The following is a 72,089-nucleotide window of genomic DNA, read 5'->3' as shown; positions in this document are numbered from 1 at the left end:
TGGAGTTTTTTTTTTTTTTGGATTACCTCTATCTTTGAAGACTATTCGTTCTTTTTCCTTTTTCTCCGGCATAATAGACGTTTGACAATACGAGTTGAATTTAAAGTTTTTAATAAAAACACTTATCATATGTTAAGATTTTTAATTAAAGCAGATCGTAATTTGAATATCTAAATAAAATTTGCTGATAAATTTAGAAGTTCTATTCAACCTACTTACAATTTCTACTTTTTGCGTTCTCTGTGGAGGTTATTCTTCTCTTTTCCTTTATTCTTCGGAGGTTGTCCTTCTTCTTCTTCTTCTTTTTTTTTTCCCCTTTAAAACCCTTTCCTAGGGAGCACATTTATATTGGAAAATCTCAAAGACATATATTGCCCTCTGCATAGGGCAATGTCTTCCCCCATCCCCCCCCCTCCCCCCCCAAAAAAAAAAACGCCTAAGCTGGAGGTTGGGGTACTGGAGGGCTAATATTAGAAAATAAATAAAAAAGGTAATAAGAGAAGATTTCTTTTTTTCACCCACAATTAATGTGGTCATCCATTACAAATATTAAAGAAAACAAACAAAAAAAAAAACATTAAAGGTTAAAAACTTGGTTATAAAGTTAAATATTTTTGCAGTCTGATAGGACATGACAACTAAAATTTTTGACAGAAAAGTATCAGTAACCACAAAGTTTTCAAAGAAGATAACAAAGGACCAACGCTTTTTTCTACCACTGAGGGATATGGTCCGAGTTAGGGCTGGACATAAATATCAAAAATTGAAAAATCACGCTGAACCGAATTGAATTTCGAAAAATCGAATCGAATTAGTTTGGTTCGGTGTTTAGTGTCCACCTTTAAAAAGTCGAAACCGAAATAAGTGAACCGAAGTTTGATAAAACCGAACTGAAGAACCGAACGCTCATCGAAATTTAATACATTACCAAAAAAAATTAAAATAAGTCATGCCCATTAAGTTTAAGCCCAAAAAACTCAATTGTAACAAGTCCTCTTTTGCTTTTGTATTCCTAATTTTCCACTTCAGTTGAGAAAATCAAATATCCTCAACAAAGGAAGGTAAATAGGATGTGTCTTTAGGATTAATGTATGTCCTTTATGTGTTTTCTTAATTATTCTTACGGTATATATATATAACACCTAGTAATCCTATGTCATGGTTATGGTTTTCTGTTTTTGTGTATCTTGTTTGTTTGATTTTGATTTCAATTTATCAATTTTATATTTTATTGCTTTTGAGAATATGAATTAGTGTAAATGGAATCTCTTCTAATATCATATCAAAAAAATCGAATTGAAAAAACTGAAATCGAAATCGAACTTCAAAAAACTGAAACCAAAAGAACCGAACCGAACCAAATTACTTTGGTTCGGTGTTTGATGTTTACCTTCAAAAAATCAAAACTGAAATAGCACCGAAGTTTGATAAAATCGGACCGAAGAACCGAACGCCCACCCCTAGTCCAAATGATATAATTTCTCCACCCTTAGTGGCAGAATAAAAATTTATCTCCAAGGGGAGTCAAAAATATAATTAGACACAACAAAAAAACTAACGGGATTAAATTGTATAATATATACACATTAAAAAAAAGTTGTTTATCTATATAGTGTAATTTTCCAACAAAGAGGTTTCAATTAACACCACTTGAATCCCGCCACTGCTCCTCCCTAAACTAGAGATATTTGATCTCTGCCCGACCTTCCCTTAAATGGGCCCTCCGCAACACTAATCCAGATTAATCGAAATAATGGGTTCTGAATACCCGATAGTAAAATAAAAAAGCCGTTTTCCCTTTCTTCTTTGGCAGGAAATAACTAGATTTTACATAATAAAGAGATAACAAATATATAAACAACAACTACAGATATTAACCTTACTTCTAGATGTAAAGGAGAAGAGAGAAGAGCGAAAACCATAAATGTGCTGTCTTACATAGTCTTTTATGGCAAAACACACCATTTTTTGTTAGAAACAATCTTGTTATATTTTTCCATATTATATTTCATTGGGAAACCAAAAAAAGAAAGTTATAGCTAGGATGGGAAGAGGGAAAGTAGAATTGAAGAGAATTGAGAACAAAATAAATAGACAAGTGACCTTTGCAAAGAGAAGAAATGGATTCCTCAAGAAAGCTTATGAACTTTCTGTTCTTTGTGATGCTGAAATTGCTGTTATTATCTTCTCTGGTCGTGGCAAGCTCTATGAATTCTGCAGCAGCTCAAGGTATGTTCATTTCACATATTTATTTTTCAGTGTCTGCTAAGACGCTGCGGTCTTTAAATTGATGCAAAAGATCTCAATTTTCTTGAAGATTAGAGATGTTATCGGTACTACAATTATATTTTTAGTCTGTGGATTAAGGGGTGCTTCTTATCGTATATGTTCTAGTGTCTACTAAGACGCTCCAGTGTCTGATTGATGCTATTTTATGAAAAAGATCTCGATTTTTTTCAAAGATTAAAGATGTCGCTGGTATTATATTTCGATCTTTAGCCTGTCCAAGGCTGTTTCTTATCGTATGATTATGGGAGAAAAATATTTGTGGGCTAAGTTCTTCATACATTTTTGCGATGAATAGAGATGTCAGAACTCAGAAGTAGTATATTTCTATTTTTAGCATGTTGATAGATAGATAGGTGCTTCTTATCATATTTATGATGGGACAAAAATATTTTGGGTCTAAGTTTTTCATACATCTTTCCTAGTGTCAGGACTTTTTTTTTTTTTTTAAACTATATTTCATGATCAAAAGGTCTTGATTTTCTCAAAGATTAGAAATGTCAGTCGTATCGTTTATCTTTTCTTAGCCTGGCTATTGAAGGGTGCTTCTTATCGTATTTGTGAGTGGAGAAAAAAAATCGTGGACTAAGTTTTCCGTACATTTTGCCCTTAGTTTGAAGAGAAAAGGATATCAATTCTTGGTGTCCTTTGTAGTAATTTTCTTGGTCATTGGTATATGTTGAAACTTTGACCATATATATATATATATTGTTTGTTGATGTGGGATCTGAGTTAGAATTAGATATAGTTCATGTTAATGTGTATAAACCTCTAAGGTACACAGGTTAAATTAGTACATTCATGTACTGGGAATTGTGACTGCATCTATGTGTATTTGAAGGAAAACAAGGTTAAATTATCTGCATCTATGTAATGACATAAGATCTAAGTTTTTCTTGTAGAGTACAAATTAATACCACTACAAAATCGAGAATCTTGATGAATTAATAGATAAAGCACTAACCTTTATAAGGAATACTTGAGGTGACTCTTCAATTTGATGATTCAACTTTGGTTATGATTTGATGTGCACCTTCATATTTCTTCATTTTATGAAACTTTATTTTTCTTAAAGTAGAGACTCATATAAGGACAAACGTGACAATTTTCATATAAAGCTGCACAAATTCTTCATATATTATAAGCAAATGGAATATCTCAGATTTGATAATCATCACTACTCTGAAATTAAATCACAGTGCTAAACTCTTGCCGACTAATTGATTAGATTAATTATTATTTTTCCTTCTAATATATGTGCTGACTAATTGATTATACTTTTCATGCAATACTTGTTAATAAATGGTATTGTAATCATATTAGGTGAATGAAAGACTAATTTAAACCTCTCTAAGAGGATAAGTAAGAAGAAGAAAAAGAACTATATATCACGCTTTCCAAACTTCACAAAAGTAAGACGGATCAAATGAACTGTATACTTATCATGCATAAGAAATAAGTTGGTCAAAGTGATCATAGATTAATCATGTAGAAGTCTATGGTTAAGTAGTCTTCAAATTTTATGTCTCGTCATTATTTTCGTCTTCAAAGTTCAAAATAAGCTGTAAGATAATTTTTGTAGTCTCCTTAAAAAAAATTGAGCAGAAATGAATGTCAACAAAATACTGAATCATTTGGCATAACTTCTTCTTCTTCTTCTTTTTTTTTTTAAAAAAATAAAAAATAAAAAATTCATGGATCAATTTTAACTTTGTCTTCATGGATCATTAATGTGCAAAAAAATTACAATTTGAGCGTGGCATCTTAAACATTATACATGATCATTATGTTGAGGCAATCACTTGGCTTAATTTGTTGATTAATAACAAGGCTAGATTTAGACATTTGATTACTGTAACTTGTAGTCTCCTACACTGTTATGATCATAAGAAGTAATACGAATTATATTAATAATTGAGGATATTTTTTATTTGATTTTCTATCCGATGTTCGGTATTCGCTTTGGGATATCGACTAATCCGAATTACCCCTTTGTAAGGACCATTAAAGTTGAAGCGCTCCTTACTAAAATTTTTCTATTTCAACAGCTTGAACCCAAGACCTCTAATTAAATGTGGTCCAATATTATCCGTCCCACTGTAAACCTTGGTGGTAATTGTGGACATTATAAAGATCCTTGGGTTGACATAGTTGTGAATTTTAAGTAGTGAATGACATTCTAGTTGGCGAAGTGCTTGTTAACATGAAGCATACTGCCCCAGTCACTAGTCTATTTATAATATAATTGCGACTTTATCATAGTTAACATGTGAAGTACAATATAAAAAGAGGATCGGATAGTAGAGTTTAGTCCAACACTCTGTGGATCTTAGTTATTAAGTCACTTTGTTTTTTTAGATCTGAATCTTAATTATTCGGATTTTAATCATCAAATGCATTTTTTATATATATATATTTTTCAACAATTAAATAGATCTAAAATGATTAAAATCTGTAACAAAGTCTTTATATCATTAAGATGATATATTGAAAGATTTTTACAAATTGATAGTTTTTCAATTCCATTCATTTATCATTGTCGCGCCATCGTCCATCATTATCAACTACCGATGTTGTCGTCCACTATTATCAACTACGTGCCACCACCCACCATCAAATCCACCATTCCCAACCATCATTACTGCCAATCACTATAATTAGCTGTAACTACCACTAGCCATCAGTTACAATCATCATCACTAACCATCATTACCAAAACACCATCAATCACCACGATATATATCACCGACTACCATCATTATTCACCACCACCATTAGCTATCATTATCATTCACTACGACTATGAACCGCCTGTCACGACCTGAGCCGATGAGTTGTGACGAGTGCCCGACCATTACTTACCTAAACTCGTACTTGCATCTTGCTGAGCAACCTGGTGGCCCATAAATAACTTATAACTGTGCTATACTAACTCCTATATGCATCAAGAACTCACAACCAATAATTACTATATAATATAAGAGGGAATGTGAGGACTTTTGTAGTCCTCACAAGAGTTTCCCAAATTTTAAAAAACTTTTTAATTAATTACTTTTATGTTCTAATTTTATTTATTTAAGTAAATTTTTTGATTTTTTATTTTTAAGGTCTACTTTTCAAAAGCTATCGAACCTGGAGACTTTTGTAGTCCTCACAATAATTTCTAATTCTTTTTAAAAAAAATTAATTAATTACTTTTAGGTCCTAATCTTATTTATTTAAGTCAATTTTTTATTTTTTATTTTTAAGGTCTACTTTTCAAAAGCTATCGAACCTTCTACCTCATTTTTCATGTTCTTTGATTTTCTGGTTCGTGCTCGATATCCGCATTTAAGCCCAATTAATCTAGATAATTAGCACTGTATCGCGCCTATTCGGAGGAAACGCTTCCTCCAAAGATTTTTTCCATATCCATGTTCGAACCCCTAATCCCTAATTAAGAGAGGAGCAGCTCCATCCGCTGCACAAGTTAAATTATGTATTTGTCTTAAAAGTTCATTAACTATGTATAGATTATTTATTTAGAACTAAATAACTTCAGAAAATTAGGATACATAAGTTATAAATGTCAAATTCTGGCTCCGCATTTGATTTGAAGTAAATAATTTTATCAAAATGGAAGTTAAAATATTAAAGCAGTGGAATGAAAATTTTGCTTTTATATAATTACCCACTTGTGGGACTACAATGGGCATATGGTTGTTGTTGTTGTACACTTGTACTAACACAGATTATATTTTTTTAGTTAAAATATCTACTTTTATATCTTGAGTTTGGGCCCGGGCTTAGCACGGGCCTCACATAACTAGTATATATATATATGTGCTGAGCATAACAGTGCAAGCCGACTAGACCGCTACATATGATGTACAACAAAAATAAGAGCCGACAAGGCTACATAACATCCCAGCTACATACAACTGTCTACAGACCTCTATGGAGTACAAGCTGTAGAAAAGACAGGACAAGGCCCCGTCATACCTATTTATACATGTCAAAATAGCATACCAAAAGGGACCGCAGCTTCGACCCAAGTGGAGCGCACTGTCTGTAGCTGAGTGGAAGGCCTACTAGGATGGATCGCCTGTCTGGCTACCTGAACCTATGGGTATGAACGCAGTGCCTCCAAGCAAAAGGGACGTCAGTACGAAATAATGTACTGAGTATGTAAGGCAAAAGATAACTGAAACTGAACTGAAAACAATACAATCTGGAGGCCAAAGAATGCCCTAAATATCTCACCTGACCCGTCTCATATGAAATGCAATATAATGCTATTATATATCTCACTGACCAAGTGGCCAGGCAACTGAAAAATGTCACTGATCAAGTGGCCAGGCAACTGAAAAATCTCACTGACCCGTCGGCCATGCATATCTGTCTCACCTGGCCTAATTGACCCGTAGACCAGGCTAAAGAATATGTATGTATATAATATAGTATATCATGCATATGCGTAAAAAATACTGATATTGTACATGTCTTTTCTGTCTCTCTATGGACTCAAGGACACAGGGAGGGGATATGGCCCCTCAGAGAGAATAACATAACACTCGGAAACTAAGCAACAATGTCACAGGCTCTATTTTGTCAAATCTCTAGTTATAAGGTTCATCACGCTCTCACCATATATGAAATCATGTCAAGAAAAGAAGGAACAGCCTTAACATACCTTTTGGGTCTCCTTAACTATTTAACACTTATCCTCCCAAGCTCGTAAATCTACATTCAAGAGAATTCATACTATTGTTAGGCTTGTCGTCGTATGCTTATCTTAAGCCTTCAAATTAAACCCTTTTTAAAATTTGCCGAAATTCGGGCAGCATCTCCCCTATATCTTCTACTCGCTCCAATCTTCAAAAGAACTCCCAAAGCACAATAACACATCAACAATTCCATAATCAAAAGATTACATTCAAACTATACTCAATTTAATCCCAAAACTTCTTTTCATAATCAATCCATAACAACAACTTCATACAACCCCTTATACACTCGTATACGACAATTCCTTAACATCATTATTATCCCTCATAACAAGATTATGCTCAAAACATACTAATAATTATAACTCAAATTAATTCACAACTCAAAATATCATCAAATGTATAATGTGAACTTTTCCTCCAATTTTCTTCTCCTCAAATCTTAACATAATTACCAAAAAAACTTATAAACATGAAACTAAGATGAAATCTTACCTCAAAATTCAAGAACACTTCAATTCTATGGTTACTCCTTCTTAAAAATACTCACCCAAACATCTTCAAGAAAAGGAGACAAGTGTAGACCTCACTTGGAAACCTTAACCACTTTAATCTTCATTTGGATCTTTGGTTTAGGCTTGGAAATATGTTGGAATATGTTTGGAGAGGTTTCTAGGATTTGGGGTTATGTTAAAAATGAAATAAAAATGGCCAAAATTGTCATATAGACTTGTAGAAATATATGTGGATGTTGTGGAAGGGTCTAGAGTTGGGAAATGACCCAAAATAGTGACCAAAAGGTCCTTTTATACTTGCCACCGACCTAAAATTTCCCGCACTGTAGCAGCGCATCGTGCACTATAGCAACGCGCGCTCGCGCACTGTAGCTGTGCGCTTCTGCTCTGCCGGCCCAACTTGTAACGTCCATAACTCTTTACTCCGATGTCATATCGACGATCGGTTTATTGCGTTGAAAACTAGACTTCATGAACTTCATTTTAGGCTTTTACTTTACTTCAAAACTCTTCATATGCTAAAAGATATACGTCTCTAAAGTTGACCCAAAATTTTCGTCCAAATTATTTTTTGACAAACTTATTTTCTTCGATTTGCTTGATCACATAACCTTTAGACACTTGCTTAGCATTTGTAAAGAGTATTCCTTAACCTGATAAGAGTTCCATGACGTCTCCGAGCTTACGTTAGTTTACTCACGACGCAAACGACGCGAGAATTTTCGAGGTGTAACACCGCGGCCATCTACTTCTACTATTATCGATATTCATCATCACCACTAGCTACTACCCACACCTTACCATGTGCCAACATTATCCCAATAGGCATCCACAACTATAACCACCACCACCAACCACCATATAATTTTTTAAGTATAGTTCATAGATATATAATATTAGATTAATTTAGTGAATTTTTATCTATTAATTTTTTAATAAAGTCAAATTATATACGTGTTAAAATAACAATGTAATACCTAAATGTAATATCCGGTGCAAAAGAGGATTATTAACAAAAAACATCTAAGGGAGACCACTGTTTGGGGAATCGATCCTGGGTATGGGCTGTGGGAAGCGATGGCTTCAACCAGTGCACCAAATAGTCCTATGTGCATAGGGTATATATATATATATATGCTAATTGTTAAATGTATATCATACACACACATATATATATATATATATATATATACAAAAAAGTTCCGGAAGTTACCCAGTACACGTGCCGTCCCTCCTTACCACGTGGGTTCGCCTTTGAACGTCTTAATCTTAATGAATACGAATGAGCCCTCACTGTACTTACCTTCTAAAATGCACCAAATTCAATGTCTAATTGTTCAGTAACTTGCATTTCTAGCATGTCCATGACATTGGAGAGATACCACAGATACAATTATGGTGCACTTGAAGGAAGCCAACCTTCAGCAGATTCACAGGTTTGTTCTTTTTCCTTAAGCATGATGATTACTCAAAGTTTGCTGAGGAAACTGGAAATATAGTTTATTTTTCACCTAATATAGTTAGTAAGATTAAAGTTCATGTTGATGGCTAATTTTGAAGTTGCTTGTTGTATTATTGTAAGAACAGAACAACTACCAGGATTATTTGAAGCTTAAAACAAGAGTGGAAGTGTTACAACAGTCTCAAAGGTGAGACAAATACTTAGTAGACCAATATTAAATGTAATTTCTAACTCCTAATTGTTGCATTCTCTATTTAAAAGAAACGACCCAATGCACTATGCTATCACTATGCGCGAGCTCGGAAGAATGATCAGACCATATTGGATATATTGTGCACAGCTTTAATGTTTCAACGACTTGAACGTGTGACCTCTTGATCACACGACAACAACTAGGCTAAGCATTCTCTATATTTAATTATTTTTCTTTTTTCGGGTAATATATGACCAAATAACTTCTTCATATTCTTCAGGCATTTGCTTGGAGAGGATTTGGGACAATTGAACACAAAAGACCTGGAACAACTTGAGCGTCAATTGGATTCATCGTTGAGGCAAATAAGGTCAAAAAGGGTATGTATTACCTAAGATGTATTTATAAATAATGTTTGTCTAAAGAAAATTCAGCATTCAAATTCTATGATTTAACTTTTACGGTTGTTAACGTTGAACTCTTGTATTTTAAAAAACATTGGTTCAGATTTATTAATAATTTAGTTAATTTACACATATATAAATATATGCTCCACTTTAAAAATACTGAATTAAGATAAATCGGATGTCACAATGTTGTATCCGCTTATATGTGTTTATGTCTATTATTCTTGTTGCAAAAACAAGGTATTTTCAGTCACTTTCACATTTTACGAGGAAATTCAAGTTAGATGATTTCTTGTTCTAAAATATGAGTTCATCCAATACCAACATCTAAGATGATCTCTTGTTCTTAAATATGAGTTCATTCAATACCAACATCTAATTACTTCAATTGGAATTGGAGAATATATAGTTGTTTAATCATCCAATAATCCCTTAATTAATCAACTCCTTTTTAACTTGTTTTATAGACACAACACACGCTTGATCAACTTGTCGAACTTCAACAAAAGGTACGCATAGTACGTGCAGAAACATAAGAAATCAAGATGACATTTATTGCTATTTACTCAAATGTATAGGAAACATGATATATTATATGTGTTATTTGCTTCTCGTACAGGAACAATCTCTTACTGAAATGAACAAATCATTGAGGATGAAGGTAACAATAATTTGACAGCAGTTTCTATTTTTTTTCATTTTTGTACAAAATAAATTATATTTTGTATAATCAAGAAGGTATTAATTATATTTTTCTAAATTTATCCTTATTTACGCATCCCGAAGAAGTCTTTTCAATTACAATTTCCTATTAGATATACTCTTGGTTTTTCTTCAAAAGCATTTGATATGCACATAATATTATGACATATTGCTTTCACACCATCTATACATCTCAAATCAATTGGAAGATGCAAAATTAATTAAGGGTAGTTTGAAAATTCTTTTTAGTTTTTAGGAGTAAGTAATTTTTTAAGGGGTACGTCAAAGATGAAAACACAAGATAATATATGGACCAAAGAGAGTAGCACATAAGATTAGTGCATATGTGGAGATAGTGGTGCTATTTGATGTGCTACGACTTCTAAGATTCACAATACTCACTATGATCATTCTAACTTTTATCTACTGTAACATTAAATCATAATAATATTTTTCGTCACATTAAAATAACTTTAGAACTTTACATTTGACAGTAATGTTACAAATTATCTTTTGTTACACCACAGTAATTGAACTATGCATGAATTATTATAGTTGGTAAAGTTCAATAATCATATACGTGAAGTTAACTCAGTAACATCATAGCTGTTAAACTTGTTATTATTTTAACAATGGTTTGTCTATCGAATTGCTAATTGCAGTTGGAAGAACTTGGTGTTGCTTTTCAAACATCATGGCATTCTGGGGAGCAAAGTGTACAGTATAGACAGCAGCAGCCTGCTCAGCCTGAGGAATTTTTTCAACCTATGGATTGCAATAATACATTGCCTATAAGGTGATCTTGAAAATTCCTAGCTTCTAAGAAATCCTTTATTATAACTTTATCCAAAGACTTATGTAGGATTTAAGGCACACACTACTAACACAAATCAAACAATTAACTAAAATATGTCGATTGTTAACTAATTGATGGGCTGGAGGAATAAATGAAGCCATCTATACCCAATGTCCCAATCGAAAAAAGATAGTACTGCTATTGTTTTAAACAGATTCCAAGTAATTGTAGTGAAACATTGACGTGTTGACCTCTTGGCTAGGAGGGTCATACTAAACTCACTACATACCATAATATTCACAACTCGACGTTGTCACTTACAAAATAATGCCAAAAACTTGATTTTACTATGGCTGAAAAGGGATAAAAATTAAAGACCCGTCCTATGTATATTATTAGTTAAACGTGCAAAATGTATATACACGTTAGTTTAATCTTATTATAGACATACATATAGTTCGAGATTCAGGAGCACTGATTACATACTGAATTCACTTATGACTTTATTAGCCAACTTGTTTGAGATTGAGACAGTGAGGTGTAATTATGTTCTTGATTTAGTTACAGGTACGATACCGTGCCACCAGAACATGCAGCACCATCAGCACATGATGCTACTGGAGTTGTACCTGGATGGATGCTTTGAGCTGATCAGAGCCAAAGGACTGAGAAATAACTCCTATTTCTTTAATTTGTAACAGTTATTTATTACATAAGTTAGAAAGAAAAAGAATACAATATAATGATGCTGTCATACAAATAGAGCTCCACTGTTGAAAAAAAACTACTGTTTTCATGTTTAACTAGCTAGCAAACACTTTGGATTATGCAGGGCTGTATTTATGACCTATAAATGGTTATATATTGTGAATGTATTTATTGTCAAGAAAGGTCTGGCAACAACACTATGTAATAAGTCGGAGGAGCATTTCTGAATTACTCTTTTACTTCTTTTCCCTTTCTGTTCATGTGGGCTCCTCTTGCCTCGTCTTGAAATTTAAGTAGGTCTTTATAATTTATGGTGAATTGAATCATCCAAATGTTGGGCTCTTGTTATAGATCCCGTTTGGGTTAGATGTATAAAAGTGGTTGATAATCGTCAAGTGTTTAAAAATATTTTTACATGTTGAAAACTGATTTTATACATATGTAACTATGTGTTTGGATAGAAGTTATGTTGTGTCCGATAATAAGCAATTAATGTGTTTAATAAAAAAGTGTCCGATAATAAGCAATTATGTTATATTTACCAAATGATGGGACGGCTTAACATAATTGAAGGCCTAAAGCGAAATTTTAGTTAGAGGCCTAAAACCTAAACAAATTTCATAGATATTTTATTTGAAATCTATTTTTCTAAATTTTTTAGATGCAAAATATTTTTTCCAATTGTTAATATTTGGTAAGATTTCACCAATTTCAATGTTGAAAACACCCTTTAGTTGAGACAATTATTACAAGAATTGTTAACATAATTGTATAAGCAATAAATTGACAAAATTTTAAATAAAAATAACAGATTCAGAACCATAAATCTAATTTAAAAAGTTGATAACTTGGTATACCCACTTTAATATGTTTGTTGCATTGCTTGAAAACCTAAGAAGAAACAAAAAAAGAATTTGCAAATCACTTTGTTTAACACTTTTCGACAATTAGCTAAGAGATTTGAAGAAACAAAGTACAAAAGGAGTTAAAGAGAATAAAATAATACGACTGTTAGCAGACAAAATAAAAGGTTAAATATGATAAATATAAATTTATAAAAAATGTTGTACTTTTATCATAAGTAATTATTTTTCTTTAAGAAAATTCTAACGGAAAAGGCTCAAATATGTCATCGAACTATCGGAAATGACTCATTTATGTCATTCGTTAATAGTTTGACTCATTTATGCCATCGAACTATCGGAAATGGCTCATTTATGTCACTCATCAATAGTTTGGCTCATTTATGCCATCGCCGTTACCAAAATGACTCATCCATGCCATTTTGCATTAACGCCGATTTCACAATACCAGATATGACACGTGGCCTCCAACTAGATTATGGTTTTGCGTGGGTAGGGTGTACAGGTCGGATTTTTTATTAATTTGGAATTTAAAATTGGGTTGGTTTAATTACACGACGTAGACCTCTAATTGGAGGCCACGTGTCATATCTGGTATTATAAAACCGGCGTTAATAAAAAATGGTATGGATGAGTCATTTTGGTAACGGGCGATGACATAAATGAGTCAAACTATTAATGAGTGGCATAAATGAGCCATTTCCGATAGTTCGACGGCATAAATGAGCCAAACTATTGACGAGTGGCATAAATGAGTCATTTTCGATAGTTCGATGACATATTTGAACCTTTTCCGAAATTTTAATTGGCCCCCCAAATTTGGGGGTCTAAGGCATAGGTCTTACTTTCCTAGGCATGGAGCCAGCCCTGACCAAATGCGTAAATAAATTAAAAAATGTTTATAAACTAGTTTGACTTGCTTATAAGCTTAGACTAACACTCTTTACGACCTTTAAAGGATATTTGCTCTGTATGACCATTTTCTGAGGCCAACCTTTAACTGCTATCTGCCTATCCCCGTTATTAAGTGGGACGAGAGTGTTTTAGCTTTAAAAGTAGTTTGATTAATTTAGTATACAAAGTTAAACACCGGAACAGAATTTCAAAAGTAATCTCAAGAAAGGTCATTTGTTAAAATGCTCCCATTTATATTATACTCGAATCCGTGGCACACTTTTTCTGTAAAGGATCTTAACCATAATCCAATTTCATTAAGGCTACTGCCTACTAGGCTAGACACTTTAATTTTCCAACCAAGGTCATGATCATGACGCAGCAAAAGTAACGTGATCATCACTTGTCTGTTACTCAAGTGAGATGAAAATATTCATCCGGGATTTAATATTATGGGTTTTTTTTATCCTAGGCCAAGCCAGCTTATTGAGTTTGAGATAGGTTATTTATACATATTAAATAAAAATTTTAATATAAATACAAAGTTAGGAAAAAATTACTAAATTTTTGCCGAACTTGTAATCAATGATGTAGTCCCACTCTTTACGCAATTTAGCATTCATATATCCAAGTAGAGTAGGTTTATCGAAATCAGTTTCATCTTCTCATGATCAATATCGTGACCATGATCGAGTTGAAACTTGTGAATGGTTCTTTCAATGAATAATTGTTGGATAGAAATTAAAGATTTGTCCCTTGAGTGCCGACAATGAAAAAGAATGCTTTTAGGAAAATGTCTTTTGAAAGTAGGTCATCTTTTGATATTTGGTTACCAAAGTCATTTTCCTACACAATTAGTTTAAAGTTTCTACATATCAACACTTAAGTTATTTGAGGGAATGATTATAGAGCCATCTATAATTAGATTGTAACAATATACCTTGATTATTTGAAAGTTTATGCATTAAACTTTAACCCAGAAGGTAAAAAAAGGATAATGAGAAAAGAAAGGCGTACAGTAGAGACTCGTAGCTAGTGAAAGAGCATCATAAAAAGATGAGATAAAAATTAAAAAAATAACTTTGCAGATGAAAGTAGGAAAAAAACTTTACACAAGTTGTTTCTTCTTATCCTCTGTTCCTCTCTTTCCCTTTCCCACCACCACCACCCTAATTCCCCAAAAGCTAGTCAATTTGTCACGTCATATACGTACATGAGTTTTGAAGTTATATACTACATTGATAGTGTAAGAAAAAAAAAAAAAAGAGACATACGATTAAGGTCTCATTTGTTTTCATTAAGACTAAAACGTCTGAATCTGAATATTAAGATGTGCATTAAGATCTAGATGTCTAGATTTGAATACAAATCTGAATATTAAAATGTGGTCTCTAGATCTGAACACAGAATCATTAAGACTGTTTGTTTTCAATAGCTGAATGTGCATGTGAAATTACACTATATCAATAAAATATTACAGTGAGTTTATATTTTTTGATAGAAAATAATATTTTGAATATTTACATTTGATAAAAAAAAATTAGACTATCTGAAATGCAAACTAAAATTTATATACCATATAAAAACTACTATAACAAGATAACATGATTTATTTTTTTTTGGTTGAATTCAACATAACTTAATCTTTTAAATTAAAAAAAATCATGCAGCTAAACAAAATCTTGTTCACTTACAATTTTAAAAAGTAGTAGATAATTTTTCATAGTTACCAAGAACTACGCTGACAAACTTTCAAGAATTCTTACCCAGATGAGAAAAACACATAACCCGTCTCTACTTAAGATGAAAAAACGAATTTCAACAGTTAATTCAACTCTGTAAAACTTCAAAATTGAGCCCAAAACTCATAAAATTCCCGGCAAATTTTCAAAACTTTGCAGTTCGAAGATATTTCTTTTCTTAAAAAGATCAAAACTTTCTGCAAACTTGCTATAAAACATTCCTGCTCTGCTTTAATAGTACAGACCCAATTAAAAAGAGTACCACAAAATGCCAAAATCACATAGAAAAGGACCTGCTTGCGGTGATTGGTGCGTTAATCTTTTCCTATGGGTTTGAGTTTCTCAACCAGAACTATAGAATGGTATAATACTATATTATCAAAAAACCTAAATACTAGGCGGTAGGTTGATAGACATCAACACACCCAAACATATTGTGAATGGAAAAAATACTAAGTATACAATGTACTTGTAGTGATTATGAAAGTTCATCAGTTCAAGAGGAAATTTGTGCTGAGAAAAGAAGAAATTCGTGAAAGATTTTTTTGCTGAGAAGACAGAGGCGTGAAAGGTGAATAACCGTATTAATTTAATGAGTCTGAATGGAATAAGACTCTCTTACAGATTTGATTTGTTCAAATCCATTAAGAGGTTTTATAAGGAAACAAAACAAATGCACTTAATGGGTTGAATCTGGATACTTAAAAGGTATTTTTACTCGGCATAGCTTACTATGTTACATATTTATGGAACATAACTATACTTTTTAATAATTAAGTTTAGTAGCTATAATATTATATTTTTACAACTATAGCTACCCACTTTTCTATCAATTAACTTACCACTCCCCACACCCCTATTTTTTAGCTGCACACTTTCTCTCTCCCCTCTTTTCCTAAATATACACGTTTCTAACTCCCCATCTCCCCTAATTTCGTGCTTTTCAAATCAGTTTCTGATTTCTTTCACTTCCTTTTTTTACTCTGTATTAACTGCTCATTAATTTCAACCTTTTACCCCCCAAATTCAACTCTATTTCCTAAAATATGTAAGATTCTCTGTTATTTTTGCGTTTTAAACGACGAATATATATTTGAATTCATCTGTTGAAATATCGAATTCAAGTTGAGTTCATAATTGGGGTAACAACGTTTTCACTGCAACTTTTTTTTTATTTTATTTTTCTGAAATTTTGAAAAATATAGTTAAAATATATGAACAATATATCTGAAATATAGTCAACAGAACCCAGAATAAGTAATATTGAACATATTAATCAAAATATAGTCATAATTGAGTTCATAATTGAGGTAGCAACGTTTTCACTGCAATTTTTTTTGTTTTTGAGATTTTTCTAAATATAGTCAAAATATATGAAAAATATATCTTAAATATAGTCAACAGAAACCAGAATAAGTAATATTGAACATAATAATCAAAATACAATTAAAAATATAGCCAAAATATATATGAAAAACAACTAAAAATTTCAGAAAAAAAAAAGTTGCAATTACACGGTGAAACGTGTAATTTCGTTGATGAACAAATCAAGCTTTGCATGATTTATGGAACATTAAAAAGAGATTTTTTTTAGTTATATTTTGGGAAAAATATGAATAGAGTTTTTGAATTCAAATTTTATGTGAATGATTAGATGTTGAATGAGATATGTGATTAGATATGGAAGATAATGAGATTTGCGTGATTTATGGAACATTAAAAACAGATTTTTGTTTAGTTTTGAAAAAGATTTTTCCCCTTAAATAGAGGCATTATTTGCTCAACAGTTCCGTGTATTTAGTCTATATTTTGGCTATATTTATGCGACGCGTCCAGGACCTAAATATAGGAAAAATCAGCTACGAATTGTAAATAATGAACTTGTAGTTATAGCTTGTTAGAAGCTAAAAGGTAGTTATTTGTGAAAATTTTACTAATTAAAATTCAGACCCTAAAAACAAATGCACTTAATGGGCTGAATCTGAATGAATAAGATTCAGACCTTCATTAAGTGTAAACAAATGAAGCCAAAGTCACTCAAGAAATATACTAGAGTGAAAGCTTTTTAAAATATGATATTACCTGCTATAACAAGTGAAAATAACTAGATAACGTAAAATTCACTGTACTAATAGTGAATACGTATAACAAAAATGAAAAGATGCATTTCTTTTTGTATGTTATGAATGACTTGTACTAAAACAAAAATGTTAAAATGAAAAAAAAAATGATTTGCTTAGTCCTTAGGAGTTTTTTTTCCTGGACTTATCAAACACCAAACACATATTTTTCCCATAAAAATATACACACTTTCTTTTCCCATAAAAATACCTAACACATTCTTTTCCCATAAAAATACCAAACACATTTGTTAAAATAAAATAAAAGCGCCGTCAACAGTATTTTGAAAAAGACAGAATAGTACGGAACATACACTTAAAGATCTGTGATAGATCTTCATATACCCACCATACATTAATGAATACCGTACTATTTTGTACCTTCATCCAACCATAGCTCGACAACACAATCTTAAAAACCACAGGTTCTTTTAAATACCACTTTAAGTTCAGTACTTCGTACTTCTGTTCTCCTTAATCTATGCACACCTTTTTACACACCTATATCTCTATTCAATCATACATTTAGGAAAGGCCATTCAATCCTGTCCCAACTCCCAACTTATGTTTCAATTTTATGCAGCATATTTTTATTTTAGTCAGTTTCAAATTACTTCATCTTTTATAAAAATAATTTAAATTTAATAATTATCAATTTTATTTTTAATTAGATGATTTATGTCACAAAAAACATTTAAATTTGATTTTAGATCACAAGTTTCAAAATCTATCTTTCTTGAACTCTATTTCCAATTTATCAAATTTTAAAAAGATACAATGAAGTGAGTACCTTTGTTTTTTCAAAAATAATTTAATTTGAAATTGAGCCACACAAATGTTCAAGTTCTATTAATTTGAAAATTCTTTTTTTCCTTATGCATGACTAGTCAAATAGCGTCACATAAATTAAGATCGAAGAATCACAAGAAAACAAAAAAAAATGAAAAGAAAGAACAAGTGGGGGTTACCTTTTTGCTTTTTATAATAAGTTGGGGTCTTCTTTTTTAATTTCTTTATGCATTGTTGTGGAATAGTAACCATAACTAGGGTTTTCCTGAGGGAAATATATAATTTCAGGGTTTCCATTTCTGGCTGTGGAAAGAAGTGCAGTCTATAATTTTTTATTTTACCTGAAGATGGGGAGAGGGAAAGTAGAATTAAGGTGTATAGAAAATAAAATAAACAGGCAAGTGACATTCTCAAAGAGGAGAGGTGGATTAGTGAAGAAAGCTCATGAAATATCAGTACTCTGTGATGCTGAAGTTGCTTTAATTGTTTTCTCCCAAAAGGGCAAGATCTTTGAGTACTCTTCTGATTGTTGGTAAGCTTTTAATTTAAGTTAATATGGAACAAAATTAATCTCTTTTCTTGAAAATTATCTTGAGTTTAATTTCTTGTTGCATGATTGTTGTTTTAATTTATTTTAATTTCTTTCATATAATTATTTAATTTAGCTTGCTTGACTTACTTAACTTTGAAGATACCATCTTCATTAATATTTGTAATAATTTCCTGCTAGTATAAGTTTTCCTTTTTTTAGGAATAATATTTTGTAATTTTTATGACATGAAGAATACCATCCTACAAAGATCTCGTCTGGTCCTATGAAAAGAATGATATAATTAACTAAAATATTATCTCTAATAGTCACAAAACTAACTAAAACAAGAAAATTGATCTTCTTTTCTTTGAAGGCGGCTGTGAGTTTCTTGTTGCATGATGGTTTTCACTTTTTTCTTTTAAAAAAAAAATCCTTGTTATAGTTCTTAATTTTGTTATGGAAGTGTTTTTCATACTATAATTTTTCCTTTTGTAAGAACAACATCTAGAAAATTTAATTTATCAGATGAACGAGGCAAAAGAACAGTGTTTCATAGACAATGCTCGTCTTTTTTCATCAATTTGCTTAAGGATTCATTCTTTGTAAGCTTTTATCCTGATTTAATTATGGAGGAAAATTGATGTTCTTTTCTTTGAAAGGTGTCTTGTGTTTCTTGATGCCTGATTGTTTTGTCTGTTTTGATATAGTTATTTATGCTAGCTCCATAGTCATTGTTTGTAATTGTATTTCCAATTAATTTTTCCTTTTGTAGGAAAAACGTTTTAGTTTTTTATCAGATGAACAAGGAAAAATAAGAGTCTTTTATGGAGTATATATTATCTTGTTTTCTTCAATTTATTAACGATTCATGATTTCATTCTTGAAGAAATCATTGCATATTGTTAAATTTCTCTTGAGACTTTATGGTTCAGTAATCATATCATAGTTCATTTCCAAATAACATGTAGATCCTTTATCATAGTTAGTTGGAGTTTGTTTTTTTCTTTTCCTATTTCTTGGTGTGTACATAGGCAATGACAGACTGCTAGTTCTGCACCTATGACTACTTCTCTTAGCAGCCTGAGTTCCCGAGACACTGGATATATTTCCAACTAAAGCAGAACAACATAAATCATAATAATCCAATTAAGAATACTACTTTCTAAAAAAGTTTTACTATGCGCCTCACACAACTGAATTGGACTCACATTTTACACTTTTGGATCATCAAATTTTGAGTTCACTTTTTTGCCTCACAAAAAAAGCCTCACACAACTAATGTCAGTCGTGTGAGGCACATTTTAAAATTTTCTCTACTTTCTATGTAAAAGTTTATGTGACATAATTTAACTTAAATGTTTTATTTTAGCTTTAAATAAGCCATAATTACAACTTCGTGTATCAAATCAATGAATAATTCGAGATATTTAAATTGTGGTTTCCGTTTCTTGATTCATGTCAAGACAATCAGAACGGAAAATCAAATCGTTGGCTCTATGATCATATGGATTTTTTTATTTGGTTGGGTCAAGTTTAAAAAATGAAATCAAGTTTTTTTGGGGAATTTGGGAACTTCCGTTAAGACAGTGGTGTATTTGAAAACTTTAATGATGGGAGGGGTATTTATGACGCAATTTCGTAAGGGAAGATATTTTTTGCCCTTTTCCCAAATTATAGGAATAATTTTGACCCTTTTCCCTTAATCATTAAAAATTTAAAATTTTATAATCACACAATTATTATGACATTCAAATTTAAACTGCTTCTTTTGTAAATTTGTGTCCAGTTTAAATATACTGACATAAGTTGAAACCTTAGAAGTATATTGGAATACCTAAATGTATTAATTAGTACGGAGAAGGATTAAAGTTATCTCTAACATAGTGGAAATGGCTTAAATCCTTCGTTCCCTCCAGTAAACACAATTGCCCTTAACATTAATTTTTGAGTTAAAAATGTCCCCTCTTTAGAATGGAACTATGAGATGGAACATGTGGAACTTTAATTAAAATAGGCTACGTTGATTTATTGGTCTACATAACATTTAGGCTTCGTTCCCTAAATGCTTTATGTTTTGCAACTTAATAAATTCAAAAGACAACGATGTCTTCTTTATTTGAAGCTGATATATTTGGTTCAAACCCAGTGCAAAACAAACTCTAATCGATCCAGATCTAGGTTCAACTCAATTTCTTCATCCAAAATGCAATAGATTCTGGATCTAGGTTCCACTCAATTTTTTCATCCTTTAACAGTGATGGACTCTTAGAAATCTAGCTCCAACAATTCTTAACAAATATATTTAAATGTTTTGGCAATTTGTTGTTTGATCTAATATTCACGTAGATCAATAAATCAATACAACCTATTTAATTGAAGCTTTACATATATCATCTCATAATCACGTTCAAAGAAGAGGCATTCTTAATTGTGAAGAGCAACTGGTGTTAAGTAGATGAAAGAAGAGCATTTTTAATCTGAAAATTAATATTAAGAGCCACCAATAAGCGGAAGGAGGTCAAATTTAAATAATTTTTATCTTGTAAGGATATTTTTGACGTTTCTCCGTAAAAATGACACTCGGAGATTATCTGATCTAATGATTAGATACTCTGAAAAACACTTTCCAAGAAACCTACTCCATTCTTGGAAATGTGGAACTTTGACTTCTACAGAATCCTTAACATAAAACTTTCTTTTTCTTTATGGCTTCCAGAACGAATCTAAAAAAAACAATTAGATCTATTGTTGTCGTAATTATCTTGTGAAGACACATTATGAAGAAAAAACGTCCATTTTTATTGAAAACTAGTAAATATATTCGCGCTTCGTGCGGTTGATAAAGGAAATCATAATATATTGTTTAATAATTTAATATATATTAACAATTTTTTATTAAAATAAAATGGTCTAATAACAGTGGTTGCAGTGACACTTTTTTTTCTTCTCATGACATAAATTGATGAATAATCGAATGAAAAACTTAACTTGATAACAAAACACTACGTGAATTCAGTAATTTGAGATAGTACATACAACAAAATTTATCCATATAGAAATTGTCTTGTGAACGTGGCGAGTCAACATCAAGGAAACTACAGCTGCTATTTTAGGCCACAAAAACATGAGGCCTCATTAATTACTCATATTACATGTATAATATATAATATAATTAATTGCTACTTATTATTAATGAAAAGGAACAATATTTTCAAGCATTTGCTGTCAAAGGATAATTAAGTAGTATGCAGTTGCAAATGTATGCTACTCTCTCGAAATTGGTTAAGGTATACATAAAACTGATGATGGCTGAATCAATGAGTTCCTCCTTATTCTTAGTTGTTCCAAACTCGAATAAATTTTCTTTACAATTATTCTCATTGTAGGATTTAATTTGTTCTTTCAAGCCTTCTATACACTACTCCCTCCGGATCAAAAAAAGAGTCCGCTTAGCCATTTGCACACCCTTTAAGAAAATACTAACTAATAGACAAAAATAGGTAATTTGACTAAACTACCCCTAATTAAATAAGCATTGGAATTTGATCATATAACACTTAATAGGGGCAAATACGGAAAAACAAGGTTAATTCTTTCAAGATTTGCTAAGTGGACTCTTTTTTTTATCCAAGAAAAAAAGGCTAAGTGAACTCTTTTTTTGATCCGGAGGGAGTATTAATCAAGCTAATTAATTTCAGTGATAGAGGCAGATTCGGTAGTTTGAATTGATGGTTTTTGAATCCAAAAATTGAATTATTCGTAGATTTCTTAATGCGAATATAAAATTTTGGCTAAAGCTATTAAGTTCTGCCAAATTCGTAACTAGAATTGTGACTTTGTCTCTGAGTCTGACGTCGCATTAATGGTTTAGACTTGTTTGGAATTAAAAATGTTAGAGAGAAATTGTACAAGTAATTATAATACTCTAATTGATATTTTGAATTATATAATACTATAATTCTTTTTAATTGTGTGTGAACTTCATAATATAATATGCGGTTCTTAATTATTGCATTATACTTATGTTCTTCTACCTAATCATCACAACCACCTACTCATAATTGTTATTGAGACTTTTATTTAATAGAGAAGAAAAACTAATGATCATTTATTTTCTTAATTTGAAACAGTATGGAACGGATTCTTGAACGATATGAGAGATACTCATATGCAGAGAGACGCTTGCTTGCAAATAATTCTGATTCACCGGTATGACCTAAAAAAGGGTTTTAAATAAATATATCGGAGTTTAAGTTTCATACATTATTAGTGTAAAAAAAAAGAAAACATTCACACTATCAGGTCATCCAAATGATATTTGCAGGTAAATCTCTTTAAAGTTTGAGATTTAAAATCTTAAAGTTAAAATATATTTATATGCTACAATAGGTAAAGATGACCTGATGATGTAAAACACTGACGATATTTACTTAAATTCTGAATAAGGTATGTCCCATTTTTATCATCAAGTTGATTTATTGGTGTTTGGATAATATATAGGTGCAGGAAAACTGGAACGTGGAATGTACTAAACTCAAGGCTAGGATTGATCTCCTCCAAAGGAACCACAAGTAAAATTTATGAATGCTTAATATTCCATGCAGGAATATTATATGCTTTGAGTTCCACCTTAAAATGATTCAGTGTTTATCATCACCTTTTTTTTTGAATTATTTTTCAGGCATTATATGGGAGAAGATCTTGATTCAATGAGCTTTAAGGACCTGCAAAACTTGGAACAACAGCTTGATACTGCTCTTAAGCTTATTCGATCAAGAAAGGTTTCCATCGTTCTTTTTTTTTTTTTTCCCTCCCTTTTTTTCTCCCTCGTTTCCAGTGTTACTTTAGTAGAAGCAATGAGGGAAGGAGTGACAAATTTAGCCCATAAAAATATAACTGAGTCGAGTTCAGTTGGGCATCTATCTAATGTCGGGTCACTATGGGCAATTTGCACGATTGTCCTTATTCGGGGGTAGTCTTTAATTTTTGTCCCCCAATTGCTGGTCTTTAATTTTTGTCCTTCGCCTAAAATACCCCGAGGATCTGGGTTTCAACCCCGGCTGAGAAAAAAAGAAAAAAATCAAAAGGCAGAGTTTCGTTGCAAAATTAGGCCTATTCGGGTAAAAGTTAGACCTTAGGCCTAACTTTTGTAAACTTCTAGCAGAGTGGAAAAAAAAATTGGGCTATCCTCTACCTTAAGGCAAAAGAATTTTTCTTTGTTGCCTTAAGGCAGACTTTTCGCGAAGCCTTGCCTTGTAATTTTTTTTTCTTTTGATTAGCAGGGATTCGAACCCAAAACCTCGGGGTATTTTCGGCCACTTTTTTAAGCAAAAAATTAAAGACCAGCAATTTGAGAGACAAAATTTAAAGATCAGGTCCTTTGAAGGCCAATCCGCGAAAAAATATGGTCATTATGGGCATAGCCCAAGACCATGTGAAAAGTTTGAGCTAATTTGGGCTGCCTCAATTGATCCATGCGAAAATTGTCAAAACTGCATGAAAATTGAGTCCTCAACTACTGTTGTAAGGCAAGTAAATTGACCATCACTGATGGTACAGCTAGCTACTGTCATTATCATCTGCTTATTTTTACAATGGTGGTGACGGGCCAATTTTTGTGCACATCGACTATTTCAACACATACATGTTACCTTTTACCATAATAGATACCTCGTAACTCTACTTATCAAGACTTGGATAAATGGGAATAGCCGTTAGGTGCATTGCCGTTTGATTTATTTCGTACAAATTATTGGATTTCTTGTGACATCAAATGTTCTTATGTTGCAGAACCAACTCATGCATGAGTCAATCTCAGAACTGCAGAAAAAGGTGTTAGTAGTGGTTATTTTTTGCACTAAGCATTAATCTTGATTGATGCCTTGAGTGCAATCTTTTCTCTATGCTTTCACAGGAAAGGGCAATCCAGGCGGAAAATAACATACTAGCCAAGAAGGTGAGTTTGTCCCTTGATATTTGTTCCAAGTTGTCCAGGAAGTAGCAAAATTTTCAATATTAAACCATACTTTGTATTTATTCAAATTCTCCACTAAATTGTAAATATCATTTAATAGATCATAGTAACAGGTTATTTGCACTTTTGAATTGCTTCTAAACAGATCAAGGAGAAGGATAAGATGGTAGGGCAGGAAGGTGAATGGCACCAGCAAATTCAAGTTCCTACTTCAACATCTTTCCTCTTACAACCACATCCATGCCTAAATATTGGGTAATTGTTTTCCTCTATAACAAGATAAACAAAATCAATGAGGGACAAAGTCGGGAAAGGGAATTCACAATATAACAAAATAAACTCACCAAAAAGACAAGGAGCTTCAAAATCTACTATATAATTTTACCCTTGTCAATGCATAATTTTCCCGCGAAGAGGGTTCATTGTGCCCCCTATCTCCGCACCTGAAACCAACATTGTTAATCTTAATGTTGAAAGTAACGAGATTACTTCAATGTGAGTTAGAAGTAATTTTTTTTATAACTAAGAAATCTCTGAGGGCTCATGGTTTTTCAACAGCTAACCAGACACACCTCTTAGGTTGCGTCTCTTTCCCGAACCCTGCTAACGCTTTGTGCGCCAGGCCGCCCTGCTCTTTAACCAGATTTAATTTCTTTTAGCTAGAAAGTCCTTTAAGCATTACTTGTTTGATTGTTTCATTAATTCCTAATTCATTTGATTAGAGGTAATTACCAAGAGGAAGCAGCAGAAGCAAGGAGGAATGCGCTTGACCTAAATCTTGATTCATTATATTCATGCCATATGGGATGCTTTACCACATAAATAAGCAAATGTGTTCACCCTGAGAAATTGCCTACCTGCTGGAGTTCTCCAATTCTGTGTTCTCATCTGTTTTATGCGGAGGAAAATAAATGTTAATTAATCTTTGCATGAGAAGTTCTTAATATTTAGTTACTTTATATTGATATCCCTAAACTTAGTAATTTGGAAGGAGAGGACCACTTGTTGGCTATAGTTTAAACTATTGTCTTTGAATTATTGTCGGTACAATTTTAATTTTTTTCTTATATGACTGTAATGTGGTGCATAACACTCAGTTTCTCAAGGTTGTTGGAGGGCTAACAGAAGGCCAACTCCAGCTCAAAAGCATGAGATAATCCATTTGCAATTCTCTGTTCTCATTTGAAATGTTTTATTCAGAACATAAATTTTTTGTTAATCAAGAAATCCCTAGGGGCTAGCTAGGCATGATTTGGTCTTCACTTCATCAAGAACGTAAAAACATAAACTCTATATTTACCTTTAGTGTGAGCATATGCAACTGGCAACTATAAGCACTTTTGAGAAGAATTTAAGCCATCATCTCGAGCATATGTTTTTATGTGCGGTGTTTGACTTGACCCCTACACAACATGTAGATTACAAGGAGTGGAACAGGACATCAACCTTACCTCCTCATTAAGAATCTACAAGACTGTAACAAACAGTAAGCATAAATAACTTCTAAAACTACATTTAGCTAACAAGAAAATTGGTTTTGTCGTATCTTCTTCTTATTCAGTGATTGAGAAAAGCTTAAGGAGCAAAACAGGGCAATGCATCATGTGACCAATCTTAAGATGTAAAAGACATAGCGTAAAAAGATAGCACAAGTTGATAACGTCAATCATCTAAATTTTCATTAGCACAAGTAGTTGGTCTCAACAGCTTTAAGTAAAAGTTCAAGGAGAGAATCAAATATTCTCTTGTTGGTATATCGTGTTACTGTTCGATCCTTTGTATAATAGAGCATGTTCCAAACGATCAGAAACTAAAAACCCAAAGAAAGGAACAACTCCAGAGTAAGTCGAAAATGTCGGTGACCAGTGTGGGCAAAAATTATGTACATCTTACTAAGTTGCATGAAATCTTCACATATACGTCTGTTTTTCATTTCGTTTAGCTCCTTCTCTTCACAGCTCTGACCATCAATTTGTCTCCTCGAATTCCATCAACTGTGCAATGAAATCAAAGAATGTTAGATACACATAGGTAAAAAACTTACTAACTGTCTGCATTTTACAATAGAAACCCCAAAAATATATATCAAGTTTCTGAGCACCAATCACCATCTTGGCATTGCTTTCACTTCCAGATAACAAGACTTTATCTTAAATCTATTTACGTTATAATACTGACAAAGCAGGATATCATCTGTCCCAATTTATGTGGCGGTGTTTGACTAGGCACAAAGTTTGAGGAAAAAATGAAAGACTTTTGAAATTTGTAGTCTAAAACAAGTCATAGACATTTGGGTGGCGGTAAATCACCTCATAAAGGTAAAAGGGAAAACTTAAAGTTAAACCGTTTCTAAATAAGGAAATATGAGATTGTTTTCGGGACTGATTAAAAAGGAAAGTATGACACATAAATTGGGACAGAGGGGAGTAGTATAATAACATGCCATTTAAAGTCCTCGGAGGAACAGAAACATATTGCACATACAGCAATTCACTAATAAAGCTTTAGTTATTTGATTAACATAGCAATATTTTGACTCCTCCCTTTGTGGAAGATCTTAACTTTGACTATGCAGCAAATAAGATATTGCAAACTTGCAATGCACTAGAGTAACATAAGAACTGAAAGTAAAAAGAAATAAAAAATCTTGCCTTTCCACAAACAGGACATTTTTCACTTCTCATCTGCCACTCATAAATACAACTGAGGTGATAATGATGACAACATTTTGTAGATATCTTGGGATTCTCTGGTGTATACTCTGCACCCAAAAAAAAAAAAAGTGGCATTTGACTAATTAGGCAAATCAAGAGAATTATCCAACCTTGTAGCAAAACTTAGAGCCTTAGAGTAGCCTCTTTTATCAATCTGTTGAAGCTCAAATAGTTCTTTACTAGTGTTGGCAAAATCAGCCCATAATAATTTGACCCGCCCATTTTAGCCCAACCATTCAGCCCACCTAAAAATTGGGCTGATATGTACTCCAAAATGGGCTGATATTTAGCCCAAATTGACCCATAAAAACCTGGTCAAAATATTTTGAAAAAGACTTGCTTTTTACTTTTGTTTGATAATGTGCTATATATAGCCATAATAAAGGGAAAAAAATAGTTTTATTAGGCACTTAAAAGATTATAAAATAACAAATAAAGAAATAGGATCTTAGTAAGAAGAGCGGGTTAGGTTATGACCGGCTTTTTAGCCCAACCCGTTTCAACCCAAGTAACCTTTGGGTGGGTCGTTGACACCCCAATTCTTTACCATCATAAATGTGTAAAATAATGTCAGCTACCTTCGAGGCATGTGGGACATACATCCTCATCTTCTGATGAGGAAACTTCATATTGAACTCCAGTCACTATCTTTGATGAATAGTCCTTCGGAGGGGACTCGGGACGACATTCTTTAGATCCTCCTTCACAGTCCGATTTAAGCAACTTGCCTTTTCCTAGAAGCTTTTGTGTTATTTCAACATCAGCATCTATATCTGGTTCGGGCTCAACTCGTGAATGACTTGTTCCTTTGTCATGTCGTCTAAGTGTGGCATCTTGTTGTTGCATTTGTGGCTGTCTTGAAGCAGTACTAATTGGTAAACCTCTGTCCTGCTGAGACCGGATTGTATTAAATGAACTGTTGACGCCAACTACATTAGTCGAAGATGACGGGCCTTGACTAGCTGAAGTCCCAGCAGTTTCTTGTGCTTGGCCAAATATTGTTCCACACTGATGAGAAGTAATACTTAAAAGTCAATTTCATGATAAGGAACAGCCAGCATGCTTATTCTGAAATTTTGCCAGAAGATTTATTTGAAAAGTACTTTTGGAAAGCAGCAGTTTAGGCTAATCAATTTGAAAGGTATTTCCGCCAATATTAGAGCAGTACTTTGTGTTAGGCTAATCAATTTGAAAAGCATTTCCGCCAATATTAGAGTAGTACTTTGTGTTTGGCTTATGTTTCAAAAGAGCTTCCGGAGAAAAGCTAGTTTTTCTACCTTTTTTTAGCTTCTGAAAACTAACTTCTGCTACTACACAAATGCACATATTTTTTCCCAAAAGCTTGGTCAAACAGCTCAACTTTAAAAAATAAGCACTTTTGGCTTCCCAGAAGCTTGGTGAAACAGGTTATTAGTATCTTAATGAAGAAAAATAGCCAAAGCATAAATGAATCATTAGGCTAGCAATCCAGTCAAGATTTCTGTTACTATAGCTATAATTAGAATATTCCAGGTTAGCAACAATGATCAACGGAGCCAAGTCAACAAAATTCTTTTCTGCAGTAGATTTCACTTTTCTTCTAATACAACAGAGCTTTTCCATGTTTAGACTTGTTCATGTCTGACGAGTGGTCACATTGACGTCTCACATTCTATCAATTCTTCCCCAAGCAAAGAGTTTTTGGTATTCTACGAGTTTGCTATTTTATGAGCTTGTAAAACATGAATCAGAAAGTCCCATCAAGTGTTATCATTGTTCATATACATTACAAAAGAATATCAAAAGCAAATGACCACTGCTCTTGAACTATTTGTGGCTTAAAGCTAAATCAGTATCCATAATTAAATGGTGTGTGGTGGATTATGCAAGGACAGAAGATGCTGCAGATTCTTTACATTAGCATAACCCTAAGTATTTTAGGTTTGGTATATTACGGAATTACATTATTCCTTGCATAAGAGTAAGGTAGGTTATCTCCCTAGTTCTTTAAGGTAGTTAAACTATTTCCTTTTAAGCATCTTCACCTGCCATGCTACTTAAATATTCATTGTTGTTATAGTTAGCTGAGTTTGGTGGTCTATTAACTACTTCAATTTGACATGATTAGTTCTCGGTTGTTAACAATCTTGCCATAAAACTGGGTAAGGCATAATTAGATAGTTGGCAGGGGATTCGATACAAATAATGTGAAACATTAAATGGTACAGTGCACTATCCAAACATTATAAGAACAAAATATGAAAATTTTCATGACTGAACGAAAATAATTTTCGACAGGCACCTTATTAATTAAGTTCTGAAAGCAGCAACTAAAACACTGGCAGAAGCTATGATTTTGACCATTTGAGGCAGCATTCTCTCCAGCATCCGGAACATTGAAACAGCAACAAACTGAACCCATTGATGTTTCTTCAATTCGTTACATAAATCTTCAACCTAAACTGTAAACAAACATGTAACACCAAAAATTAATAACAACCATGTGGAAGGGAAACTAGTACTAATCAGTAATCACTACCAAAAAGTTTTTTTTTTTTTCCAATTTTTGCTCTTAATGCAGATTAATAAAAAATAAAAGATTAACACTTTTCCCCCTAAAATAGCTAGACAGATAGTTTGATTCAACAGATAACGCAATTAATTACTGAAAAAGTAAATCACCATCAAAGCAAACTCAACACCTACTGAAACAGAACAAAGGTGGTATTTTTGAAAAAAAACTATACATGTATATTTATACCAAAAACACCATAAACAAAACATGGAATACTCATTGATCACAAAAAAAAAAAAAAAAAAAAAACACATACCCAAATCAAAGACAGGAATGATTATCATAAGAAAGAAAGAAAGCAAATTGAACTAGGAGAACAATAATAAGACTAAACTTTTGAGCAAAAAAGAAAGATACCCATAAAAGTATATATAGAGAAAGACTAGTAAAAGCGTTATAAACCAAGAATCAATGCAATCTCAATACCTTAAACAGAACAAAGGTGGTATTTCAAAACCTATACATATACAAGTATATTTACACCAAAACACCATAACTATAACATGCAATACTCATTGTTCACAAACAAAAAAAACAAATACAGGACTAAAAAAAAGAGGGGACAAACAAAAACATACTCATAAAAAGAAAAAAATAGCAAATTGAACTAGCACAATAATAAAACAAACTTTTGAGCCAAAAAAGAAAAAACACCCACAACAAAAATAGATATAGAAAGATCAGTAAAAGAGCTTTGAATCAAGAATCAAAGCAAACTCAAGATATACTGAAACAGAATAAAGGTGGTATTTGAAAAACCTATACATATACATGCAATACTCATAACAATTACAGGACTCATTATCATAAAAAATAAGGGGGTGGAGGGAACAAACAAAAACATACCCAAAAAATGAAAGAAAGCAAATTGCAGTAGAAGAACAATAAGACTAACTTTATAGCAACAAAGAAAGATACCCATTAAAAAAAATAGATTGAGAAAGACCAATAAAAGACTTACTATAAATCAAGAATCAATATATGCAGGGGGGGCAAAAAAACAGAAAAAGAGGAGTGACAGTACCAGAAAACAAGGGTTTTGAGAATTGAAGGAAAGAGAGTTGACACAAAAGGCAAAGTTGAAATCTTTGGAATATATATGGAAATCTCTATGTGTGTTTGGTTTTATAGGGACTCATAGCGAGGAATTTGCTTAAAAACATACCTCTGTCACTTTTTTTGTTTTTGTTCTGTTTAAGGTACCAATTACTAAATCCTACTCCACCTTGATCTATTACCATAGTTTAAAAGATTTCTATAGATAAAAAGAAATAAACGAGTATACCGTTTTTCTATAACGGCATATCTTTATAACAGTCAAATTTTTTTGAAACTAATTTTTTATGTTATATATTACTTTTTTATAACAGTATTTTAACGGTCAACTTTATAACAGTACGTTCTTTGTAAAATTACCTCTCACATAACAGTTATTTTTCTATTTTTGGTAATATAATAATTAACTATCTTTATAAAAATAGAATATCTATTGTTATTTGGACTGGGATAGAAGATTAAATGGTTCAACTCTTACGGAAAGCAATTGGATACCCATTTGTTGTAAGTTTGAACCTAAATCTTCGTCAATTCAAGTGTTAAATTACCATTAAGAGATTGGAATACGAAACAAGATACAATTATAAATTTATTCCATCAATCTTGAAAGAGTTTAATTTTCAAGTAGGTTTAAAGTGGGCGTCTTAGAACTTAAAACTTTATTCATTCAGTTATGAATTTATTGAAATTGTATTCACTTTCTTTAATGTTTAGTCAATGAAGTATGCATATCTTGGAGATTTAAAATTTAAATGATTTTGTTATTTTTTATAGTTTTAAAAAATTAAAAATTAGATTTTGTGCATCTTTTTTGCCTATAACAGCCAACTATTATCTAAATGTCAAATATTGTTATAGGTGTATAACGGTCATTCTCTATAACAGCCAAAAATTTTCAGACCCAACAATGCTATTATGGAAAGGTTTGACTGTATCTCTTCGCCCTACGCCAAAAATTTCGAGTTTGAGAAACCTATTAGAAAACTCTTTCCCCTTAAATAAACTTTACATAGCATAAATCTAAATTAGTCGGAACCAAATTTACGCACTCCAACATTGGGCGGAAAACCAAAAATAAAGTATAAATAGAAAGAAAGTCTAAAGTGTTATAAAAACAGCTTACATATATTATTAGTGTACTAACTTTTAAAAGTTGTGGGGTGAATTTGGCGATTAAAAAAGATTTAGAAAATAAGAAGAGATCAGAAATTTGAAATTTATGAAATTAAATCACATAAAAAGTATTTATCAAGACTTATAGTTTAGTGATATTAGTGAAAATCTTCTACATGATATTGGTGGATTCGATTCTCATTTCTCGTTTTCTCTTTCCCCAAACCGCATCCCTGATCCCCCAATGTAATGGAAAAAACATTTCAAGAAAAAATTAACTCAAATACTTACCACCAAAGGCATGGTAGAATGATTATGATTTTTTTTTTAAACCCCTCCCCCAAGGAGTTTTTTTCCCCTCTTTTTGGTCTCTTGGTGAGAGAACCCACAACTATTGAATTGTAGGTGGAGGATATTTATCATCTGAACAATCCCTAAGGATCGAATTCGACTACTACCGACAATTACAAATTTCTAGTAGAAAATGTTTTATCCTTGAAATAGGTTAACTCAACGAGAATTTTATCGAACAAGTAATTTTATATTGCACTGAAGAATGAAATTAATAATTAAATTATAACATCAATAGCTTATTAGTATGGTCCCTCTTGAGTGCTTAATATAAATTCCTTTTTCTTTTAGAGTTGGTGAAAATTGTCATCAAACTGACTAATCTCGAGTCTTGAAACCCTCTTGCTAGAAGGAATAAACATTATATTTGCGTTTTATATAATAGTGCTAATTAAGAATTCACGATTTAGATAATCATTCAATAAATATAAGTTTAGCTGATGTAAGAGACTAATCTTATCTACGTGGACATTATGTGATAAGAAAGACTAGTGAGATGAATTAATAAAAAATGGGGGGAAGATAGAAAGAAGCCTCATAGTTGGTGCATGGAATTAATGGTGAAAGAATCTTCCTTTATTTTAGTGGGGGAAGCCACCCACAATTTACAAAAAGAAAGATGTTGACTTTTGGCTTTGTGATGGGGTTCAAATTGGCATTGTTAATTTGAAGATCAGAAAAGCACAAGCAACGATCCACCATAATGCCCGGAGTGTGATGGGATGAACGGACATCTTTACTGAAGTTTTGGATTCGAACTTTGATCATATAAAAGAATTGGTACGGAGCTTTACGTCTTTTTGATGAACCTTATGTTATGTGAATCGTATTAATTGAGGTGCTTAAGCAAGTATCAGACACGGAATGGGAAATCGAAAAAAAAATATGACTCTTTATATTATGTATTTATAAATAAACATTTTAAAAATATATTTTATTTATATTTTAAGTTCAAACTCATTTCCACAAAAAAGATGTAAACGTGTGGGATGTTGCATTCACTAACTTTAAAATTGTAAATTTTCTTCTACATAAAAGGATATCCTAAAACTGAAAAGAACTTGCATTGCAACTATCTGAACTGCATGTATATATATATATATATATATATATAGATATAGATTGGTGATTGCTTTGTAAATCTTTTCTTAAAACAAAATTTTCAGTTCTAAATGTTCTTTTAGAAACATGATTAAAGATTTAGGAATATGAAAGACTTCTAATCTTGTAGAAAAGAAAACAGAAGACGATGATATGAGAACCAGATTTTGCATTTCTTCTTCCCTATTTATGGTTTGGTTTCTTTTAATTTCCTTTTTCATTTCTCTATCTGTATTCCACTTATGACTTATCTATTTGGAGTATGCAGTACTTATTCTCTTAGCACTTGGCAGTCAACCAATCAACTCCAAGGAGCAGGGATAAAAGGGCTAATTGCAACCCATAACAGAAATGGCCCAACAATTGAATCAAGAAGGGTCATTTGCACGATAACCCTTCAAAGGCTGTCTTTAATTTTTGGCCCTCAAATTGGTGGTCTTTAATTTCGGTCCATCGCCTATTCGGGCTAAAGTTAGGCCTCAGGCAGAATTTTGAATGCAAAACTCTACCTGCAGGCAGAGTTTTGCATGTGAGATAGAGTTTTGCAAACTTTAGAAAAATATTTCGTAATTGATTAAGCAAAAAATAAGTTTTAAATCCATTGGACTTACTTGGAGTCTTTATGTCGCGTTACCGAGGACCTTGTTTCAAAAAAATAAGCCGTCGGTTGGGTTGGTCCGACCAAGAAAGGAAAGCGAGCTCATGCTCGTCCTCCTTCTCCTTTAGGATAGGATCCTCCTTGGTCCTTTTTACATAACACTCTCGGCCGTTCTTGATGGATGCAGGACTTGGGACCCCCAGAATTTATATGCAAGATAAATAACTTACTTCAGAAATCCCTTATGGAATCGCTTACTATTTCTGAATAACTCTGCCTGCAGTTGCGAATCCAAACATCTGTCTTGCGAAATTCTTTTTTTTTTTTTTTACTGAGTTGGGGTTCGAACCGAGAACCTTGAGGTATTAGGAAAAGGACAAAAATTAAAGAACACCGATTGGAGGGACAAAAATTAAAGGCCAGTGCTTTTGAAGGACAATCCGCACAAAAAAATGAATCAAGAAATCTATCGAACTTATGATGCTAAGCTTGCAACTTTAATGGATCTGGACCCAATTTCCACCAAGGCAAGAAAAGAGTTATGGGCCTTGGGCTTCAATATTGTAAGTGCCTTACAAAATTGCACGTGTACAATTTATTTAGCAAAGAATTGGAGTGGTAAATTAGTCCTTAACCTCGAATTCATTAATGTATTCATAATTCAGCCTGAAAATCACAATTAGGTTTTTTGAAGTGTTATATTCGTAAATTTAAAGTATGATAACTACAGTAGTCTTCCCTAAATACAAGTTTCCTACCATAAGTTGATGCCCCTGCAAATGACGGGTTAAGAAGAAGGAATATCTGTTGGCAAGCTTTCGAATAATGTGTGCATACAACACCTTATAAGAATTATAAACCGGAAAGGACAAAACTAAAGTGTTAAAAGCTCAATCATAAGTTCGCACATGGTACACGTGCTTTGGTCCTAGGAATGTGTAATTAACTAGGTAACAAATCAGAAAAATCTATTGGGCCAAAGCGGATAATAGGTGATATATGTAATTTAAAGTTGTGAGATCTAGTATTAGAGCAAGACTCTCGTATAGTAAATGATGGTGCTGGGCAGATCTCGGTGAGGATGGTGAAACCCTATGAAGAGTGTGACATTCATGGTGGAGTGGACTGCTAAGGACGAGTCAATGAGAAGGACTACAAGTTTTTAGCTAGGCTGATGAGGTATTGAGAAAACGGGGCACATGACACATTAAGAAAGATGAAAAAGTAAATGATATAATATAATTATAAAGTGCATTTGTGTTCGATGTAGCATTGCCCAACGACCAAATCAAAGGTTTGCTAGGCGCAAGCGAATTCATGGACTTGGGTTGTGACAATTTGACATTGTATTTCTGGGTGGTGTATATGTATCTTGCTCGTGATAATATAATTAGGATTATTAATACTGCCTTCTAGCTATATGTTCACTGTTTGTTGCTTTTCCTTGATGATGCATAACTTTCTTCTTATTTTTTCTTTTTGCCAAAGATATTTCGACTCAAATTTATAGCCAGAGGATCTTCATATTGTAGGGCATTGGTACACAGTGACGTAGAATCTAAGTAAAGGATAATATTGATGTCCTTTTATTGTTCTTTTGTCTCCCTTTATATAACCCTACCTCAGTTTTCACATCAGCTAGACTTTCCCATTAGTATTAAAAAAACACCAAAATTAGCAGATAAGGATTCACAAAAGCTGGCGAAATTATTTACAATACAAACCATGCGCTAGAAAGAAATGATCATATACTACACTACACTTGAATTCAATTATTATTTTATGGGAACTCAGTATCCGTTAAAACATACTGATTAGTGTCAAATGGCTCCATGAAGTTGTCAGGGATTGTATGTGTATGTGTGTATATATATATATACACACTTAATTTAAAAATATAATGTTGAGTTGCCGACATAAAATGTGATTGCAGAGTTGTGTCATTCAGCTTATAACTTAATCATCAAGGATTATTGCTCAACATTAATTATATTATTATACTTCAGTTTATTAATACATGAACTTAAATTCTATGTACTGATAATTTAGAAGAATGCACACATAAATAATCAGCCACTTCTGAGATAATTAGAGATAACCACTCATCTTTAACCTCTAGAAAAAACGTTAGACTACATGTTTTTTTATATATATTTTTACAAGAGGCTATATATTTTTTCACTTAACAGCCAGCGGATATAACATTTCAAGTTTATATGAATACGGGAGTTTAGCCCTCTTGAGTTTGTGTCCTAAATTTATAATTTATACATATTTAATAAATTTAGGCTGAATACATTGACCAACCTCGTAAACTTGGTAGTAAATTTCATTTACATACTCAAACTATACAACGTGTTTCGATTGAGCACCTGAATACATGATAAAGTGTTCTTATTAGACACTTTTGACTGATATTTTGAAACTTTATGCACATATTCTCAAACATTCATTACGCAGATAAGTTATAAGTCACTTAAACTATGCTACATCCTTTAATTATACACATCAACATCAATTGGAATAAGACTAAAGTTTTACAGCCAGCCATATATTTTTTTAAGACCAAATGAAGGATTTATGCTAAAATTAATTACTAGGTTATGTCGATCTCAGTACCTCAAACGATACACCTTCCCTAATTACAATATCACTATATATAGAACATAAATACGTAGTATAAATTCGTTACTTGTTAAAACAAAATGGAAAAACACCAGGGATCCTTCTATCATTGCACTTAAAAAAGAAACAATTAACTGGACTTTATAAAGCATCCTAACTAATATATGATAGATGCGAGGCAAAGTTACCAATAAAGTATTAGCAGCTGTTACACTAAATAATCCTAAGGATCAAGAAAAGGTCCTACATCTTCATGACACTCACGTTCTAAACCAGTCCCACAGTGGTTCAAAGGAACAAATTGAAGGTCACAAAAGGTGAAAAACATGATTAATCATAAAAGAATAGGAAAAAAAGGTACACAGCATTAGAGGAAAAAAGTTGCCATGGCCCAAATGTCTCATCATACTAGAAGCTGGGTTAGTCATTGCAACAAAAAATACTTAATGGAGAAACCCTACTTTAATTATCACTCGGGCTTCATTTTACGTGTCTTTATTTAACCTGACACAAAATATTAAAAAGAAAAGTCTTAATTTACGTGTCTTAAATATGTAATGTTATTTTTATTAGGCGGAGTATCATTGATTAGGGGTAGACTAGAAACATTGAGACTAAAAATTTACTAAATATAAAATTGAGACGGATTTATAGTATAATAATTTTTTCTACAAATACCTATATAATTAACATGTTATAGTTTGTTACTTATTTTAATGTCATTAAATGTAGTTAGTCGTTTTATATTTCAAGTGATTTAATTGTGTTTTTATACTGTGATTGCGTATAACTTTTAAACTCAAAATATGACAACTTGCTTTTTAAAATAAACTAAAAGGAAAAGTAACATGATCAATTCTTTTCACTCATTTCTTCTTCCAACTACCTCATGATTATTGTCACATTCTATTTCTTTCTTCCTTATAAGTATCAACCTTGAACTAATTTCATCACATTGATCAGAAAATTAAAGATGGGTAGAACTAGAATGCCAAGTTTTTGCCTAAATAGAATTAGGCCTCATGTTCAAATTCGTTCACCACCTATACAAGCCAACAACATTAATGAGAATTTTGCTAAGAAAGTTGAAGGTGATGATCATGAAGAGAAAAATGATACTTCATCAGCCATGTCTGAGGAAAAAAATGCTGGTGATATCGCGAAACCGGCACCTTTAATTGGCCGAAAAATTATGATTTTAGTAGATTCAAGCCTTGAAGCAAAGAATGCATTGCAATGGGCATTAACTCATACTGTTCAGAGCCATGATTTACTTGTTCTTCTCTATGTTACTAAACCTTCTAAACAAGGTTTACTCTTTTGCTTTATTTTTTCTTAATTATATACATCCTTCTTCTTTTCTATTTTATTTTATGTTTTATAAATGGAGCTAGCTAATGGAGGTTCTATACATTAGAAGTTCTCATAATCTGTTTTTGTTTTTTTCCAGATGAAGAATCTAAAAAGGAAATAAGTCCAAGAATCTTTGAATTTCTTGCTTCACTGAAGAATACTTGCAAGCTAAAAAGACCTGAGGTGTGCCTCTTTTCATCAAGTCTTAAATACAATAAATTTTATGCTTTTAATCAGATTAATGTTCTCCTCTTCTTCTTATTATTCTTTTTAGGGGATGTTACGTTAAGGGAATTAGGCTTACTATGATCTGTTTAATATTTGGGATTAAATTTGCTCAATATTTGGTTATGTATATTAATTAAAATCAGGATAAAGTTGTATATCAAAATCATAAGATTGTCAATCCCATATAAAAGTTGGGATTATCTATCCTGATCATAATCTTAGTTATAATCCGCAATTATCTTGAACCAAATGACTCCTATAGTTTAGTAATATATAATATTACACTGTTGAGTTGCTTAAAAGATATTTCAGAAAACTACTGCATTAATAATTGGAACTTTAATTATTTAAAAAAAAAAACTTTAAGTTATATATATTAATCGTATAGCTTTTTTTATATTATTTGCATAAATTAACATGTAATGGTAGAATTCTATTTTTATATATTAGTAACTTATAACAAAGACTTGTTTGTAACTTTGTAAGTAATCTAATTACATAAATATTTTTTACATTGTTCGTGTACAAGACTTAAACTATCAAAAAGTTATGGTAGATATAACTTGTTAGAACAAATTAAATTAAAGTAATAGAAGTATATAAATGAAAAATTACAATGTTTTTTTGGTGATCACAGGTCCAAGTGGAAGTGGCAGTAGCACAAGGGAAAGAGAAAGGTCCTATAATAGTAGAAGAGGCCAAGAAACAAGAAGTGTCACTTCTAATCTTAGGCCAAAAGAAAAGGTCCATGACGTGGCGGCTAATTATGATGTGGGCCGGTGGTAGGGTGGTTGCCGGTGGCGGCGGTAGCGGTGGTGTTGGTGGTGGTGGGGTGGTAGAGTATTGTATTCAGAATGCTAGTTGCATGGCAATTGCAGTAAGGAGAAAAAGCAAGAAACTTGGTGGATACTTAATCACTACCAAAAGACAAAAGGATTTCTGGCTTTTGGCTTGATTTGCAGATATTGATTCAATTAAAGATTGGTCTTAATATCTTATAGTGCTTCTTGTAAATTCGTAATTACTGTGTAACTTATATGGATTGGGAAGTGAAATGGAAAGTTAGTGAGTCAAAAGATAATTATTGGGCATGTGTCTTGTCTAAACTTCCTTTTCTTTTCTTTTTTTATAAAAAAGTTGAAGCTTTACATATGCTTAATGAGTATGGATCACCAAAGTTAGTGATATTCTTTGTCCTTAACCCGATTTTTAGGTTTGAATTCTAGGTAAAAATCATTTTTGGTAGGTAACGCTTTATCTTCAAAGTTTGACTTTGTAGCACAAATTCAAACTAGTTGAATCTCAAAACGAGTATCAGATTGATGAATTTTCCACTTTTAAGTTTTTGGTCGATAAAATTCATGATATCAATTATTTTGAGTAATGATGTGATGACACCTTGTGAAAATTTTCACTTTTAAATCTTGATGGATAAGGGTATTTCATATATACGTATTGTATGGGGTGAAATCCAGGATTGATAGAAGGACCAACTGACAGGATCATGTGGAAGTCTTGACTCAGCCAGATCCGGACCCACAGAGATGCTCTAAATCATGCCTTGATGGCATCCTCAGATCTTCACCCCCCCCCCCCCCCTCCCCATGTCTAAAACCCGTGTTGTGTCTGTGTGGCCTGAACTGGTTCGTGTGACCGAGCGACCAATAGTATTGTTGCTGTGGGATCTTTTCCCTTCGGTCACAACTTCCTTTTTAGATGGAACGCACTCCCAACAACTCCCTGTCCGACGTCAATTAACCTCGAATCTCATGACACTGTCTGATAGGAATTTTATATTGTGGAGTAGTCTTTTCTCACCGTACTATTGTACTTTTAAATTTGAAAAGTTTTAAGCCTTGATTCATAAATATACCTTCCAAGCGAAGGAAGAAGATCCCTCACTCTCATTCTGACTTGTAAGACAACACCATTGCTAAACCCTCACAAAATATTACTACAAGTTTTCTACTTGATTTCTAGTTCTTGTCTCTTTATACTTTTATGCTATTCATTTCTTGCTTTTACACACCCTTTCGGTTTAACCACAAGATGAAGGGTTTGATTGAATACGATTTACTTACCTTTAACCCTTTTTATATAAATTTAATTGTTATCCTACATCACATTTTTAACAGGAAACACGTGTATTGAAGCTCGCTAAAATTACCTCACGTGCATATTTGGTGGTAGATAGCAAATACTTTATATGTTTAATTCAGCCGAATTCAAATAATTTTTTTAATTGAAATTAATAATTTAATAGCATTAAGCTAAACACTCAATTTAAAACTATTAAGTTATATATTTTTTTTCTCAATCAACTGTGAATTTAATTTTGCCAGGTGTTATCAGAAATGCTAAAACAAATGTTGAAGTGTCGATTTCTGTTCGAGTCAATTTAGCATGATTCTACTGTAATAATTTGTGATCAGATCGAGCTCGCTTGATTCAGTATTGTACAAGCTATATAAGTTGGGGTTTAGCTCGGATCAAACTCACTATAGAAGTGAACTCGGTTGACAGACTCAACCAAATGTCCAAGAGGGTGTGACTTTTAAGTTAGTCAAATCAGCTTTTAAGCTTTTTTTAGCTTTTTTTGAGTGAAGCCTACTTTCAGACATTTCTAAAACTTTTTTGAACACTCCCACGATTAAAAAAAAAAAAAAAAAAAGCAACAATTATCCAAACATGTTTTTGTATTTCAAAAACTTTTCTAAAATATTCTCTGAAAGAACTTATTCAAGAAAAGTTGTGCAAACGGACCTTGTTGTGGTTCCTTTTTTAATTCGTCTAAATATTTGAATATGTTCTTCGTTCTGTTTTATTAATAAGCAGCTTGTTAATTAGATTAGTTCTATACATGAATTGCCCTTTCAAGATCGAAATATTTTTATTGTTTTGGATCACAACGTTGTCAATGGTAATTCAAACCTCTTCATCAGTAGACATGGTCAAAAATAAAAATACAAGAAAACGTGCAACTTACACTATTATTTATTAAAAGGGCCTTTATTAAAACGATACATGTAGTCAAATGGAACTAATTAATACTCATATGTGAGACTAGTAGTAACCTGAATTTACACAAATAAAAATGGAAAAAAAGAAGAAAATATTCATGAGCAAAGAATAGTAAGGGCCCCAAATTAAAAAAAAAAAAAAAAAAACGAAGAAAATAAAATAAAAGCACATGGCTTTTGATCTTTTGAAGAGTAAGTGCCCTAAAGTGCAAACATGTCGGACATGTTAACTAACTCGATTTTCTTATTGAGATCACCTTTATCAATTTGGAATCACTTCAAAATTACTCCACCTTTAAACATTGGATGTACCTTATAAAATACTAACAACGTAATTGTTTTTACACTTTTCAATTTATAATATTTCAATATGGTGTGACAAATACTTTGTCGATCTAGATTTTATATATTTATACATGTGTGTGTATTCATTTCTAACGGCAATTAATATCTTGAGACAGCACACAAAGAGATACAACAAAGCAATCAGAGGTGGTACATGCATGTTTTAAGTTAGGTCGATAAAAATATTACTTAGGTCGATAAAAATATCACTCTATAATTATAACGATAATGATTATACATGTATAAGAATAAAATAAAAGCCAATAAATGAAATGATATAAGAGATAAGTAACTTTTCTTAAAACACTTAGTAAAAGTGGCTCAGATACAACAAATTTGATTATCAGTGACGAATTATTTTGTCACTTAAAATTTATATTTCGTCACCAAATATCTTTCGTGACGAAAAAAATTCGTCAATCATTCGTCTCTAAAAGCGCGTCGCTAAATGTATACAAAGACAATTTAGTGTTTCGTCGCTAAATAAAGTTGCATTAACTACGAAATTCATTTTTGTCCCCAAATGCGTAATATTTAGGACGAACTCATTCGTCAAGAAAAGTATAAAAAAAATTGTATTGATAGTGTGTTTTCGTCGCTAAAAGGGTTATTAATACCAACAAAACTTCCTCGTCACTAATTTTTCAGTTTAATTAGTGACGACGCCAATTGTCACTAAAGTTATATATATTTCGCAGTTAAACAAAATTAATTTCGTCACCAAAGACAACCTTTTATATATGAAAAGATATTTTGTCCCCAAATGTATAAAATTAGTGACAACTTAGCTTTACAAAAATGAGTTATAATTTTGTAGTTGAAACCTATCATGTCGTCACTAAAGATACCCTTTTTTTACTGACACAACAAAATTGTCGCTGTAAATTGTCGTGATTAGTGACAATAACAATTATGATAAAACACAAATTTAATTTGAAGTTTAAGAATGAATCATATTATTAATCATAAGGCAATTCTAGGACCATACTATGTTTTATCACAAATATAATCAATTTATGACAAAATAGTATGTCATGTGATAAAAATGTGATTATCTTGAAAAATACAATGTAATTAATCATAACGTCTTTCCCCTATCTTGTGAGCTCCTTCCACTTTTCGAGCGAAAGAAAATTTTGAGCTGCCATTTTCAACCTATTGATAACACAATCAAGAGTATTGCTACACAACTCCTGCATAAAGAAAATGAAAGAGAAGTTAAAACAACTTCATTATTAAACTTCCAGGAATCTCATGTCTAGTTAACAGTACTCATTAAGGATAGCCAATCATAGGACACTCATAAGATGTGGAATGAACATTTAAGCTTACTTGGGGACCATGCAGCTTGGATAAAACAGGTTTAGAAATAAGCAAATTCTAACAATTTATTGCTTGGATTTTCATCATATGAAACTCGCAATGTCGCAGTAAATGGCAGAAATTAAATCTTGGAGCAATCTAGCAAATACATTGTTTCAGCATCGTGCTCGTCATTATGAATGGAGTAGCCGAGTTGAGAAAGTAGTAACTACTTAAAGTAGATTTTCCAAAGGGATAAGCATTATACAAAAATAAACTATAAGAGCAAATTATTGATTATGTTTAGCTCCATGATGTGAAGCCTCAGGATGCTTATCAATTAAAATGCTTACTTTGTCAAATAAAAAAGGAGAAGAAGAGAGAAAAGAACTAACTTGAGTTATTGCATTAGCCACACCAGCAAGGAAAAAAAGATATTTGTCCAAATTCGGAAGGGCTTCCACTTCCCAATTGATGGGAGCAATCAAATCTTAAGATACCTGGCTATAATTACCACCAAATGAATAAGGAACAATCAACTATCACAAGCCTAATCATTTTTTTGTAGGCAAAATTAAAGCCTTATGAAAAAGAACTTGAGATCATGGAAAAAGAAGAAATATTAACATGTAGAAATGTAAGAGAACACAACCAGAGAATGGGGCTTTTCTATTTGGGTTTCTAAACATGGCTGCATTTGCTTTACATCAAAATGAAAAAATCTCATTAGTAACTAAGTAAGCAAAAGTTTACCACTAAATTAATTTTGCTATTAATGAAAGAGAATGGAACTTTTCTATTTGCCTTTCTATAACTGTAGCTACCAGTACCTTTTTTCCAGTTTCACCAAGAATGTGGGAGCTCTTAGAGTTATGATTATCTTCAAGTATGGAGATGAAATAAGGGTATTTAGTCAACATATTAGAACTACTAGAATAAAGAAAAAAGAATACCATTAAATATTGGTTTCATTTTTGATACCCCAAATTCCTAGTATAAGAAGTAAACATAATAGTATATTTTTCTATTTCTTATGAGTTATCCTAAGTAGTAATTCAAAATGTTTTTTCAAAGTTGCATTAAGCCAAGACCTCTAACCGGGACTTTGACAATTCCTAATTGGACCTGCAACGAGCTAATTGTAAGAATTGTGATATAGCTAACGTAATTGTCTCGGATTAGCATGATTTCATTATTACTTATCTGGACATTGAACATACACTTCTTTAAGCAACAACAATAAATTTGGGGGATTGATAATCATGCAGTCCACTTCAGCTAGATATATACTGGCAAGAAATGTATTTTTCTGTTGAAAAGGAGAAACCCCATCATAGAAAAATAATGAGGAGCATGAAGTTGCAGTGATCACTCATTCAAGCATTCAATTGAATAGGTGGTGGGCAAGCTGCATTGGCGCCAAGTATTAACATGGAGGGATTTTCTAAAAAAACAAGCTCCCATATGCCAGACTGACGACTAGCAATCAAAGAAAATTCCTTTCGGATAAGTCTAAATTCAGAAATTAATTAATCGGATTCAGATGGGTAGAGAAAGGAAAAAAGGAAAAGGGGAACAGATTCACATCAAAAGAGTTGGCCTAAAACCCTTCTTCGAAACGTAAAGAAGTAGTAAAAGACACACCATCTGGTGGATATACTGCTTGTCGATGTGAAGGATTTGGGGAAAACCGTAAAGGGAGAAAATGAGGGGAAATTTTGCCAATTTGAAAAGGATTAATGATTTTTAGGCCACAAATTCCAGTAAAAAAAAAAATATATTACTCAAATAAGGAAATAATTTGTACAAAATATAATTCTATTGATTGAAATCCTAAATTTTAGGATTTCTTATGTGGTTCAAATAAGGAGAACTTTAATAACTAAATTTGAGTTGATTTTGATGCAGGGGCGGACCTATGTACATTTTTTGGGTGCTCCGGCACCCATTAAATTCAGTTACGGAGTGTATAACTGTATAGAAAATATAAAGGAAACAGATATAAATAGTTAATAGAGCACCCCCGAACTCAAAATTTCTGGATCCAGCACCCCCGAACTCAAAATCCTGGGTCCGCCTCTGTTTTGATGTCCTAAATATTAGACAATAACAATAAATTACAATTTTGCGTAATATAAAAGGGAAAATGGCTAAAATAAATCCTAAACTATGACCGAATTTGTTGTGACACACCTATACTTTGCGGGGGTTCTACTACCCTCCGGCTATTTTATAAACGGTATTATTACCCCCAGAAACACTACCACCAGATATGTGTTTAAGTGGTGAAATACATGCCCCTGGCGTGTATTTTTCACTTAAATCTTTTCTTTTACTTTTTTTTTTCTTTTTACTTCTTTATTATTCTCTACGATTTTTTTAAAATTTTGGTTGCAAGTTCAAAGTTTTTTTGGTTCAAAGTTTTTGTTTATGGAGAAACTAGAAAATGATCAACAACGAAAATGATGTACAGGGTAGTTGTTGTTCATTCTCCTGTTTTCTTTTCAGGAGGTGGAATCCTTTCCCGATCTGAAATTTGCCATGACAGGAGTTTGGAGCATTTTCTACTTCCCTTCATTTCACTGCCAAAAAACACCATAGATCAACCACTAAACACCCACCTCATGACCAAACACCCACAAAATTTTAAACACTTCATTTCATTGCCAGAAAACCCCATAGATCAACCATTAAACACTTACCATTAACAATAGACCCACCTTCTTCTTCGTATTAAAAAAGAAAAAATTGTTGTGATTCTGCCATATTTTCATGTTCTTAGCAATGGAACCACATTTTAGTCGGCATACCCACTATCCCTCGCCGCCATCTCTGCCATACCACAACAGAGATAACAATTAATAGGAAATTAGTCCCTTTTGTAAAAGAATTGTTTGTTTTTTGGTTCAATCGACTACATCTGCAAATGAGTTTTTCTTTAACCAAAAATATTCTTTGTTTTGATTTCTTCAGTTGAACTTCTACTCATGGTGTAAACATAACTGTGTTTAAGCTTGGAAAATCTCAAGCAATCGGAGTTAATTATCTTAGTATTTCCTTACATTTATGGAGGATGATCTTTTGTTATTATGGTTTTACTATATTAATCAACCATCCATATCATTTGCCAATTCCTAAGTTCCACAGTAGTATTTAATTTGGGGAATGCAGAAAAATGCACTCTCTTTGTCACCTCAGCACGTAGGTAATAATTACAATTTAAAATTGTCTAGAGGGGTTATGGGACCCCCGCAAAATATAAGTTTGTTACTGATAATTGGGGACAAGTCTAGGGGCGTTTTCATGCATTTTCCCTAATATAAAATATGTTTTAAAGTGTAAAAAGGATGAACGACATTTAATTAAGTGCTTTCGTACTTTTAATATCACAATGCAAGATCATCTAAATTGGGCTGAAATGCTCTTCGCATCTTTACTGTTACCATAAACTTAATGAGGCCATTTGACCGCGCGAAGCGTGGGTTAATTACCTAGTGTGTGTGTGTGTGTATATATATATATATATATATATATATATATATATATATAGAGAGAGAGAGAGAGAGAGAGAGAGAGAGAGAGAGAGATCATTTACAGTTGTATTATTATATTTAGTCTATTTTTTACAAATATATGTTATTTTGTTCAAGTTCAAGAAGCTTAATGAATTAATTGGATAATTAAGTTATCTCAATTTTACTTCAATTTGATTAAATTATAAATTGTATTTGAAATTAATTCTAGAATTGAATTTGATTTGTAGATTTGACTATAATTGCAATGAAGTAGTCACAATTTAAATATGATTATTACCATATTTTAAACGCCTGAATTTGGCTGATTTTCCAAGTTGAAACATCATCTCATTCCTTATTTCTTCGCCCCGCTTTGCTTTTTTCATAAATATCCTAGTTTTTCAAAAACTGTTTGCTATCACGAGACACTCGAACATCGATAACTTGTCACCATAAACAATCGTAAACAAATATCATTGATTTTAGCTACGAATATTTTTCGTCGCCAATAGTTAAATCATCCAACTAGAACTTGTAAATCGTCGCTATTTAAAACATTGCATATTTTGTGACAAAAATTTGTTGTCACTAAGTCGCATGTTGATTAGAGACAATAAATTATTTGTCACTAATTGTTTATGTTGTTAGTGATAAAAACTAGGGTCAAAATTAAACATAAAATTTTGTAGCAAAAACTTACAGTGATTAACTACAAATTTTAATTTGTCACTAATTTATCAACACAGTTTTGCGACAAAAGTTTTTCGTCTCCAAAATTTAACTAATTTTAGGACGAAAATCAGTTTGTCGCAAATTGGGTATATAATTAATGACAAAATAATGTGTCACTAATAACTTTAAATTTGTGGCTAATAGTACCCAATAAATGGCGCCAACTCATTTTTTGGAGGGAAACTTTAGGGGACAAAACTTTGCTACGAAATTTTGTGTTTCGTCACTAAAAATATGTGCCTCATGTATTTAATGACGAAATGTAACTTTTGTCACAAAAAGTGAATAATTAGTGACGAATTTTGTGTCGTAGCTAGTATTTTCGTAGCTAAATATCATATTTGTTCATATTTTAAGAGTGGAAGGTGGTTCTTTGATATCTTTATAAACAACAGTAATGACATATCAATGTAATTTCACAAGTGGGGTCTGAGGAGGGTAGAATGTATGTAGACCTTATTCGTACCTTTGTGGGTAGAGAGACTGTTTCTGATAGACCCTCGGCTCAAAAGAAACGTAATCGATGTAGGAATGCAAGAAAAATAAGGCATTCTTTGATATCTTTACAAAAGCCTTTTTTTCTTTAATACAATGACAATAAAAGTTGATGTAAAATGTGTTTTAAAGGGAAATATATCATACCAGCAGTGTGTTTTCACAAAAAAAAATTGTTCTTCTTAGCAAATTATGTATATTTGACGGAATTTAACATATTTTAACCAAATTCTTCTCATGGCCTCAAGATAACGTGCACTTGTATGGTATAGAAAGACATACTTATATTATGGGGGTTTTGCCATTACACTTAAAAAAGGTTGATCCGAAGCCGTTTTGAGTTGAAATTTCAGATATGAATTTCCTAATTCTGGTTTTGACCCTAGGCAACCGGGTTTGACTTGTTTAGTCCGAATTATTTTATATAGCAATATGGCTATCTATGGACTTGTTTAGCCTCGTAAAATACTATTCTGAATAGATTGGATCCGTTCGGTAAATTCAGACGCGGTATAGTGTATTAAACATTCTCGTCCCTTCAGAGATACTCTCTCCGTCCCAATCTAAGTGTCTTTCTGGCCGAGCTTCTAATCAGCTTATTTTGAAAAGTGCTTTTTGAAAAAATACTTTTGGTGAAAAGAAGTTTGTGTTTGACCAATTAATTTGAAAAATACTTTTGAGCAACAATTAGTGTTTGACCAAGCTTTTAAAAGGTGCTTCTAAGAGCCCGTTTGGATTGGCTTATAAGTTACTTATAAGTTGTTTTCAGCTTTTTTGAGTGTTTGGCTGGCCAGCTTAAAGTCATTTTGTGCTTAAAATAAGCTCAAAAAAATAATTGGGCCCATTTGACTTAGCTTATCTAAAGCAGCTTATAAGCTGAAAACAGCTTATAAGCCAAAAAAAATAAGTTAGACTACCCCAACTTATTGTTTTTAGCTTATATGCTGCAAACAGTTTATATGCATAAGCCCATCCAAACAGGCTCTAAGTGTATTTTTCTCAAAAGTGCTTTTCAAAATATTGCTTATGGGGAAAAACTACTTGTTTTTTTAGCTTCTGAAAAATAGCTTCTGCTACTCTCCAAAAACACTTATTTTCTCCTAAAAGCTTGGCCAAACACCTCACTTTTTGTAAATAAGCACTTTTTGAGAAAAATAAGCTTGGCCAAACAGGCTATGTAAGCAAGAATAGTCGTTGGGCAAATGGCCAAACCCCAAAAATGACTTCTTTTTTAAATTTTTTTAAATATAAGTGTCAAATATTATAAAAGTTGAGAGTGTGATGCAAGACTGCATCGATAATTTAAAATAAAATTTCAAACTTAAATTGATAACACTCCAAATTCCAAACATACAAACTTGAACGACTTACATTGCAAAATCAAATCAAAACAAACTAACTAACATTGCAAAATGAAAACATACAAACTTGAAATTTGAAAATTGAAACTTGCATAGTTGAGTCTTGAAACTTGAACCATGAAAGCTCAAAATTCAAATTCTAACGAAGAGTTGCATATGCATTTGGGTGTGTCTGACCCAAGTGACGGACCAAAGTATTGACCGGTCTGGACCTATGGTTCATAGTTCGTAGACAAATTCTACATCGAATCATATCTTTTTCTAATTTATCATAATACCTCCACACTGATGCACTTCTTAAGCTAGAGGAGGAGGATTGTCATTATCCATTAAATTTAAAATTTGAAATTTTAACTTCGAAGTTGGAAGAGAGAGAGAGATTTAGATGAGTAGAAAATTTAGGGAAAGAGGAGAGTAGGGAATTGTGAGATAATATGGAGAAGAATGAATGATATTTATAGATTGAAAATAGGGTCAAAGAATAATTTAAGGAACTTGGTTAAATAAAGTTGGCAACAACTAGATTTTAAAGTATCAAACTTAATAAATTTTAGTATTAGATTTTTTTTTAAAATAATTAAAACCCGACCCGGTCCATTAACTAAAATCCAGCCCAGCCCACTTAGCCCACTATGTTTTCTTTAAAAAAAAAAATCAATCCACTAGGCGGTGCCTGGGGCTGATTTTTATTAATCAATAAAAAACTCAAAGAGAAGAGTACAAGCAACGGAGGCTAGGCCTTACCTTACATAGCCCACTATGTACCCCTACTCGGGTAGGGGGTTGGGCCGGACACCCTTTTCCTTCTTCAAACGCAGCCCCCCACCTGGCCCATTAACTTATGGCTCGGCCCGAATTTACATGGCTCGGCGCGACCCAATTGACGGGTCTCGATGGACTCATTCAACATTGTAAAAAACCATTCTGAATAGATTGGATCCGTTCGATAAATTCGGACGCGGTATAGTGTATTACATAGTCTCGTCCCTTCAGAGATACTTTCTCCGTCCCAATGTAAGTGTCTTATAGCCTGTATGGCCAAGCTTCTAATCAACTTATTTTGAAAAGTGCTTTTTTACTTTTTAAAAAAGCATTTTTGGTGAAAAGGAGTTTGTGTTTGGTCAATTAATTTGAAAAACACTTTTGAGCAGTAATTAGTGTTTAACCAAACTTTTAAAATGTGTTTCTAAGTGTATTTTCTCAAAAGTATTTTTTAAAATAATGCTTATGGGGAAAAACTATTTTTTTTAGCTTTTGAAAAATAGCTTCTGCTACTCTCCAAAAACACTTATTTTCTCCTAAAAGCTTGGCCAAACACCTCACTTTTTTTTTTAAATAAACACTTTTTGAGAAAAATAAGCTTGTCCAAACAGGCTCTTAGTTTGACTGTCACGGTGTTTAAGAAATGACGAGAAACTTTTGAATCTTGTGGTCTTAAATTAAAGATGTGTGTAGTTTTTTAAATCTTGCGGTCTTAAACTTACTATGTAATGTATTTGAATTGTCTAACTTACTAAATATAAAAAGCGACTCTTTTTAATACAGATCAAAAAATAAAAGTAAGACACTTAAATTGGAACGTGGGAGTATCAAATTATAACAAATACTCTATTAAACATTCTCACAACTCGTTTGAAGTCTGACCCCACTCTTTCCTGGGTCCGGAACCAAAATGGCCCCAAAAAAAATATTTTGAACCAAAATACCCCAACAAAAAAAAAGTTACTAAAGTACCTATAACGTAGTAAAATACTGCGCTATAGCACTAACGGAGACGGAGCCGTTAAGTGCTATAGTGCAGTAAATTACTGCGCTATAGTGTCCCTTTTTTTTCCAGCCCTTTTGGTTAACCCTTCTTCCATTACACTTTTTAACGTATTTTGACCATAGATTAATCATGCTTCGGGACCCCGAAACTTCAATATTTTATATAGAACCCTACTTATTTTTATGCGATTAATAAGGTAGGATCAATACATCAAGGATACGCAAAAGTTCGGATGACCGTTTTAGTGGCTGAAAAGTGCTCGAACGCCATTTTCGTTTGAAGGCTCGGTGACATTAGCTTGAAGTTCTTTGCGAATACTTAAACTTGTTCATTAATAATTAATCAAAAGTTAGTCAAAATGGCAGCATTCATACAAAAAAAAAAAAAAAACTTAATTAAATTGCACCATTCATTCATAACCTTGAGTAGATGAAAATACTTAACATACTAATTAATAAGAAAGCCAAAGTTTTAAAATACAATCATCAAAGTAAGAAAAAAACTTAAAAAACATTCATCAATTAATGCCCTTGAGTTGATCTTCCGCTACCATCGCTAGATGTGCCACCACCACTAGAGGTACTTGTACCACGAAAGTTTCCTCTACCACGAGAGGTACTTCCACCGCGAGATGTAGTTTGACCACCATGCCGTAAGGGACACTTGCGCTTATCATGACCAACATAATTGCAAAATGAGCATTTTCGAGTGTATCTCCCCGGTGGAACATCCATTTCATTATGAATACGCGAGTATGCATTCTTTCTCAATTTACGGATAATGCTTTATTTGCAACCATTGAAAATGGATCCGATAGCTAATAACTGTCACTGCCAAGTGGGTAGAACCTTCCAGCATACGTTCTTGCATAATTTTCAACTAGATATTCCTCAGCCATGTACGAGGAGGCGTTCTTTCCCATTGTGATAAAACACTTGAAGGCATGAGAACATGGCATGTGATATGATTGCCACTTGCCGCATGTGCATGTTCTTGGAATCTCACATATTGTGTGGACGTTACCTCCTTTACCTTGGTGCACACTTGTTGTGAGTTCAAATATGCGCTCTGCAGGGTTGTACTCCATCCGGTCATGTTTCTGAGCCTTATATTTGTGGTACTCAAATAGTTTTGAGGTTTTGGCATCCATCTTAGACCTTCTGTTGCATATGCTTTGGCCTCTTTTGATCTAGTGACGAACCGCTCCACAACCTGCTTAAATGTCATTCTCACCATTGCGGTGACGGGTAGTCCGCGTGCAGATTTTAACAAGCCATTGAATGACTCAGAGCTATTTGTTGTCAGCATACCCCATCGCCTACCTTCATCCTGGTGTAACGTCCATTTGTCTTTATCAATTGCATTCAACCAGTGGAAGGCTTCCTCATTCGCCTGCTTAATAATGTCCATCTGCAGGTTAAACTTCTTCTCCTGATGCTCTGCTGCAGCCGCCCACATCCAATTGCAAAGTGCTGGGATTCGATATGCCTTTTGGAAGTTTGCCTTCAAATGCCTTAAACAATAACGATGGTAGGCAAAGGGTGGCTGCCACCCCTGCAAATTGAACATGTTGTGCAATATGCCAGCATTTCTGTCTGATATCACACAGATTCTCATGCGATCCTTAATAACGTGTTGCCTTAAGTAGTCCAAAAACATACCCCACGTACTAATGCTCTCATTAGCTGCAATTGCAAAAGTTAGAGGGAATATAGCTCCATTTGCATCCATTCCAACTGCTATTAGCAGCTTTATGTCATACTTCCCGTACACATGTGTTCCATCTATTGATATTACAGGACGACAATGAGCAAAACCATCAATGCATGGTTTGAATGCCCAAAACACAAAATCAAAAATATTACCGGGCACACCAGGCTTCGATTTGAGCTTCCATTCAACAACAGTACCATGATTGAAGTGTTGTAGAGCCGCCATGTATCTCGACAACTTCTTGAAAGAGCCCTCCCAATTGTCGTAGACTATCTCATGTGCACGCCTACGCCCAAGATACGCCTTCCTCCTAGTAACAGTTTTGCTATATACTTTCAGGACGGCTGTAATACAATATTTAATAAGGAACCTGAAAAGTTAAAATATCAGCATATAACAACGAGGAACATTATATTAACACCAAAAAAAATAAACTTAGACGAAGGGGATACCTTGGGTTTTTCCCAATGTCGCCAACTAATACACGCGCAATCAAATTAGTATCTAGATTGCAATGATCATCTGGGAGGTCACCCATATCACAAGTATGCTTTGTGTAGAACTTTGAAATAGTCCACATCTTCTCAGCAGTTTCCTTATCACGGAGCATCCATTCGCAACCTTGATATTTTCGCTTACAGACCAATCGCCAAACTTTTCGTGTGGAATCGTCAACTTTAAACTCCCTCATCCCCTGGATGCAATAAATCTTAACAGCCCTTTGCAATGATTTTTTTGAGCTGAAAATCATCCATTTTTCAATATGAGCCTTTTGTTTTAAAAGATCCACTAGCTCTTTTCACAAACTTCGCCGAATATGATCATCATCCCTAGTAAAGACAAAGGCATCTGGGCGATCTTGAGGATGATCAAGATAGGGGATCTCATCGGAATGCCACTGAATCGGCGTCGACTCTTAATGTTGAAATTGGCTTTGCGGCTGAACCGGAGTCGACTCTTGCTGTTCAAATGGTTGCTGTGAATTCAGTTCCTCCTCGTGTGCCGGACTGTCCATCATGTCTTGCAACAGTTCTACTTGATGTTGAGGATTAATTCCAACCTCAATCTCATCGTCACTTTGCTCATCGTGACTTTCCTCCGCATTAGGTATTTCCTCACTATCGCTGGATGATGTCACTATATAATTCAGATAATCCGGACCATCCATAGCAGGCCTTTGCCTATAATTTGGTGCAACCACCACATTCTCCCTACATAAGAAATAAGGATGTTTTAACTACTACACATCAAATAACACTATTGATGTTAAAAAAATAGATGTGCTGATAGTAATCAACTGCACCGAAACTTGAGGAAGGTCCATCGCTTTGAGTTGTTGGATAGGCTGAGGATGTTCCAACCTGATTCCACCATCCCGATTGAGGAGACCGTCCGATATGATCCATATCAGGTGTATAACCCCTAAATAATATAATCGACATCATTAGTAGCATTCAAGTGCCACTAGAAATAATAATAATAATAATAATAATAATAATAATAATAATAATAATAATAATAATAATAATAATAATATTGTAAAAAATGAATATTTACCACTGCCCGTCAAATTGCTGACTTAAACTATCCAGAGGCATTTGGCTAGTCAAGATGCTTTCATAGGTACTCATGTCAGGGTAATTGTGTTGATAAGTAGGTTCCGCTTGAGTGACTTCGGCCTGAATTATAGACGGGGCTTCCCGACGAGGTCTATTTCGGGCTTCCTGAGGAGCCTTAGCCATGAATTCAAGTTGATTAATGGGCACCTTGTCTATATACATTTCAAGGACGTTTAAAGTTATGCATCGCCTATAATCATACATCGCCTTCAAATAATCAGTCAAAGAATCATCGTCTTGAATGTACCACTGTCCATAACTAGTTACACCTTGCGGCGTAAATGACACTGGATATTTTCCAATTATATTTAGTTCAAAATCACTTCTACTAACTTGTAGTCTATTATACAAGGCTTGGAGTAGTTTTGAGAATTTTAAGTCAAGTGGAAACTTAACATGGTATTTTGGGGGAGAATCGTAGCGCAAATTATTTTCCTCGAATATAATTGGTCCGTCCCAGAATAAATAAACTTTAATTCTTGGAACATCTGCCATATTTTGAATAACTGAGGAGGAATACAAAATGATAAAACTAGTTGAAACTTAGAATTTTATGCTTTTTTTTGCCTTATACGAACTCGGTATTAATAGGACTAACGCATGCATGCAATTACAGTGTCTTGCAGTGTTACGTCAAATCAAATTATGAATGGAGTGTTGCATAACGCATTAATTTACTGCGTTATACTAGTATAACGCAGTAAATTAATGCGTTATTGCTGGATTACTGTGTCACAACGCAGTAAAATAGTGCATTATGTCAGAATAACACATTAATTTAATGCGTTATACTAGTATAACGCATTATTTTACTGCGCTATGTGGCTGCACCATTGTCACCTCAACTGTCAAAATGATTCGAATCAAACTTTATATAACGTAATTTGACGAATAACTGTTACCAACACAACATTCCACACAAAATTGAGTTAAGATGTCATTTTTTGACCAATTTAGAGATATTAATCGTGTTATATCGTTCACTCCAGCAAACATCTTTGAAGCAATGGGTAGGACCTGGGAACTAGGTGATGATGATTTTCATTACTCAAATAACCCTAACGACAGATTCAATCGAGAATACAATAATAAAATGAGAGAGGAGTGGGATTGGCGTGTTAGGGAAGCTGAAGCACTGGAACACAAGTTAGCGTCAGTAGGGCTTAAACGCCCAAAAAAACGTGCTATGTCCATGCCTCGCGGAATTCCACAAGAGTTTAATTTGTCTCTTAATCGTTTTCGCGAAGAGAACAATCAGATGCAAATACGTTACCATAGGGTAGAATATGGTATACATGGTAGCATAAGATTTAGATCCAAGTGGGATTCGGACTGTGAAATGTCCGATGAAGATTAATATTTTTCTTACAATAAGGTAAGTAGGTAGGGTCATAAAGACCCTCCCCCTCGCCCCCCCCCCCGAGGGTACTTGGGGGTTTGCAACTATATAAGTAGCCCTTTCTTTTGTTATTAGACTACACCATATTATTCAATGTCGAGTAGCTTGGTCTTTACTCCTTCTAAAAGAACCAAATAGCAGTGATGATGAGAGTTCAAATCATAGAGTTTTTCGAGCGATACCAGTGATTTCAAACTAGATGAGCTAATTCCCCACCTTCTTATAGAGACTAATGATGATTTCTGCAGTGTGAAATATTCAGATCCGCGGGAATATTATTGCGGTTTACGCCGAGAATGGTCACATCGGCTTGCCGAATCAGAACGTCTTGTTCGTGACTTGGAAAATCTCAACGCTCCAATCCCAACCAGGTACTCCTTAACCATGCCTCAAGTAGGTCCAGAAATTTGCGAGCTTGCCGTGCAAAGGATTAGAAAGGAAAACAACAGAATGCTGGCAAGACGTTGTAGATTTTACATGCTAAAGTTGGCCGAAGAACAAGCATCATCAACTGGTAGAGAACTAACTGCTACTGAAAAAAGATGTGTCTTAAAAAACCGCCAATATTTTTCTGAGGACGATATTGAGGACTTGTACTCTGATGATGATTAAGAATGTTGTGATTTTAGTTTTAAGTTTAATTTATGATTATGCTGTTATTTTGAAGAATATTAGTATGTTAAGTATTTTCATCTACTCAAGGTTATGAATGAATGGTGCAATTTAATTAAGTTTATTTTTTTTGTATGAATGCTGCCATTTTGACTAACTTTTGATTAATTATTAATGAACAAGTTTAAGTATTCGCAAAGAACTTCAAGCTAATGTCACCGAGCCTTCAAACGAAAATGGCGTTCGAGCACTTTTCAGCCACTAAAACGGCCATCCGAACTTTTGCGTATCCTTGTTGTATTGATCCTACTTTATTAATCGCACAAAAATAAGTAGGGTTCTATATGAAATATTGAAGTTTCGGGATCCCGAAGCATGATTAATCTATGGTCAAAATACGTTAAAAAGTGTAATGGAAGAAGGGTTAACCAAAAGGGCTGGAAAAAAAAAGGGACACTATAGCGCAGTAATTTACTGCGCTATAGCACTTAACGGCTCCGTCTCCGTTAGTGCTATAGCGCAGTATTTTACTGCGTTATAGGTACTTTAGTAACTTTTTTTTTGTTGGGGTACTTTGGTTCAAAATATTTTTTTGGGGGGCATTTTGGTTCCGGACTCCTCTTTCCTAACACGTTGCTCCTGAAGGCTGGTTAGGGCCGACCCATTGAAATCCTTGCCTCGTAGGGTTGGGCTGATTGGGTTAAACCAATCTTGCAATTTGCACGATTGTCTTTCACACGGACCGGTCTTTAATTTTTGCCCCTCAATTCATTAGTCTTTAATTTTTATCTTTCGCTTAAAAAAGTGGCTGAAAATATCTCGAGGTTCTGGGCTTAACCCAGCAGAGTCGAAAGCAATACTCCCTCCATCCCAATTTGTTTGACACTTTTCGCTTTTCGAGAGTCAAACAAGTTGTTCTTTGACCATAATTTTTTCATATGTCTTTTAAATATTTTAATTATTGATTATAGTGACTTATAGTACTTTTTACGTAATTTCAAAATATGTAAATTTATTTCGAAAAATTTAAAGATTCTATGTTCAAACACACAATCAAAATTAAAAAGTTTGACTCTTGAAAGCGAAAAATGTCAAACAAATTGGGACAGAGGGAGTAATAATTTCACAAGACATAAGGTTTCTATGAACCTATGTCTATTCGGACCAAGTTACATAGAACCTATGCCGGAGACGGTAGACTTTCAGTTATGCCTTAAGGCAAAATCTGCCCTGCCGCACAAGACAAACTTTTTTCAAAGCCCTACAATTTTCTTTTATTTTATGACTAAATCAGGATTTAAACCCAGAATCTCGAGAATAATTTTTTAAGCGAAAGATAAAAATTAAAGACCAACCATAAGCTAGAATGGAATGGTGAAAATTGCCCCAACCTTTTTGGGTCAAAAGCCCAATCCAACAACATCCAATACAAAAGCCCATAATAGTTTACACTTCTAATTTTCTTTCCCTATTAGAAAAAAAAAAAATCTTCAAAACCCTGATTCTGAGGTTTTAGCAACAACAACAACAATGGCGAAAACTGCAAAAAAGAAGAAAATGAAGAAGAGTAGTAAATCAGGTCCAAAAGCAAAAGATATGAAAGCAAAAGCAGCAAAAGAAAACCCATTTGAATCAATTTGGTCACGTCGTAAATTCGATATACTTGGTAAAAAACGTAAAGGTGAACAGCGTCGTATTGGTGAAGCTCGTTCTTCTGCTATTCTAAAGGTAACCAAAAATTAAAAAAAAAAATTGCACCTTTTTTTTATTGATTTTTCATTTAATTTATGGTTTTAGGGTTTTGATATGCTAGTTGTGTTGTGAATTATTATTAGTTTCAATTAAAAATTAAATTGTGCTTAGTTTAAAACAGCTTAAAATTGTGCTTTTTTAGCCAAAAATTGCACCTTTTTGGTTGGTTTTCATTAATTTACAGTTTTAGGGTTTTGATATGCTTTTTATGTTGTTTGAGTAAAAAAATTTTTAGCCAAAAATTGCCCTTTTTTTGGCTGATTTTTCATTAATTTACAGTTTTGGGATTTTAATATGCTAGACAACTGTTGGTGTAATTTTTTTAGCCAAAAGTTGTATCTTTTTGGCCGATTTTTCATCAATTTACAGTTTTAGGATTTTGATTTGCTAGTTATGTTGTGATAACAGAGGAAAACGAAAAGTGTACAATTTAATTTTTAATTAAAATAAGCTAAAGTATGAAGCTCAAAGCTCCAAAAGAAAATCCATTTGAATTAATTTGGTCACGTCGCAAATTCGATATACTTGGTAAAAAAATGCAAAGGTGAACAACGTCGTATTGGTGAAGCTCGTTCTTCTGCTATTGAAAAGGTAACAAAAAAAAAATTGCACCTTTTTTGATTGATTTTACACTTAATTTATGGTTTTAGGATTTTGATATGCTTGTTTTATGTTTGTAATAACACAGGAAAAGGATAGTGTAGTACAATTTAATTTTTAACTGAGAATAATAATTCAAGGGCACTAAGTTAAATGCTCAGTTTAAAACTGTTTAAGCTAACCTGTATTTGTGTTACTTTTTCACTATCCTTTAATTGCAAATTGAATATTTTGTTGCTTTAGCCAAAAATTGAACCTTCGTGGCTGATTTTCATTAATTTACAGTTTCAGGGTTTTGAGTAATATTTTTTTAGGCAAAACTTGCACCTTTTTGGCTGATTTTCTTTAATTTACAATTTTGGGATTTTGATATGCTAGTTATGTTTTGATAACAGAGGAAGAAGACGCTTTTGAAGGAGTACGAGCAAAGTACGAAATCATCAATGTTCGTTGATAAGCGTATTGGAGAGAATGATGAAGGGCTTGGTGAATTTGATAAAGCTATTATGAGGTCTCAGCGTGAGAGGCAGGTTAGTTGGCCAATGGTTTAATTGTGTTCAGATTCTATTATTAGAAGTAAAAATTGATGCTTTAGAACTTCACAATCATGTTTGTATAAAGTAGTGATTTTTATCATGTTAGTTATTAGTATGTAGGATTTTTCCTTTGGAAATAGTACAAATTCATTTCTAAAGAAAACCCATAAGGAAATGATGTTTTGAGCTCCAAAAGTTTTGTTCACAGCCAATGCTTTAATCTTATGTTCAAATTCTGTTTGTTTTTTTGGTAACCGTGGTCATCTGGACTATTTCCATGAGGTACTTCGACTCATTCCATGGGGTACAAGTATCGTGTAACCTCTTCCAGCAAAGACTTTGGACAGATGGGAACAATTCACCTAGTGTTTTTGCCTCTTGGATGGGATTTGAACCTGAAACCTGAGGTTCTAAACCCACTTCATTTCCCACTAAACCGAACCCTTGGGTGCCACATTCTATAATTAGACGTGAAAATTGATGACCGAAGCTGTGGCCTAGGTCAATGAAGTGGGAGGAGAACCATGTTTCAAGTTCAAATCCTAGTGGAGACAAAAAATATTAGGTGATCTTTTACCATCTGCCTTAGTTTTGATGGGAAGAGTTACTCGATACGTGGGAGGTAGTGCCCCATGGAATAGTCGAGGTGCGTAAGCTAGGCCGGACACACCTCTTTTTGTATTGCCCCTATATGTTTGACCAGGGGAAAAGTTGTGTTCTTCCTTCATCATGTTAGCATAAAGTAGTGATTTTTATGGTGGAAAACAATACAAATTCATTCTAAAGAACAAAAATCATAAGTAGATGTTGAAGATGTAGTCTTTCAATGGAAGTCATGGAGATTTAGTTAGCTATACTTTTTTAGCCTGGCAATCTAAATAATGGAGAGACAGTTGGAGAAGATTAGAGCTCTAGCATGAGAGAATTTTCCTTCAAAATAAACAAGTTTGTTTATAACCAAAACTAAAAGTTGTATGCCTCGATATTTGAATACACCCAACTTACATATAGCGCAAAGGAGAAGGCTCGAGCCTCCACAGTGAACCCAAACCTTCTAAAATAGGGTCTGAAACAAATCAGTGAACTCATTTTCAAATAAAGAAGATAAAAAAGGAAAAAGATGGAGCCTAAAATAGGAAATGAATTGATCTTTGCATGTTCATTTCGTCAAAATTGCCAGATCAACCATTGATAGTTCCTAATGATTCTAGGGGTTTAGGATACGAAGAGGGCCGAGTGCAAAGATGCGAAATAAGCGCATTCGTTAGATTTTCAATCCGCAATGAGCGAGTAGTTAGTTCAGGTCTTTTTCTTTGAGATAAATGGTTGCATTGTTTATACTAATGTACTGTTATTGACTTTTCTTAAATTATCTGATACTGCTATTGTTGTTGACAATTATCTACATTTGTTTTCCTTAATATGTAGGTGAAGTTGAAGAAAAACAAGTATAATCTGTCAGATGAGGATGAAGAAGACTTCGATATCGGTGCCTCATTGGGAAGGGACGATTTTGATGAAGAAGTCCCATTTGATGAGGATGAGGAGTGTTATGGGAGAGATGGTGAGCATAACTTTTCTCATGTTGCTTTTCTCATCTCTCTGGCGAATAGATTAATTTTTATTTATTATGCAATATTGCATTTTTCCACTTCCTTCTTTGGCTTATTTCTATATGTATATAGAAATTGTATGGAACATATATACTTACATGCATAGTAGTGCATACCAGTTTGTATATAAGAACTGGTATTGTTCGGATTTTGTAGATTCTCTAATTTTTATATACTGTTTGTTTACTGGAGATTTATCAATTATTTACCTTATTGAAAAATACTGTAAAGTCCCTTATATAATAACACAAGTTTGTGGCAACGGAGAAAATTCTTGATGGTCTTGACAGTTGACACTCTCAGAGACTCAAGACTATTTTCTTGCTATACTTGCACCCCGTATTCAAAAAAATAAAATAAAATGAGAAAATGAAAATCCTATGAAGAAAAACCGTTATCTTAAAGCTAATCTGGCTTCCAGCTAGAGGATTACAACCATGATATGAATTCATACTTTTATCAATATCTTTTTTCAGTGAAGGTGGTAGTGATCCGAACCTTGTATATCAAGCATCTCAAACCGTTCATGAATGGTTTGCTTTCCTCATATCGGCTGTCTATTTCTGTGCAGATAAGTCAGCTATCTTGGGACAGCTTAACTCTCATGGATCTCAGAATGCCCAAGCAGGTCCAGTGGAAGCAGAGGAAAATGTTCGATGCTTCCTCATTTTCACCCCCTCTTGATGCATATTCCCTTCTCTATTTTGGAGTTTACACTATCTATCTGCTAACAAATGAAATAGTTGATATCCTTCTCCCTCTAGGCCCCTCCTATGATAAAAAGCTTACTTAATTGTTACTCCGACTAGTTTGGTACTTAGATATAGATGTTTGTGGCATGATTTCACCTTGTAACTTAGATTGCTGCTCCATGCAATGTTTGGGTCGTATTAGAAGAAAGAAACGGAAGATGAAGAAAGGGCTGCATCTACACACAAGATCAAATACTAGTGTTATATCTTTCCGTTTGTTGGTGTAAATTGCATAACATACATATTTTTGATGCATTACTAGATCTTCGCAGTACCCTAAAATTGTAAAAGGTATGAAAGGTGTATAGGGACTGAGATATTCTTTTTGGCTGTACTGAGAAGCACCAGCTTGGTGCAATTGATCAATAAAATTCTTCACTTATCAAAAAAAATCATTGTGCACCATCACAGGTGGTGGAGGTAAGTTTTGACTGATAACACTAAACTAGCTTATATGTCTGATATGTTGTCATTTAAACACGAGTAATTACATATGAGAGCACTGATTTTAGAGGCTGCCATTGTAACCCTGAGTAATTTCTGAAAGAGAGAAAAAAGAACAAAGATTGTCACCAGAAGAAAACAGGTTCTTAATTTCTTACTGGGAGCATGCATCATTTTGTGTGGGGATGATAGTCCATGGTTCACAAACATGTCTCGAAAGATTCTTCTTTTATTGCAACACAGATGTCGTTCTGCTTCTGATTTGGTGTACCATCTTATTGCAGAGGAAGAAAAGCAAGAAAGAAGTGATGGAGGAAATTATTCAAAAGAGTAAATTCTTTAAGGTTCGTCATTGTTTAGTGTCTTATGCAGCAAGCTGATAATAGAATGGTATTGTTTACTTGCCATATGTTTGACAATTCTTTTGTTTTATTTACATTGTTAGGCCCAAAAAGCAAAGGACAGAGAAGAAAATGATGAATTAACTGAGCAATTGGACAAAGACTTCACATCATTGGTGAATTCAAAAGCCTTGTTGTCACTGACCCAACCAGACAAGATAAATGCTCTGAAGGCTCTTGTGAACGCGAACATTTCAGTTGGTAATGTGAAGAAAGATGAGGTAGCCGATGCTCCCAGAAAAGGATCTATTGGAAAGGTATAATTGGGTTTATTTTTTATTGCCCGAAACATTCCTGATTCTTTCTTCCTTTCATGTGCCTCAAATGTATCTTCTTACTCTTTTAGGTTTCTAGTGCGTTATCCATGAACAATACCAATATATTTTCTTTTGATTATATTAAAGTTGTCTATGTTGATCACTTTAGGTTCCTAATTGGTTTCAGGAAAAGCCTGACACTTATGAGATGCTTGTTAGTGAGATGGCACTGGATATCCGTGCTCGCCCATCAAACCGGACAAAGACTCCTGAAGAAATTGCACAGGAGGAGAAAGAACGGCTGGAATTGTTGGAGGTATGGATGCACTATAGCAGAAACAAGAGCTCCTTCTGTCTCTTTATACCATGCATTACATAGTAATAGTGATTGCTTGCTTTGTGCACTTTAACATGGTAATGTTCTAAAAGAGAATACATTCACGTACCAAGGAAATTTAGCTGGATTATTATTTCAAAGATTTAATGTTTTGGTAGGATAAGGAGCATTTATCTTTTGGCTATAGTAGATATTTACTAATCAAAGCTTTTTTCATTTTTCAGCAAGAACGTCAGAAGAGGATGGCTGCTGCTGATGATGGGAGTGATGAAGATGGCGATGCATCTGATGATAACAGTAAATTGGTCAAAGACCCAAGGACTATATCTGGCGACGATCTTGGGGACGATCTTGAGGAGGTGCCTAGAAATAAGTTGGATTGGATTGGTGAAATCTTGAAAAGGAAAGAAAGCGAACTTGAGAGTGAAGATGCCGCTTCTACTGGGGATTCAGAGAGTGAGGACGACGATGGCGAGGATGCAGGAAGTGATGATGAGGAAGATGAAGGAAATGACGATGGGGAAGATGAAGGAAGTGATGAGTATGATGAAGAACAAGGAACGGCACAGACTATTAAAGACTGGGAGCAAAGTGACGATGATATTATTGATACTGAGGTAGAGGATGATGATGAAGAATCGGATGATGATGCTAAGAAGGTGTTGAAAATAAAGGACCAAAAGGAGGTATCCGTCAAGGGAAAAGAAGTTGGCACTTCACAAACCAAAAAAGAAAAAACGACAGTGAAGCATCAACAAAGCGAACTTCCCTATACAATTGAAGCCCCCAAAACTCTAGAGGAGTTTACTTCATTGATAGACAGTTGTTCTAATGATCAAATAATTGAAGCAATCAGAAGAATTCGTACATTCAATGCAATAACGGTTGCAGCAGAGAATAAAAAGAAAATGCAAGTAAGATACTCGTTTTCACTGTAAGATTGATGTTTGACCTTTGAGGCTTTCTCCATTCTCCTTTTTGTGAGCAAATGATATGAAGCTTTGCCTTAAATTTGTAGGAGTTATCACCATTTAACTGTTACCATTACCTGTGATAATATAAATAAATGAATTGTTCGTGTGAATATCTCTGTACGTTTATAAGAAATGCGTGTTGTATTATAAGAAGATAAGGTTATGGCCTATGGGTAGTCAGAACTAGATAGGTCATTTTTTGGGGGGGTTAAATCTCTGCGGCTACAATTGCTTTATAAGTAGCTTGTTTCTTTCATCAGGTTTTTTACGGGGTTTTGCTGCAATATTTCGCTGTGTTGGCAAATAAGAAGCCATTGAATTTCAAGCTTCTGAATTTGCTTGTAAAGCCGCTGATGGAGATGAGTGCAGCGACCCCATACTTTGCAGCTATATGTGCCCGCCAAAGGCTACAACGAACAAGGACACAGTTTTGTGAAGATCTTAAGAATACAGGTTTGCTTTGATGTCCTGTTTGTTTTCTTCAATCATTCTTTCTATCTCAACTTACATTGCTTGGCTTTACCTCTTGTGTTTATTTCATTTGGTCCATCCGCACAGGCAAAAGCAGTTGGCCATCTTTGAAGACCATCTTTCTGTTGAGGCTTTGGTCCATGATATTTCCATGCTCTGATTTTCGCCATTGTGTCATGACTCCTGCTATACTGCTTATGTGTGAATACCTAATGCGGTGTCCCATCATTTGCGGAAGAGATATTGCAATTTCTTCCTTCTTGTGCTCTTTGCTGCTAAGTGTAAGTGGATGCCATGTTCCACTTATCTTACATGCATCGAAATTGATCATTTGTTTAAATTAAGGCCTTAAGGGTGTTGGATTTTTGTTTGGTAGAGTGTTCTGTGCCGTCGGAGCACATATTGTTCCACCTGGATGTGTAGTGCACTGTCTCAGCCCAGTATATATCTTGTTACCTTATTAATAGTATGTGCGCTATAGTAAACTTCTGCATCTTTACCCTCCTTGTTCAATTTTGTCAATTCTTCTATCTTTGAAACCATTTATAGTTATCTCCTTTGTTTCTCCCTCTTCCTGCCTAGTGTTATACTTAAATACAGCATTTTAGTCCCAGCATGTGACAGTGATTCCTTAGAGAGCTAGTTGCTTTTTAGATCATGACTTGGATTGCAAATGTTTTCAATATCTTGGGCATATTCGCTTAATATATCTCTTATTAGTTTCATTTGTGATATTTTAAAGAGTTGGTATACACATGTGGTGTGTTCTGTTCTCATACTCTCGATGTATGAAATCATAGCTTTGCCTGTTTTAGGTATAAAAAGGCTTCAGAAACTTATTAATTTTCTTCACAATCTGTAAGAGCTACTTTTAATGTACCCGTTGTACATGTCAAGATGCACTTGATGCTGATACGTATATACAAATTTTCCTTATCAAAGAAAGCCCAAAAGACTTCAGAAATTGTCAACTGAAAATTTATAGGCGTCAATCTCAGCCTTTTATATTTGGTAGACAGTCTTAAGTTTCACTTTTATATTCAGGAGATGATGTCGGAATGCTATTATTTGGCACGTCGTGATTCAGTTTCTTGCTAGTTCTTTGTAGGTTTAAAGAGTTCATATGAACAACTTAGTCCCATATTATTTCCTTTTGACACCAACGCGCCTGTGCAAATCAGAGGCTAGGCAACCAGGGTGGTGGTTTAGAAGTGCCTAAGACTCCATCCGTCTCTGTTGGTTAATACTTTTTTGTCCGTTCCAAAAAGCTTGCACCTTTTTTATTTTTCAGTAGTAGTTTAACTTTTACATTCTCATCTTGTCATTGACAAGGCTTTGTTGCAGTCTCTGCTGGAAATGGAAACAAATAATCTTACTTGGTACTCTTGAGTAATTTTTGTATTTAATGCATATTTAGCTTATGTATCAAGTCTCTATCTTCCACAGTGTTGTGTTCGGTCAAACACAGTCAAACAAATTGGAATAGAGGGAGTATCTTGCTCTAGTCACTCAACATAGTTCAGGTAGTGCTTAGGACTTCTTTAGGCTAATGGACCCAGTTTGCAATAGTCAACTGCGGGTCAAACAACATGTGAAAAATTAAAGATCGGTTGACGAAGGGAACACCCATTTTACTTGGTACTCTGAGTAATTTTTGTATTTAATGCATATTTAGCTTATGTATCAAGTCTCTATCTTCCACAGTGTTGTGTTCGGTCAAACACAGTCAAACAAATTGGAATAGAGGGAGTATCTTGCTCTAGTCACTCAGCATAGTTCAGGTAGTGCTTAGGACTTCTTCAGGCTAATGGACCCAGTTTGCAATAGTCAACTGCGGGTCAAACAACATGTGAAAAATTAAAGATCGGTTGACGAAGGGAACACCCATTTTGAGATTAACTGTTGGCTTTTACTTCTTCTTGTTCTCAAATAAACATTCTTCCTGGTTGATGGTATTTGCAATTACAGAATGATCACTATGAACTTAGTTCTCCAAGCTTATGGATATCAACATCTTGCCCTGCAGGTAGTTAAACAATCTCAGAAGTTCTGTCCTGAGGCTATAATATTTATTCAGACTTTGCTGATGGCAGCTTTAGACAAAGACCGATCTAAAAATTTACAGGTTTGGCTTTACTGAAGTTTATGAGGGTTTTCTTGCTAGTTTAATTCTTGAAGCTGTTAACAATTTGCCCTTCTTGTCTTATTCTGCAGTTACTTTTTATTGTTATTGGAATGTATTTGGGTTGCTTCCTTCGACTTGTAAAGTGACAGAAATGTTCTTGTGTTGCAGTTGAATAACCTTATGGAGATCAAAGAACTCGGGCCTTTGCTTTGTTTACGCAGTAGCAACGTGGAGATGGATTCTTTAGATTTTCTTGAGCTAATGGACTTACCAGAGGACTCTTCCTATTTCCACTCTGATAATTACAGGTCAGCATTCTGTTGACATGCATATTGACAAACCTTTTTTAAATTGTTGTTGTTGTCGTCAATCAGCTGGTTAACATAACACGTATCTCGCTCTCACACACATTTTCGTGGTCTTGAAATTCTACTGCTAATTTCCTTCTCCGGGACTCCTTGAACTTAATGCTATTAAATGTTTTCTCATACAGGGCCAGCATGCTTGTAACAGTTCTGGAAACCCTGCAAGGATTTGTCAATGTATATAAGGAACTTATTTCTTTTCCTGAGATTTTCATGCCAATTTCAAAATTATTATGCAAATTGGCTGGAGAAAATCATATTCCAGAGTCATTAAGGGAGAAAATCAATGGCGTTTCCCAATTAATCGACACGAAGTCTGAGGAACATCACCTGCTGCGCCAACCTTTGAAAATGCGGAAGAAAAAACCTGTGCCCATCAGGATGGTTAATCCAAAATTTGAGGAGAAGTAAGATACTCTTCTTGCTGCCTTATCTTTAATTAAACGAATCATATTGCTTTTTTCCTATTGAGCTTTACTCATCTGGTGATCATCTACCTCTGCAGCTATGTCAAGGGTAGAGATTATGATCCAGATCGTGAGCGTGCTGAAATGAAAAAGTTGAACAAACGTATAAAACGGGAAGCTATAGGTGTTGCGAGTGAACTGCGCAAGGACAAAGATTTCTTGTTCAAGGTGAAGGAAAGTGAAAAGGCCCAACTCGATGCAGAAAAGGCTGAGAAATATGGGAAAAATCTTGCTTTTCTTCAAGAACAAGAGCATGCATTTAAATCGGGGCAATTGGGGAAGGGCCGGGGGAAGAGAAGAAGATGAAATTAGCTTTTGGCTGTTACTCGAAAATCTCATCTTCAAAAGCTTCCTGTCTTTTGGTAAGGTTTTATTCTTTTTTTGGCATTGACAGTGAATATATAAGCATTTTTTATCCTTCGGCTTTGTCCTCCCTCCCTCCCCCAAACAAATTAACAAATTATGACATGATCATTACTAATGTCCCTTGTGATTTAGTTTTAGTTATCAACATCCATTAGATATTCCGACATCCATTAGACTCACCCATTGTAATACTTGCTTTTTCTTTATGTAGCAGAGTTCCTTTGTTTAACACTTATATCCTTAGTTGTCCCCCTCTCTTTGCTTGGCATGGGTATCAACATATTAGTATGTAGTATCTGAGCTAAATGTGGTTGTCATATGTAGATACAAAATGTTGAAACCCCTTTACTGTTCCAGGGAAAAGAAGATGCAGAATGCTGTGGAAGTACAGTGAGCTTGATCGAGCAATCGCGTGGTTTGGATGATGGATGCATCTGGTTACAACATTCGCTTTTATCTTTCCCCTCTAACTGTGCCACCATGTTTCCACTGCACCTGGTGAAGTTGCTTGCTGTATTTGGTCAGAATCATTAGGCTCAATCTGTGAAGTGGAAGAGCCCTTCGGTTTTTGCTTTTTATGTCTTCTAGCAGAAGATCAATTTTGTCCAGCCCAATCGGCGTATTTAATTTTGAGCTGTAAAAAGGGTTAATATGTTCCTGGGATTAGCACATGGTTACTTGTTTCCTGTTGTATGCCATTTACATCTAACTGTAGAGTATCAGTTCATTATAGTGTTAAAAGCCATTTTTATTCATAAATCCGAGATTATTGCATATTTAGCCCTGGTGGCCATGGTTAATTTAACATGGAGAGAGTATCATATTGGTTAAATTTATGTGCCGGGTAAGTGGTACTACTGTTCCTCGTAAAACATTTTGTCTGGAAATTGTATGTGTTGATACAGCTAGGTTGAGAGAACAGATACAACTTCAAAACAGTAGCTACAAATGGTAATTAGGCAAACTATAATTACATATGGTAAATTGTAGTGCTTTGTGAAATTTCTTCTTCAAAGATTTTGTGTAATGCATTAGCTTCAGGATCATCGACTTTGTCTTGTAATAATGGCATATTATTGCTGTTTGGGCCCAAGCTTTTTCCTCCACTCTCTTCCATTTTCCATTCTTTAGCCTTTCCCCATAACACTGAGTAAAATCCAAGCGAAATGATGGTTGATCCCACCACACTGCGCACCCAAACAATGTACATAAGACCGTCAATGATGATTACTAAAACTTTAACATTTACACTAAGAGTGTAAGTTTTATAAGGGGAAAAAGGTCAAAAATGCCTCTACTTTCATCTATTAGTTAAGTTTGTCATCATCCATGGTCCCTTAACTATGATAGTAGGTTCAAAATAGTCCCTTAACTATGCACTTAACGGTTTTAGTCCTTTAAGTTTGTTATAAGTTAACAAAAATAGTCCCTTAACTATGAGAGTAGGTTCAAAATAGTCCCTTAACTATGCACTTAACGGTTTTGGTCCTTTAAGTTTGCCATAAGTTGACAAAATGGTCCCTTAACTATGAGGGTTGGTTAAAAATAGTCCCTTAAGTATGCACTTAACGGTTTGATAATGTCAAAAAATGGTGTCTCGAAACACAAAGACCGACAGACTCTATCGATTAAAACTGAGGGAATCCATCGACTAAATAAAATACACTAGACTTTAGAAATAAATTAGAAATAACAGAAATTAAAAAAGTTGTCACTACCAAAAACAAGCGAAAAAAACGATGGACGGAAACCGATGGATAAAATCGAGGGACACTTTTTTTTTTTTTTTTTTTTTTTTAATTTTTATTGTTTTTTACGAAAACCAACGGAAATCCATCGGTTATTTTTGAGGAAAAATGCGCGGAAACTATTTAAAAAAAAAAGAATCACTACACTGGAAGTATTTAGTTTTCTCTAATTTTCAGTAAAAACGAATCTAGTGTATTTTACTTAGCGAATGAACTCCCTCGATGTTAATCGACAGAATCCGTCGGTCTTTGTGCTCTGAGACACTATTTTTTTACATTATCAAGTCTGTTGGTTTTTCCTCAGTTTTTTCCTATAACCGACTAACGTCCGTCGGTTTTGTCCCGAGTTATTTGACCGATCTAGAGTTCTCACTAATTTTTCCCTTTTTTTCATAGTTCTCGTCAAATCTAACAAATAGAGTTCGATGAATATTTTGTCGAGACTAAAACTGTCAACTTATGGCAAACTTAAAGGATCAAAACCGGTAAGTGCATAGTTAAGAGACTATTTTGAACCTACTCTCATAGTTAAGGGACCGTTTTTGTTAACTTGTAACAAACTTAAAGGACTAAAACCGTTAAGTGCATAGTTAAGGGACTATTTTGAACCTACTATCATAGTTAAGGGACCATTTTTGTCCTTTTCTCTCCATTTCACATGTGCTTGCCGTTATGAAATCTAACGCAATTATCCCTCATTTGTCGAATCTTTTAAATTGACCTGAATAACCTGATTTCACTAAAAAAAAACATTCCCTACTTTTAGAAAAATCGGGTTATTTAGATCAATTCGGGGGATTTCACAAAGCACTACAATTTACCATATGCAATAAGAAGAATGACTTGCTTAACGAAAATAAGGAAAAACAAGTTTAAGTGGCATTTCGAGTTCATTATCTCCTCCCCACTCTCCAATACCGCTAATCCCCACCCCTTGACCACCCCACCCCATAGGTTTTTCTTGGATTACGTATAAATACTTTTAAAATAATATTTTTTTGCTAGCTTACCAAATACTAAAACTCACTTATTTTTCAAAGAAAATATTTGATCACCGAGAACAATCCGGGATTCTCCTTCTATAAGGGAAAACTTGGAGAATCCAAAATACAAATTAAAGTTCATCATCGATAATGGAGTAGTAAGTAATAAAGATCCCCCATTAAAATAAAACTTCAAATAAAGACCAAGACCTTAAAGTCTAGTTGAAGCACAGTGAGTTTTTTGTTCACTTTCCACGAAGTCCACGGAAATAGGCTTTAGTATTAGCCTCAAAATCATCTCTTGGAATGAACATATCTCTACCTGGTGCTTTCATCATTTTCTTCTTGCTGGAAGTAATTGTTTCTTGATTTGCTCCATCATCCAGCTTGCATAAAATCCATGTTGCAATGGAGCTGCTATGAACCCTCAAATTTTTACTATTTTTTTCAGCTTTTTTCCCTCCATCTCCTTTCTTTTACTCTGCTGCTGTTGTTCACAGTTGCTTAAAGAACCTGCCTTCTTGGTTATGTTATAGCTTTAAGGGGTCGTTTGGTAGCTGGTTAAGAGAGCATTTATTTATGTATTACTCTCTGCATAGCTAATATAATGTTTGGTAGCTAGTAAAAAGCTACCTTATTTATTTATTAATTTCTGCATGCTTATACCGTATTTAGTAGTTTGTAGGAAGTAAGTTATTCATTTATAAAATTAGTACGACGTTTGGTTTGTAATTTCTAAATTCGCATAACTAATGCATGTATACGTTATGAGGGAATCTATGTATTATTTTGTGCGGGGTAGAAGATGAATTCGAAATGACAATATTACCCATATCACTTCCCACTTAAATACTTTCCTTTTCTAAACAAATATTTTTACTATAATATTTTGTAAGAAAATATACAATATTTTAATTTAATTGTAAATTAATATTTTAATTTTAAAAATATATAATATTTATGAACTTTTAATTTAACAAATCAATATTCAAAGAAATAATTTATGCATAACTAAAACCTGCATTACTAATATCTGCATAACTAAACCCTGCATAACTAATCCCCGCATAGCTAATCCCTGCATAACTAAGCCCAACATAACTAATATCTACATTACTAATACCTGCATAACTAATACTTACATGATTAATACTTGATAATCCTAACTAGCTACCAAACAACCCCTAAGTGTTCCATTCATTTTAATTTATGTGGTGCATTTTAACTGAACACGAACTTCAAGAAAATAAATTTATATCTACGTAATTATATTATTATTATTTCGTCAAGAATAAAATCAGAAATTTAAAGTAAGCTTATTATTAAATTGGATATGGCCAAAAATCGTCCCTGACTCATTGAAGTTGGCTAAGAAATGCCTCTTTTCACCGATTGGACGAAGTACCTCTGAGTTATTTTTTGACTTAAAATGCACCTAAACTAATGCTTGATTGACTAGATGAAATTTTATAAAGAGCCACATATGATAGTGTATGTTAATCCAAATATTAATTCAATATGAATTAAATTACTAATTCATATATATATATATATTCATCCAATTTTCTATATAAATAAACCCGAATTTTTGATTATTGTCCCCCCCCCCCCCTTCTCCCCCCTCTATTTTTTTCT

General features: G+C 33.5%; 5 protein-coding genes across 11 annotated transcripts; 4 read left to right on the top strand and 1 right to left on the bottom strand.

The window, feature by feature from the left end:
* The first annotated feature begins 1,673 nt into the window (after positions 1–1,673).
* LOC132641935 (MADS-box protein 04g005320-like) lies at positions 1,674–12,023 on the top strand. Of its 3 annotated transcripts, none has more exons than XM_060359078.1 (8): positions 1,674–2,229; positions 8,895–8,943; positions 9,095–9,156; positions 9,443–9,542; positions 10,037–10,078; positions 10,189–10,230; positions 10,934–11,067; positions 11,629–12,023. In XM_060359078.1, the coding sequence occupies exons 1-8, from the start codon at positions 2,045–2,047 to the stop codon at positions 11,711–11,713; spliced, it is 699 nt and encodes a 232-aa protein (XP_060215061.1). In that variant the 5' UTR covers positions 1,674–2,044; the 3' UTR covers positions 11,714–12,023. The 3 variants fall into 3 exon arrangements, with proteins under 3 accessions (XP_060215061.1, XP_060215060.1, XP_060215059.1); XM_060359077.1 differs by having other exon boundaries at positions 1,681–2,229; positions 8,865–8,943; positions 11,635–12,023; XM_060359076.1 differs by having other exon boundaries at positions 1,687–2,229; positions 8,865–8,943.
* A 6,364-nt stretch (positions 12,024–18,387) lies between these two features.
* Positions 18,388–25,767, top strand: LOC132641936 (truncated transcription factor CAULIFLOWER A-like). Its single transcript, XM_060359080.1, has 8 exons — positions 18,388–18,715; positions 22,846–22,924; positions 23,216–23,286; positions 23,397–23,496; positions 24,506–24,547; positions 24,630–24,671; positions 24,835–24,944; positions 25,412–25,767. The coding sequence occupies exons 1-8, from the start codon at positions 18,531–18,533 to the stop codon at positions 25,509–25,511; spliced, it is 729 nt and encodes a 242-aa protein (XP_060215063.1). The 5' UTR covers positions 18,388–18,530; the 3' UTR covers positions 25,512–25,767.
* Positions 25,768–26,346: 579 nt separating this feature from the next.
* On the bottom strand, positions 26,347–31,145 carry LOC132641937 (E3 ubiquitin-protein ligase At3g02290-like). 5 transcript variants are annotated; one of them, XM_060359084.1, is made up of 5 exons: positions 31,123–31,145; positions 29,685–29,844; positions 27,982–28,411; positions 27,341–27,450; positions 26,347–26,683 (listed from the first exon to the last, which is right to left on the bottom strand). In XM_060359084.1, exons 2-5 carry the CDS (start codon positions 29,802–29,804, stop codon positions 26,657–26,659), a joined length of 687 nt encoding a protein of 228 aa, XP_060215067.1. In that variant the 5' UTR covers positions 29,805–29,844; positions 31,123–31,145; the 3' UTR covers positions 26,347–26,656. The 5 variants fall into 5 exon arrangements, with proteins under 5 accessions (XP_060215067.1, XP_060215064.1, XP_060215068.1 ...); XM_060359081.1 differs by lacking the exon at positions 31,123–31,145 and adding an exon at positions 30,982–31,116; XM_060359085.1 differs by lacking the exon at positions 31,123–31,145 and adding an exon at positions 30,982–31,100 and having other exon boundaries at positions 29,685–29,839.
* Positions 31,146–37,666: 6,521 nt separating this feature from the next.
* On the top strand, positions 37,667–39,463 carry LOC132642853 (uncharacterized). The gene is made up of 3 exons (XM_060359878.1): positions 37,667–38,111; positions 38,252–38,337; positions 39,020–39,463. The coding sequence occupies exons 1-3, from the start codon at positions 37,775–37,777 to the stop codon at positions 39,335–39,337; spliced, it is 741 nt and encodes a 246-aa protein (XP_060215861.1). The 5' UTR covers positions 37,667–37,774; the 3' UTR covers positions 39,338–39,463.
* An 18,266-nt stretch (positions 39,464–57,729) lies between these two features.
* LOC132641933 (uncharacterized) lies at positions 57,730–68,482 on the top strand. Its single transcript, XM_060359075.1, has 15 exons — positions 57,730–57,991; positions 59,011–59,145; positions 60,580–60,715; positions 61,336–61,415; positions 62,245–62,304; positions 62,406–62,618; positions 62,806–62,934; positions 63,180–63,869; positions 64,190–64,382; positions 64,488–64,681; positions 66,427–66,525; positions 66,694–66,833; positions 67,019–67,297; positions 67,396–67,719; positions 68,081–68,482. Exons 1-14 carry the CDS (start codon positions 57,794–57,796, stop codon positions 67,661–67,663), a joined length of 2,814 nt encoding a protein of 937 aa, XP_060215058.1. The 5' UTR covers positions 57,730–57,793; the 3' UTR covers positions 67,664–67,719; positions 68,081–68,482.
* The last annotated feature ends 3,607 nt before the right edge of the window (positions 68,483–72,089 follow it).

This window comes from Lycium barbarum, chromosome 5, assembly GCF_019175385.1.
Source record: "Lycium barbarum isolate Lr01 chromosome 5, ASM1917538v2, whole genome shotgun sequence".
Classification (NCBI taxonomy): domain Eukaryota; kingdom Viridiplantae; phylum Streptophyta; class Magnoliopsida; order Solanales; family Solanaceae; genus Lycium; species Lycium barbarum.
The sequence above is the reverse complement of the archived record's forward strand: the minus strand, read 5'-3'. Positions and strand labels throughout refer to the sequence as shown.

Coding starts and splice junctions, on each gene's coding strand:
- LOC132641935 (XM_060359076.1), top strand. CDS start 2,045: ATGGGAAGAGGGAAAGTAGAATTGAAGAGAATTGAGAACAAAATAAAT. Junction 10,079..10,188: donor TTGTCGAACTTCAACAAAAG/GTACGCATAGTA, acceptor CTTCTCGTACAG/GAACAATCTCTTACTGAAAT. Junction 11,068..11,628: donor AATAATACATTGCCTATAAG/GTGATCTTGAAA, acceptor TTCTTGATTTAG/TTACAGGTACGATACCGTGC.
- LOC132641936 (XM_060359080.1), top strand. CDS start 18,531: ATGGGGAGAGGGAAAGTAGAATTAAGGTGTATAGAAAATAAAATAAAC. Junction 18,716..22,845: donor GAGTACTCTTCTGATTGTTG/GTAAGCTTTTAA, acceptor AATTTGAAACAG/TATGGAACGGATTCTTGAAC. Junction 23,287..23,396: donor CTCCTCCAAAGGAACCACAA/GTAAAATTTATG, acceptor ATTATTTTTCAG/GCATTATATGGGAGAAGATC.
- LOC132641937 (XM_060359084.1), bottom strand. CDS start 29,804: ATGGGTTCAGTTTGTTGCTGTTTCAATGTTCCGGATGCTGGAGAGAAT. Junction 28,412..29,684: donor TTCAGAACTTAATTAATAAG/GTGCCTGTCGAA, acceptor ACTTCTCATCAG/TGTGGAACAATATTTGGCCA. Junction 27,451..27,981: donor ATGTCCCACATGCCTCGAAG/GTAGCTGACATT, acceptor TTTTGGGTGCAG/AGTATACACCAGAGAATCCC.
- LOC132642853 (XM_060359878.1), top strand. CDS start 37,775: ATGGGTAGAACTAGAATGCCAAGTTTTTGCCTAAATAGAATTAGGCCT. Junction 38,112..38,251: donor TACTAAACCTTCTAAACAAG/GTTTACTCTTTT, acceptor GTTTTTTTCCAG/ATGAAGAATCTAAAAAGGAA. Junction 38,338..39,019: donor GCAAGCTAAAAAGACCTGAG/GTGTGCCTCTTT, acceptor TGGTGATCACAG/GTCCAAGTGGAAGTGGCAGT.
- LOC132641933 (XM_060359075.1), top strand. CDS start 57,794: ATGGCGAAAACTGCAAAAAAGAAGAAAATGAAGAAGAGTAGTAAATCA. Junction 62,935..63,179: donor AACGGCTGGAATTGTTGGAG/GTATGGATGCAC, acceptor TTCATTTTTCAG/CAAGAACGTCAGAAGAGGAT. Junction 67,298..67,395: donor AATCCAAAATTTGAGGAGAA/GTAAGATACTCT, acceptor CTACCTCTGCAG/CTATGTCAAGGGTAGAGATT.